General features: G+C 41.4%; 2 protein-coding genes, 1 long non-coding RNA gene and 1 pseudogene across 9 annotated transcripts; 1 reads left to right on the forward strand and 3 right to left on the reverse strand.

Moving 5' to 3' along the window:
- Positions 1-10551: 10551 nt before the first annotated feature.
- VEZF1 (vascular endothelial zinc finger 1) lies at positions 10552-26932 on the reverse strand. Of its 5 annotated transcripts, XM_067714633.1 has the most exons (8): positions 26109-26298; positions 24054-24179; positions 23276-23496; positions 20695-21389; positions 19871-19934; positions 18636-18837; positions 17020-17154; positions 10552-13933 (listed from the first exon to the last, which is right to left on the reverse strand). In XM_067714633.1, exons 3-8 carry the CDS (start codon positions 23279-23281, stop codon positions 13506-13508), a joined length of 1530 nt encoding a protein of 509 aa, XP_067570734.1. In that variant the 5' UTR covers positions 23282-23496; positions 24054-24179; positions 26109-26298; the 3' UTR covers positions 10552-13505. The 5 variants fall into 5 exon arrangements, with proteins under 5 accessions (XP_067570734.1, XP_067570735.1, XP_067570731.1 ...); XM_067714634.1 differs by lacking the exon at positions 24054-24179; XM_067714630.1 differs by lacking the exons at positions 23276-23496; positions 24054-24179; positions 26109-26298 and adding an exon at positions 26748-26932 and having other exon boundaries at positions 17020-17151; positions 18636-18819.
- A 142-nt stretch (positions 26933-27074) lies between these two features.
- On the reverse strand, positions 27075-46030 carry SRSF1 (serine and arginine rich splicing factor 1). The gene is made up of 5 exons (XM_067714635.1): positions 45693-46030; positions 45091-45275; positions 44552-44724; positions 31109-44352; positions 27075-27797 (listed from the first exon to the last, which is right to left on the reverse strand). The coding sequence occupies exons 1-4, from the start codon at positions 45884-45886 to the stop codon at positions 44158-44160; spliced, it is 747 nt and encodes a 248-aa protein (XP_067570736.1). The 5' UTR covers positions 45887-46030; the 3' UTR covers positions 27075-27797; positions 31109-44157.
- Positions 45211-51815, forward strand: LOC137211902 (uncharacterized). Of its 3 annotated transcripts, none has more exons than XR_010937274.1 (4): positions 45211-45301; positions 45669-45816; positions 46923-47042; positions 47701-51815. It is a non-coding gene; the product is annotated as an uncharacterized lncRNA (long non-coding RNA). The 3 variants fall into 3 exon arrangements; XR_010937273.1 differs by lacking the exon at positions 45211-45301 and adding an exon at positions 46506-46566 and having other exon boundaries at positions 45379-45816; XR_010937272.1 differs by lacking the exon at positions 45211-45301 and having other exon boundaries at positions 45389-45816.
- Positions 51816-56203: 4388 nt separating this feature from the next.
- On the reverse strand, positions 56204-57683 carry LOC137211807 (protein-L-histidine N-pros-methyltransferase pseudogene; annotated as a pseudogene).
- Positions 57684-71533: the final 13850 nt, after the last annotated feature.

Here is a 71533-nt window from a genome sequence, read left to right on the forward strand (position 1 = left end):
CCTCAAAAGATTGTACTGAGAATTAAACAAATTCACACGTGAAGTGCCCAGAACAGTGCCTTGCACCTTAAATGTTCAATGAGTGCTGGTATTGGTATAATAAAGAGTGTGTTGATGGCCCATTCCTACACCTGCCCCCTCTCCTGAACTCCTGATTGGACAGGCTGCACCACAACTGCCTCACCTTCAGCATGGCTGGTCCGGAACCCTTCATCTCTGCATCTCCTGTGCCAGAATTCTCTGTCCTAGGAGAAGGCACATCCCATTCACTCAAGCCACCAACTTCACACACTGCCTTTCTCCTCTCCCACGTTCACACCCCTAAGTAAACTTGGGCTTACTACTTCCTGAATTTCTCTGGACTCTTTCCCCTCTGCATTCCCACTGCTCAGGCCACCAGGTCCCCTGCCTTTCAATCCGTCGTCCTCAATGCTTGCAATTATTTTCTAAAGCATAGACTGGTGATGTCTCTGCTTTGTTGAAAAGATGTGGGTGAGTCCCCAGGGCTGGGAGAATGAAATTTAAATGCCTTAGGGAGGCCCTTCCCCCAACAGGATGTTTCCCTTGGGGAGTTCCCCAGCCCAGGACAAATGGCAGGCCTGAATGGTGACAAGAGCGTGTGGCTGAGGTTTTGGAAGCAACCACATGGTCCCAGCCATCAGGGGACTCCCTCCCCTCCTCGAACCACCAAAGGTAGCTTAACAAGGCCCAAAGTGGGAAAGAAAGTGGGGTAAACAGCCAGATGATCTGCGTCATCCTATCCCTTTCTCCATCTTCACTGATTTGACTAAGAAACTCAGAGGAAACTTTTAAAGAATTGGTAATTTCACTTCGGGGTTTTGAAAGAACACATGGGTGAAACGTGGAAACAGTGGCCCCCCAAAATGAGTAAATGACCCCCTTCTCGGACAATAACTAAACGGATGCCTGTGGGGTTGCCAGTCTGGCTCCCACCTGAGAGAAGGATTCCCTGGGACGCTTACCCTTTCCCAGAGCGCCCCAGCCAATGTCACGCCTGTGGCACCTCCTTTGAACCCTCTTGCCCTTGTGTAACAAACTGTTCCCATGCCGTCCCTTTGTCCATCCTGCCAGCCTCTATAAAGCACATGGTATTGTAGCTGGTCTCTGAACGAGCTCCTGGGAGGTAGGGGGTGTCTTCTGTCTCAGTGCCCACACCTCCCAGCCCAAGGCCTGGCTGGCCCCATGAGTGAGTAAATATTTGCCAAAGAACTGACTTCTGACAGGTGGTGAGACATGCCTGGTTTGTCCTTACAAAAACCATGTGTCTTCCCTTCGTTGGTAACTGACTGTAAGGCTCCAGGTGTCCTGCCTTTCTGTTCAGAGGCTGTCAGCTTGTCCTGTACAAGGTGGTGGGGTGGAGATTAGGTGTAGATAAATGGAACTCTGTGCAACCATTAAAGTTGTTTTTAAAGAATATTAAATGTCTGTTAAAATATCCAAAATATGTTACGGGAAAGGAAGGCTACAAAACAGCATATGCAATGTGAGGCTATTTAGTAATTTTTATTTAGTTAGTTATAAACATAGAAAAAACCATGCCAACATGTTAACAACTGTTGGATGAGGGTTTTATAGATAACTTTTACTGTTAGTGTTTTTCATATTTTCCTAGATTTTCCAAACTTCCTACACCGAACATACATTCCTTTATAATCATACACACACACACACACACACACACACACACACACACACACACACACACACATATATATATATATATATATAGCTTTCAAGATCATTATGTATGGGGACCTCCCTGGCAGTCCAGTGGTTAAGACTCCACGCTTCCAACTGCAGCAGGCACAGGTTCGATCCCTGGTGAGGGAACTCAGATCTCATGTGCTGCGCAGTGTGCCCCCCCACCAAAAAAATCATTATATATGACTGCAAAGAGGAAAGTGAAATATAAGTAACTTTCCTCCATAATTTTGTCTAACTTCGACTATTTCAATCCAGTTGCATGACCATTTTTGTTGACTTCCCGTGTACTCATACTGAGACCCCAAAGATGAACAGTATGTAGCCCCTCTTCACCCCCACTCCAGATCTAAGGGCAAGGTGGATATGGAGCAGCTAGCAAAATAATACAAGGCAGAGTGTGACACTTACTAAAATCAAGGTGTAAGCAGAGGGCTCTGGGGCTGCTCAGGAAGGAAAAGGTTAATTCTCATGAAGGACCGGTCAGAGAGAGCACCTTTGAACAGTTGGCTTTTTCGCTGTGCAAAAGAGGCAGGAGATGAAAAAGATTTTAGCTGGGGATAAGGGCATTCCCATCTGTGGGCACAGCATAAGCAAAGGCACGGAGGAGGGAATGTTGAGGCGTATTTGGATGTGGGTAAATATCCACTGTGGCCAGACTGCAGGGTGGGTGGTGGGTAACGTAGCAAAATGAAGTTGGAAAGGTGAGGAGGGTGTGACAGTGGATGGCCCGGAACACCACACTAAAGAATCTGCGGAGAAGGCACAAGCTGGAATTTAAAAATAGAATATTAACATTTATTTTTATTTTCTTGACAATACCAAGAGTTTGAGGCAGTGAGGTCCCCTGGTCCTGCACCAGACCAGCTCCTGGGGAAAGCCAGCCTGGAGTTAAACATTCACAGAGGTTAAATGTTCAATCCCAGCTTGAAGCAGCAGATTCCTTCTTCCTCCTGAACTCCCTCTAACCTCCTAAGTATAGCGTAGTGGCTAAGCGCCCAGACCTTTGTGCCAGTCAGACCAGGGTACAAATAAATCTCAGCTGTATCCGTTTACAAGCTGGGTGACCTTGGGCGAATTACTTAACCTTTCTGAGTCCCTCATCTCTAAAATGATGATAAGAATATCACCTTTCTCCCCACTAGGTTAAAAATAATAATAATAAATGATAAATTTTCTTGAACGTTTACAATGTCTAGCCCTGTTTTAAGTATTTTTGCACATTTTAGCTCATTTGGCCTTCAGAAAAACACCAAGGGGCAGGCGTTATTACCATTTCTATTTTACAGATGTGGAAACTGAGACACAGGGAGGTCAAAAGTGTTCCCAAGGTCCAGCAATAAGTGATAGAACCAAGACACAGACCCAGCCTGTGACTCCAGAGCCCATGCACTTCACTATACTCCTGGAGATAGCAATTATAATAATTATAACTTAAACCCATAATACCAGTTAACATTTACATTGTTAACTCATTTACTCCTCAACGGCCCTGTGCTAGGTACTACCATTAGGCCCTGTTTACAGACTAGGAGACTGAGGCACAGAGAGATTAAGTAACTTGCCCAAGTTTCTTCGCAGAGGCAGGAGAGGAACTCAGGTGGTCTGGCTGCAAATTCTGTTCCTCGTCACTCTAATACACTTAATGAATGATGCCTGTTTTACTTATTGTCATTCTTTTAATTCCAAGGAGGTCTGCCTGCGATCAGTTTCATCCAGATGTTCAGATCTGATTCTCTCCGGTGATGAAGATCCATGGAAGAGGTTGGGGGTGGGGCAGGATGCATATTCCTGGGGGACTTGGGAAGCAGGGCCACGGGTGGAGAAGGAGCCTTCGGACCTTGCAGTTCTGGGGAGGGCTCCTTCGTGCTTCGGGCGAGGGAACCTCTGTTGCACCAGTAAATGGCCAGGAAAGGAAAGAGAGGGAGCTGGCACTACTTCCTCAGCCCCTGAGCCGAGCTCTGGGCACTAGGAGAAATGGCAAAAATGTCTTATTCTTTGGCGGAAGAGCATCCCTGGGGTTATACCACAGCTAGTTCCAGGGTGGTGGGTGGAGGACCCTAAAGGGCTGAGTGACATCTTTGAGGGAGATTTCACTCACCAGGTGTCTCTTTAAAAAGGAAGATAGAAACCTCTCCCCAAGGGGCAGGACTGAGCCCCTCGGGGCAAGACAACCCTGACAGGACTGGGTTCCTAGGGTCCAGACCTTCAGCCCAGGTCCCACACTTGAGGCTGCAGGGCCTGCTCCCTTTGGGGTAGGGGGAGGTAGAGCCAGGGCTCAGTTCGGCTCCATTCCCTAGTCAGGGAACTGTCACCTGATGGTGGCTGGTCAAAGGAGCAGCACAGCTGGTGTGACAGCATAAAGGGGCACAGCTGCCACTGCAGGGTTGCTTCCCCAGAAAGCGGAACTGAGAATTAAAGGAGCAGCAGGATACACTAATTCATTTACTTATGTCTTCATGAATTCTTCCTTTCCTTCAAGAGCTTATAGTTTTTTTTTTTTTTGGCTGCGCTGCACAGCTTGCAGGATCTTAGTTCCCGGACCAGGGGTTGAACCCGGGCCATGGCAGTGAAAGCGCCAAGTCCTAGCCACTGGACCACCAGGGAATTCCCAAGAGCTTATAATTTATTATTATCATTAATTTTTTTTATTTTTTATTTTTTTATTTTTTGTGGTACACGGGCCTCTCACTGTTGTGGCCTCTCCCATTGCAGAGCACAGGCTCCGGACGCACAGGCTCAGTGGCCATGGCTCACGGGGCCCAGCCGCTCCGCGGCATGTGGGATCCTCCCAGTCCGGGGCACGAACCCTGCATCGGCAGGCGGACTCTCAACCACTGCGCCACCAGGGAAGCCCATATCATTATTTATTTTGATGCTTAGATTGTTCCGGATTTGGCCATTTGCTGGCCCTGTGTTCTTTTGATACATTCCCATCCTGCCTTTCTTGTGCAGAGATGTTTCCACCATCATCATAAAGACTGCATCAGACCTTCAATAGATGCTAAATCTAGAGGGAAATTTTGATGAGGAGGAGGATATTTGAATGGTCTTAATGTGTTTCCCCACAGACTTCTTATTAGTTGCAAGGGGGAAAACAGTAATTATATGATGGAGAAACTAGGCAATGTCTTGACTGACTGATCTAAAGTAACATCACCCAGGGAGATCAGCTCGGTGCTTTGTGACCACCTAGAGGGGTGGGATAGGGAGGGTGGGACAGGGAGGGTGGGAGGGAGAGAGACGCAAGAGGGAAGAGATATGGGAACATATGTATATGTATAACTGATTCACTTTGTTATAAAGCAGAAACTAACACACCATTGTAAAGTAATTATACTCCAATAAAGATGTAAAAAAAATTAAAAATAAAGTAACATCACCTATGAGGCACAGAGGGCTGTCATGTGCCTCTAGATATGATATCCTGAGGACACATTACCTCAGCAGTATTCCAGCTAAGAATGAATAATCTCAATTTAATCACGGAGAACATCAGACAAACATAAAATGAAGAATGTTATATTAAAAAAAAAAAGCAGGGGTGTGTAATTTTTTTTTTAAAAAGCCAGCTATACAAATGGTCCAAATTTAGGGAGACTAAAGAAACACAGCAACTAAACGCAACACCTGACCCTAGACTAGGCCTTGTCCTGGGAGTGAAGATGCTCTCAAGGACATAATCTGATCATAATTGGAATGTAAGTTAACTAAAAGTATTATATAAGTGTAAATGTAGAAAGTTAATAACTCGACTGTGGTGTAAGAGCTTATCTTTATTTTTAGGAAATATACACAGGAGTACTTAGGGGTAAGGTCCATGATGTATAAAACCATGGAATGGTTTGGAAAAAAATATATATATATAGAAATAGAGAGCCCATATGTGATTAAGCAAGGGATAAAACGTTAGCAATAGGTGAATGTGGGTAAAGAGTATACGGGTGTCTCTTGCACTATTTTCATTTTTGCAACTTTTTGTAAGTTTGAAATTATTTCCAAATAAAAAGTTTTTCAGAACTCTTCCAGGTTCACTTTGTGTTCTCCCTGCCCAAGCCCTGCAATCAGCTTTTTCTCCAGAGGAGCTAGTGAGCAGGAATATTTAACCACATTAAAAAAAAAAAAAAAAAGTGAATGAGAAGGAAAAGCATTCCTACCATATGGAACAGCATGGCAAGGAAATGTGAAATATAAGTGTAGATGATAGAAAGGATCGGTGCTGGGAAAATGGCTCTTCTGAAAAGCTAACGCAGCAAATGGCATCCCGGGATAAGCCCTAGCCTCACCCCAGAAAGGCAAAACACAGCCCTCCTGCAGCTTCTGTCCATTCACCGGCACATGTGTGATTTGGAAATGGAATACAATAAACTGACAGATTCGGCCATCCTTCAGTGGGCCAACACTATATTGCGAAGCACATCATAGAACTTAATTTTATCTATTTACATAGAATGTGCACAACTATTGTGCAGACTGTAGAAAGTGAAGCAGCATTGGAGTCAACTTCAGCGGGAGTGGAGCAATGCTCCCTGTGAATGAGCACCCTCACCCGACCAATCAGAACGCAGGAGACATCAACCAATCCCGGCTCCTCAATGCTCTAGTCGGGGCGGGGCTGACACGCCCAGAGTTGTTTGTTTGCCTCCGCTCTAACCGTAGTCTACCCTGGGCGGGGTCGGGGGCGCGGACCGCGGAGACGAGGCAGGCGAAGTAGATTTGGCCAAACGGTGGAGGGCATCGGATGTTAGGCCTGGCAGTTTGGGCACCGTAGTAGGTTGACTGACTCATCCCTGACAAAACCCACATTTGCCGCGCGCTCTGCGGGGCTCCTCTCTCAGAGCGCCGAGTCCAGGACGCCTTCGGGAAAACAGGTTGGAGCTGATGAGGGCTGATTTAGGAGCGAGCAGGTCTGAGAAGTATGTCAGGCTTCTCTCCCACATCCTGCCTGGGTAGGTGGTGGCGCTCCCTTTCCTCTTGGGAAGGAAGGAGGTCAGGCCCGTGCCAGGCTAGCGGCAAGCTATAAGAACTAACTCTGTCAGGATGGTGAGATTGCAGAGGGAAACTGTACAGGCGACTTCTCTAGATATTAGTGCATCTTGGTGAATGACGTGAGATGCAACGACTTCTCTGATAGGCACATATCCTGACATTTTCCATGTCTCCCAACCTGGTGACTATTCCCTCGGTGTAACTTGAGCCCTCCCTGCCACATATTGGGCAGCCTTCAATTAGCTGCTGGTCAGATGTGTCTCCCATCTAAATTTCTCCTTCCCGAGATGAGGTTCTGGCTCCCATGCTGGATGCCAATCCTCAAAATCTCAGCGTCTGAGATGGGGAAGCCATGAAGGAAGGCAATCAGCTCCTTTGCTCTTTTGGAGAACGCAGTTGGTGCCTCTGAGGGAATTGATGTTGCTGTTACTACATAGGGTATAGGAAGACCAGGTGGGGGGAGTATATTGAATCTGAGGTTCCTTCCTCTATATCAGGCTCTATACTAAGCACTTTACATGAATTAGATCTTCAAAAACTTTACTAGGTTGGAACTATTATCATCCTTGCTTTACGGCTGAGGAAACTGAGGCCAGAGAGGTTACATATCTTGCCCGAGGACACACAGTTCCCACTGGCATAGCCTGGATTTACACCCCAGCCTGTCAGACTCCAAGCCCCTGCTCTTAATTGCAACCCTGTATTACAGCACCTCCCAGCTGTCCCTTATGCCAGGCCTTGCCCTGCTCTGGATCTTCTGGGGGCCTTACTTACCTGTTGCTGCTGTTTCTGGCCTTGGTACTTGGTGCCTTGTGTTTTGGGCTTCCTGAACATTGGGACTCATTGATACAAGGGCAAGTCAGCAGCAGGTTGCCATGGTCCCACTAATTTGGAACCAGAGATTTAGGGGATGTGGCAAAACATTTGGAATATACAGTCCGACTTAGGAACTAGCCTCCCTTCTGTGGGGCCCTGGACTACCTCCACTTTATTTGGGTATCTCCCAATTCTGCCTGTATACCAAGGAGGAATGAACCAACTGCCTAAAAGTTACAGGGAAGGCTTCGGAGGGAACAACATTTTAATTAGACTTTGAAGGATATCTAGTGGTTCACAACAGAGAAAATGTGTTGGAGGGTTGCTTGGGGGAGGACATTCTAGGCCTAAGGGACAGAATATACAAAGGTTCTATCTCCTTCCTCTTTCCACAACTCCACCCTCTCCCCAGTCTTCTCCCTCAGACATCCTTGATAGCCACAGTTTCTGGTGTTGGCAAAGTGGCAGAACTTCACTTGTGTGGGACAGGCCACCCTGGAGTCTAGGCCTACTCTCCTGGGATGAAGCTCTAGGATTTCAGGAAGGGGGACCCCCACCTCCTCAGCTGGAAGGGGCTCCTGGGTCCCCACCACAGGTGGGGATTCCCTACTAATCACCTGAATCTTGCCTGTTTCTTCAGCTACTGATTTTGTTCTTTTTCTGGCTAAGAAGAGCATGTCTTCTTTTCTGCCCATTGACTGGAGCTGAAATCATCACAGCTGGCTTACACTAGCAGCCTGTCTCAGGGTCCTCTGAGTAATCATGTCCAGCTCGGGGCAGATGCATGGAAAGGGGAGGAGGACAGGGTGGAGATGACACCACAGGAAGCACAAGGACAATTTCTCCAAAATCTCTCTCTCTCCCCCTTCCCTGGGCCTCTTTCTAACCTCCAAATTCCCCCTTTCCCTTCTCTCCCTCACCTCATAAGCAAAGCTGATTTCTCTCTGGCTCTTTTCCCACCATTAACAAAGCTCGGAATTTCTTGGCTCATGACCAAGGGCCTTGGGGACCCAGGCTCCTTCAAGCCTGATCTCTGAGTGGATTTAGGCTGACTCAGTAAGAACCATGGCTTTGGTGGCCTCCCAATTGCCCCTGAGGTTGACAAAGACTTAGCTTCCTGTCCCAGTCTCTGAGGCTGGCTCCCCTCTCCATGAGCAGCCTCTGGAATTGGTACATTACTCCTCCCAGCCTTGGACCTGGGCACTGACTGCCAGACAGAGCTGCTGGACCAGTCACTAGAAGGGCATGTCCCTTCCATTTCCCTTGGTCTCCTCGTCCTCTCTAGCTGCCGTGCCAAAGGAATCGCTCACAGGCAGAATGAAAAGTTGTCCTCAAGTGTCCATCGTTAGCATATTAGTTCTTGCCCAGGGTCTTTATAGGTGTACTTAGGAAAAAATGACATTCAGGTGAAAGGGCTGACACAGCCAAATGCAGGTGGACCTCACTTTGAGAAAACTCCATAAACAATGTAAATTTACCAAAACACCCAAGAGAATTCTTCTTGAATGGTTGGCAGTTATATACATCAGAAAGGATTCACTCCAATAAGAAGACTGACTTTAAGTTCTTCTTCTTCTATGTACTCTTCAAAGAGATATTTAACAGTTGGGAAGGTGGGATGTCAACTTAAAGATCATCAGGGATGAAGACAATTTCTGAAGCTATGATGCAAGTCAGTGGTGATACAGAATCTGAAGTGTGAAACTCCATTCCCTTCCCATGATAGGGCAGTTTTTGTAAATGACAGAATACTTGACCCTCATGGTCCAAGGCCAAGATCTGGGTCAAGTGCCTGTCTTGGGAAGAAGAGAGCTAACTAGTCAACCCCTGATGGGCTGGTCCAAGGGGAGGGCTAGATCACACAAAGATCCTAAGCAGAGCCCTGGACCCTCCCTCCATTCCTTCCTTGGGAACTACATGGGCCTTTGCCCAAAAGTGAGCAGCCAAGAGAAGCTGGAGTCTAGATCAATGCACAAACTCAGTCAGTATTCAGCCGTGAACCATAACGCACTGATCTGCCTGGCCCCTACTTTTACAAGACAGGGAGAGATTATCCAGTAATCTGCCAGGGTCAGATCAGTTGTGGGGGAGATTTATAGGCCCAAATGGGGACAAATGGCATTCTTTCAGGCTACAAGACTCTTTAGAGAGGGAAGAGTACAGGACTGAAGGCCAGATTTATTAAGCCTGGGAGGGGAAAGTGATTACCATTCCAGGCAACGATACTTGAGGATACTACAGGGAAAACCTCCACCATGCCCTCTACATCCCGAACCCAGGTCTCTCCAGAGAGGACCAAACAGCAGCACCCCTTGAGAAGAGTGGAAACACCTGGACAGCCAGGACGGTTAACTAGCAATTCAGTGAAATAACACTTCCCATTCCAGACAAAAGCAACATAAGGAACTCTTCCTCCAGCTGTTTTCACTGAGTCAATAAAGAGACTAAAGCAATTATCAGAGGAAGTTTGGAAAGCCTCAATTATATATGAAACAGATGTAGGTATCCAAAACTTTTTAAAAAATGGTGTGAGATCCATCTTGATTTGCTGTCTGGTGGTACTGTCACTTGGGTACTTGTCATACCTCTCTTAGCCTCCTTGGAGGCAGCAACCATGTCTTAACCACCTTTGTATGCCCTTTAGTGCCTAACAGTGCCTGGCACATTGTTGGTACTCAGTAGACATCTGATGAATCTAGTTGAACATAAATGGGTAGGCAACCCAGCCTAAAACCCTTTTCAAGTAAAGAAACTGGGTTTAGAGCATGCAAAGAAATGTTTGAAACCCACCTGCTCTGGGCTTTACTCAAGCTGACTGGAGGAGGTTACTTCTCTTACTGCAGCCAGTCTGGTGCATTTCCACTCTCCCTTCTCGGTGGTCAAACCGGCCTGACATTAGTCCTTCCCTCTCTCTCCAACCCAATATCAAGACGTGTACACCTGGAGAAGCAGTGCTTCAAAACTTTCTCTATCATCATGGTGAAATGGTGAAGCTTCTGAGGTATTAAGCAATCCATCATAACGTTTGTGACCGGTTAACTTTAATTTGTCAAAATAAATCTGCAGTTTTTGCATGTTAGTAATACAGTGCTGGTATTGACAGGAAAAATCATCCATCTGCTTACATAGAAACCTTCGTTTAGGAGCACACCTTAGGAGGGAAATGGATACACAATAAAAGGCAAATGTAGGCCAAGCAGCGAGCCCTAGAGCGTAACAGGCTGGATGTCAGATTTGAGGATGATCTAATACAACTGTTTAGCTGCCAATCTGATAAAGGGGAAGCTCTCAACCAGGTTACAACCAGAAGAGAAAAACAAACTCTCTGCTTTTTTCGTGAGCGGTGGCCTTCTTGCCTTCAACATTTGGTTGAATCAGTTCATCAGCATCAAAACAATTCCAGTTCCAAGACAGGAGAATTTCACCACACAACCTACTCGGCCCCTGCTTTCAGTGGCCCACTGCCACCCCCAGCCTGCCAACTCTCTCCCTCCCAAAAGAAGACACGACGTGGGTTTATTATTGCAGACAAGCTTAAGTGAATAAAGAATGCATACAAAATATCATTTTAACTGAAGTCATACAATGAATTCTCACTCCTGTTTATTATACAATGAATTGATAAAGCAATCATTCCTAGTATATATCTTTTTTTTTTTTTTTAAAGAACTAATACTTTTAGGGTTCTGACGACCACACTCTAGCCTGGGGGTAGGGTCCGCACCTGCCCCCACTGAGGACTGCTCCTTGGGCCATTGTGGAGGAAGCCAGGGCCATCTCAATCATGGAGGATTGTGATTGCCAGCCCAGCCAGAGAGAGACGACAGGTCCTAGCGGGCAGAGCCAGAACCTGGTCCTGGGGCTGCATGCCAGGAAACGTTGGCTTCCTCCAAATGTGGCCAAGACCTGCCCAATCCAGACCTCAGCAGGGCCACGCATGGGCCTTCCCTACACGAGTCCTTCCAGTAGTCCACACATAATGCTCTACATATTAAAAACAAACCATTTTGGTACTGTGGATAGGAACAGTTGTAACAAAGTCATAGCTACATATTTTTCTCTACATTTTGTTTATTGAGACAAACTAATTAAAAGGCACAAACATAGGGCATGTTTACATGGACATTATAACAAACATATACATTAAAAGTGTAGGAATGTGTTGCCTTCCTGCTAAACAGAAAGTTCCTAAGCTTTTATATATACAAAAGTTGTACAATTTAATGTCCTAAAGTACAAAAGATCATTTATAAAATTATTTTACACTAAGTACTATTTATTTTATTTTTTTACTACGTAGTTCAACCCCCTCGAACTGTTTTGTATAATGACACACAGATACCTGTCCCTGATGTAGGAAGTCTGCCTCAGATGCAAGGTATTTTGATGCTTGAACTGACACAGTGGGGTATAAATGGAAGTCATCCAGTTTGATAGTCAGTCCTGCAAACATTCTGCAAGATTAACACAACTAATGTCCATTTCTCTTAACTGCAAGATTAAAAAAAGGAAAAAAAAACCAAAACATATTGCAACTTAAAAAAAAAATAATCACAGCGCCTTGGTTTTAGTAACTTCTTTTTCAAAACACAATGCTTTAAAAACATTAATGTGTGACATGATGGTGTAAAGAGTATCTGTCTCCCTAGCTTTTGGTTTCTACTTTGTACTATGTACAGAGATAAAACATCCTGCTAAGAAATAAAAAGCACATGTCTTAACGTGCACAATCATTGCTGGATTTCTGCAGGGAGTGCAGACAGCTGTCTCCCTGAAAACCCGACAAAGCTGATACAAGTGTTTTCTCAAAGAACAAAAAGTGTTGTCCATATTTACAAAGTTGAACAAATCTGCACAATACTTAAGAAACAGAAGGAGAACTTAAAAAAAAAAAGATACACTCTGCTTGTTCTGAAGGGGCATACTACCTAGTTAGTGGTTAGAATAAAAACTGTATACAATTTAATATAAGACATAAACTCTAGTGAGCAACTAACACACCTTTCCCTGTTGAAATATCAACAGGCTCTGATTGGGAGAGAGAGGGGCATATCACATCCCAGTGCCTCCAGCATCTTCCAATTAAAGCAATATATTTTAACTGTTCCAAAGTACTCCTTGACCCCTGAATAGGAGTCCCATTGGCCTCTGTTTGTTAGGAGTCTGCCTGTCCGCACACTTGACTTCTCCTCTGTCAGCTGCGGCCTTTTCTTACCAAAACACAATGTGTATATTTTGTTTGTTTTTTTAAGTTTTTTAAAAAAGTCAACTACAATGCTATATTCCATCAGGATTAGTATGCTGAGCAATATTTACATCTCCAAATATCAGGTCACAATCCCTATTATATGTTGAAGACAGAATGATAAATTATCATATGCTTTGCATATCAGAGCTGGTATCACCTTTCCCATAGGGAATGCTGCCTGAAATTAACATATTCCCAAAGGTAAAATGCATATTCTCTGAAATGCATTTTATTATGACAATGCATGTATTTACTCATAAAAACAATAAACACAGACAATTTTACACTAGCTCTCAATCCCTGGATTTAGAACTTCAGGTTAAAATTAGCCATCCACCTTGTATATATGGGGAGAAGAGTTCTGCTAGTGTTCAGAATAAAATGATTTCTTGGGATCAAAAACAGTAATGCTGCCTTTTAATTTTGAAATGGGTTTTGCTTTTTCATGATTGGTTTTAATTCCGGCTTTCATCTTGCCAACTACTATCCTGTTTAAGCAATGCTGTCAGCTAAAAGGAATTTCTGATTAAACTAAAGTGGTCCAGTGATAAGTGACATACACACCCTACTTTGAACAATCCCAGCCAAATTGGAGAATAATGCTACTACACTATTATTAACTAATGTAATAAATCTCCCAATTTCATGGTTTACTTTTTGCTTTAATAAACTAAAAGTAAGTTGCTGGTAAATATTTACTTGAACCCATATTTTGATTTTATAATACTGTTTACCAAGGTGGTGATGTAGGCAAAGCTTGGGGTAAGAAAGGCATGCTCTCTACAGGCCTCATTGCTATATTGAGAGGGGCAGCTAACGTCATAGGCGTGGGCAGGTTCATTGGAGACGTGATCGTGACAGGGTGTGCTATATTCACTGGGGCAGTGACGGGGGTGGGGAGGTTGACTGGGGTAGTGAGTGTTAAAGGAGAGGTCATGGACAATGGACTGGTTATAGTCACAGGGTGCCCTATGTTCATTGGGCTGGTTATGTTAACTGCACTTGAAACATTTACTGGACTTCTCATGCTCATTGCAGCTGCCACTGTGACTGGGTTTGACATAGTCCCAGACGACACAGAGGACGTTATATTGAATGGAGTAGTGAGAGTCACAGGTGTCGTAGCAGCCGTGGAGGTTTGGCACAGGTTAGCAGCTTCTAAAATAAGAAGACAAAAGGGCCTTTAGACTCTCAAAACAGTGAACACAATTCAGTTTCTGAATCAACTTCTTTTAATTAAAAAGGACAAACATTTAATAAATTAAATTATAGTTTTCTACCCTGTGGTCAACAGGAAGGGAGGATCCTTCTGAGCACAAGACTGGGGGCCAGGAATCCCAGCACGGGAGCAGATCTCTTCCGATGCTGTGCCTTTCACAAGACTGAGGCAACTGGCTTAGCCTTGGTGCTTTTGGTTTGGAGTTTAGATTTACTTACCTACCTCACAGTGATGCTGGAAGATCAGGTAATTTCTGCAAGGCACTCTGGGGGGCAGAGATATCAAGTAGGGCTAAGTTTTCTCACTACCACTTCCATGTAGTTCCTCTGAATTCTAAAGACTTTCCCGGGAAGAACCAAGCACCCACAGGCCAGGCTGGAAGAGCTTGTTTACACAGAGCTGGGCAGATGGTTACACAGTAACAGATAATCAGAAAAATCTTCTCACAAGGCATACTGTAACTAGCAGAGAGAGGTGTGTGTCCTCGATGCTATGTACTCTAAAGCCTTCTCAGAGGTGAAGCCACATTCTGTTAAGGTTTTAAAACTCCATTAAGTAGGGATGGATAAACAAGCTGTTTTAATATCATCTGTTTATTTCAGTCTTAGAAAAATCATTTTAGTTAAATAATCCTGTTGTTTCTGGTTGTTTCTTAATGTTGTTTAGAATGAACAAGTATCCCTCAGTAGGTTTATGTTCTCCTCCCCGCTCCCGTATCTTCTTCTCTTTCTGAGGCTAACATAATCACCTACTTTATGCCTGGTGTCATTTAACTATACGTATTCCACACACCACCAGCCATACCAAGGGGGACTAGCCAGGCTAGGAGACCCTGCAGTGAGCTGGGGGACCGTGGTCCTTGTTATCAGCAAAGCCTGGGCACTTCTTAAGGAAAACTTCCCTCACAGGTGACACCCCTTACACCACCCCGCAACAAAATTCAGCACCACCTGCTGGTGTGTCAGAAAAGTGCAGTAAGAAGACAGATGGGGGTGCTGGCTGTGACTTGGCTGTCAAAACGGAGAAATGCATTTGAGACTAAAGATGGAGGTCTGCCCGCAGGCCACGCATGGTCAAATCACCTCAGGTGGACCCTTGAGTCAATGAGCAGCCCTTCCTTGATGAGCATGATGTAACCTTGGCATTGCTCCATACTCTGTATCAGGGATTCCCAAACCTGGCTGACGATCAAAATCATTTACCTAGGGAGGTTTTTTTGAAAAAAACTGCTTCCCAGGAAATTCAATTGTGAGATTTAGATGGAACCTGGATATCTATCTATCTAAAAAGCTGCTGAGATGATGATCTCATTGTCATCCAGGTTTGGAAACTTATATTACCTTATTTAAGCCCAATATTTAAAAGGGACATGCTGATTCAAGTTCAGGTTTTCAGGTCAGGAGTCTCTTCTCCCCCCAGACGTGACATTTACTAACATGAACACAGAAGTTTCTAACATCAGTGGTCGTTTCCAAAGAGATTCATGCGACAAATGGGAATACAATAGCATTTTGTTTCACGCAGATCAGAAGATGAGCTAAACAACTGAGTCTTATTGTGCAAGCACACTGAAATACAATACCAAACAGAAGAGTGCAGAAGAAAAGAATGAGGGAGAAAACCGACTCACTTTTGAGGTGATGGTAGCATGCTAAAAATATTCTCCTCCTGTTTTCACCAAATAAGCTTTCACTTACTTGGTGGGTGTGCCATCTCCCCACCTCCCCTTCATTTTCTTTTTAATCTAACCCTATCCCTTTCTGTAACTTAAACACTTTTACTTCTTCTCTGAGCAAAGCATCCTTCGTATTTCAACCTTCGCTTTCAACCCACTATGCAATTATCACGGCACATACACACATATAAATTTTTCTCCCCTACCCACCATTCTCCATCCCTTCTCTTTATCACAAAATATTTAATCAAAATAATGACAAATATTCATTTGGAAGATAGGAATAAGCAGCATCTGAGGCAAAGTGGAAAGCCTATCTGAACTGCTGCATTCTTTCCTCCAGTGCCAGTAGATATATGGAAAAGCTATTCCTTTTATCTTTTTCCAAGTACAGAATGTTTAGAAGGGATCTGAGGAAGGGAATAGCTGCACTACATGAACGCAAAGGATGGAAGAAACTACACAGCAAAGGAATTACAGCACAGCCTACATGCAGGGGATTCCTTATGGATTTAAAATAAAACAGTAAGACATGACAAGGGTGGGGAAGGCAAAACGGAATTTAGGAATCTGTCCTGTGGCTGATGATACATTGACAAAATGATTTAACTGAAATGGCTGCACAGTAGTCCAGAAGCCAAAGCTACAACTACTAAGTTAAAAAACTGTGCTGAAAACCGATACTCCAACCGCTTCTTTATAAGATATATATGAGAGAAAAGCAAACCATGCCCAGTTTTAGTAACAATTACAGTAAAGTCACTAACAACTGAAGTACATACATGTTAAGCTAATGCCAGCCCCAGTGACAGACTGAATTAGATTAAGGGTGAGACCGAGAAAAAAGACATCAGCGTTATAGAGTCTGAAATATGTAATAAATAATACAATTCAGAAAGAACACTAAAGAGCAGAAAATAACACAGTTGTAAGAAAATGAACTTATGTACACATAAGGATATTTCATCTACCTTTAAGAGTGGGACTATTTTAAAAACACAAAAAGGAGCCTTTAATGCATGAAGGTTGACATAAAAATGAACATAAAAAGGAACTCTGAGCGTACACAGCAAAGGACCAAATTTGGCTACAAATGTGTAACAAAATTAAGTCACAAGAAAGAACCTGACAAGAAGTACTAAGAATTTTTATTTCCTAGTAAAAAAAACTTACTTGGAAGCTTGGAAGCTTTGTTGCTAATAACTTTACCAGGTATTTCCTAGCATACAGTATCTCCTTAAAGTGTTTCCATAAAGCCGAATTCTCTAAGCTGTGGCTGTTTTACTTTGTTACTTGGCATACTAGATGAAAACACTAGCCACGCTGTGAGCACTGGATGCCTCATCTTACCTTTCTTTCTTGCTTTGACAGCTTCTTCCCACAGTCTCAGTGTCTCTACCTGCTTCCCTGGCCAGCTCGTCACATGCTGCTGCTGCTGCTGCTGCTGCTGCTTCTGGCTGCTGGTCTCTTCACTCATGCACGCTGCTCCAAAGACAAAGACAGAAACGCTATTATTTACCTGGAAAAAGTGTGGCTATTTTTTCAAAATCCGAACTTAGATACTTTGACTCCTCATGCCTCTATGATCTTTATCATTTGACCTGATAGTTTTTTACTATAGTACATCTTTTGTGCTGCTGTGTCTCTACTGGTCAAAATAGATAAATTTTAAAACTCCAGAGAGCTAGGGAAAACCAACATAAAAGAATTCTTTGCTACATTAAAAAGCAAGTATCTTTTAGAATAGAACTTGGGTAATATTAGTATGGAATAATTAACGCTCATCAAAATATGTAACATAGTTAGTTACCTGACCACAACGATGTACATTAAAAGTAAATTTCTGTAAAGTTAACAAAGTTTGACATGCTAGATAATAAACCCAATGTACTTACAAAGAAGCAAAAACGAATGAGATTGAAACACATTAACCATTCTTTCCCATTCACTTTTGGCCACCTATTCTGAGAATCTGATGTTTCTGCTGCATGAAGTACATATATAATAGAATACAGAATTAGGAAAACACTTTCTTCTGATGGTTAGGGAGATCTTAGAAAAAAGCCTGGGTAAATGCAAGTATTGAATTTTATCCACAAGTCCCTGGAATATTCTATCTTTTCAACTCTGAATTTAAGGTAAGCAAAGCATTTAAACGTTCAAATGGGTACGCTATCCCTTTTCTCTGTAGATTTGGGTTTGAGAAGTAAAATTATGTAACACTGCTTTTATCTTTAGGTTATGAAGGACATGTTATTAATACTATCAGGAGTTAGGGGGCACTCGTGCCTGAGAATCTTCCTTACATTAAATAACATCAGTTAAAATTGCCTGGCATAAGATGCAGCTTCCTAGTATGGCTTCTGCTGCCACGATCCTAACACACTAAAGCTTTTTATTCAAACCCCATAGAAGAAGGGACACACTGAAAAATAGCTGCAGGGAAATTGTGCTCTTCTAACTTGGACGTTATTAGTAGACAGTACAGGATTAAAAGCAAAATAAGTGGAGAGTTTATCATTGTTGCCTGTATACATGTACGTAAAGTGTATTTCCAACACTAATATACACCGTCCATTGACGCGTGTTTGCATACTTTAGCAACAGGAGGAAACAAGTAAGGTGAACATTAATATAGTCCTGAGAACACAGGTGAAAATATCTTCAATATATTATAAAAAAAAAAAATCTAGATTCCATCAATCTGAAACGCAAAAGAAATACAATTTGGGCTTCCCTGGTGGCGCACTGGTTGAGAGTCCGCCTGCTGACGCAGGGGACATGGGTTTGTGCCCCCGTCCAGGAAAGTCCCACATGCCGCGGAGCGGCTGGGCCCTTGAGCCATGGCCGCTGAGCCTGTGCGTCTGGAGCCTGTGCTCCGCAACGGGAGAGGCCACGACAGTGAGAGGCCCGCGTACTGCAAGAAAAAAAAAAAAAAAAGAAATACAATTTGAAGTGTCACCTACTTTTACTGATGCCTTGTTTACATGTATTACAGTTGATACTTTGGCTCTGCCCGTGTGTCTTTAAGTGGCTGGTGATGTATGCTGCGCTCAGGAGCTTCCCACAGATGTTACAGGATACCTTGCCTTCGTGGCGTACCATGTGTGTCCGCAGTCTGTCTTTGGTGGCAAAGGCAGCAGTGCACGTCTGCATGAGGGAGGAAAACTTTTTTTAAATATAGACTATCCTGTTCTACTCATTTTAAAGTACGTTATATTCTAGGTATTACCCTACTCATGTCAGCAAGCAGACTGAGTTAGCTGAATTTTAACTGCATGTGTTACCTAGAATTGTACTCACGATAAAACACCTGGTGAATTTTAGACTCTTACATTTTGAGGGGAAGAAAAAAATATCAACAGAGTAGTGAAAGATGTGAGCTGTAGAGTCAGTTAAACCCGGATTTAAATCCAGCTCCCTGACTCACTAAACAATGTAATACTCAGCAAGTTAGCTAACCTATCTGAATTTATTTCATCTGTAAAATGAAAATAATACCTACCTCACAAAATTACTGGTGGATTAAGAGCCTGGCCCAAGGCCTCATGACAGGTAATCACTCAATGACACTAGCTTCCTTCCTCCAATTGGATTTTTCTTAGAATTCGAATCACTTACTTAATAAAATCAGTCATTAACAAAATTTAACTGAAAGGAGCACAAAAAGACTTCCAGCAAAAAACCAGAATTACTGACGCCTAACACGGTCATTTCATTTAGCAAGATTCTTAACCTCTTCATTACCACAACTTATGTCATTAGAGAATGCTCCAATTTGGCGATAGCCAAATCCAGTAAGTGGTAACATTTGGGAGAAAATTCATATTTTCTTAGATTATGGTTAAAACAACCTCAATCATCAACCCAGAAGTTAATTTAAAACACTTCATTCATTTATTCTTTTCAAATAAACGACCTTTGCAAGACAATAAATTTTTTTTCTTATAACAATAAACACTGTTGCCCAAGGAAAATGAAATGTACCTTAACAAAAACAACATTTACATTTTTAAATGGTCTTGCCTCACAGAAATAGAAGCTGTCATTTATATTTTATAAAACCAGAATTCAAATGGACCACATTTACTCAAGTCAGTGATTTTACGACTATTCAAGAAAGGTGAGATTTGACTGGCTCAGACCTTCTGGATAATGTGCATTAAGTGCTACACTAAGGATAAGTCATTTTAACTCTTACTTGGCATTTGAAGGGTCTTTCTGTTGAATGGACATGTTTTACGTGACAGCTTAAGTGGTCAGGCCTGTGAAAGAGAGAGTTTCAACAGAAGATGTAACGGAACACACATAGAGAAATGCTACTTACTGTGATGTTTACATGCTTGGCAGACATGGGTGGGGGACATTTTAAAGAAAGACAGCGGAATTACCAACTCCCCCACCCCCCAGTGCAAGCCTCCTTACCTCTCTTACCATAAACAAAAGTCTTAGTCCTTTATACCTGTTAATTTTCTTTCCTAGTCAACATCAAATCATATTAGGTCTTGATTCTTTACAATTACAAAATACCCAAAGTTTAGTCCTAACACTTGCCAGAGACAACTGCTACTACATTAACTTTAAAAGCCTTTAAAAATGAAAATTAGTGAAATGTTAGTAACCACAGAAAAATGGAAAAAAACGTTCTCTTAAAAGTTTTAAGAGATTCCAAGGTCATCCCAACTTCCAGGATATGTTTCTTTGGTTTGTGCAGTGAATCTCATGTCCAGCCACCCAAATGAATTGAAAACTTATGGTTTCGCAGTGATAAGAAGTACTGATGTGCCGAAAGAAGGCCTGAGTCCACCAAGGCACTTCTTAAATGAAATAGTAAGTTAATCACTATGTCACCACTTGTCAGCCACACCAAACTGGAATTAGACCTGGAGGTGTAATACTTTATCTGTCACCAATCTCCTCTAATAACACAGGCCTGCAAATATCTATTCTCACATAAACCTTCTAGATCACGCAGAGATCGTACTGATACCATAATGAAAAAAAAAGCAAAGCAAAATGCAGTACCTCGAGAAGCCTTTCCCACAAACACTGCAAGTATAGGGTTTGGTGATGCCTCCTTCGTGAGACCTCACGTGGTAAGTCATCCGGTCCTTCCTCTTGAAGCGCTGATTACAAATAGGACACTCGAAGGGCTTTTCGTCCGAATGGGAGAGCTTGTGCCGATTGAGGTGGTACACATCTCGGAAGGCCTTCCCACACATCTCACAAGCATGGTTCTTCTTGACAGGCTTACTGGGTTTCTTGACAGACTGCGTCACGGGCATAGCTGTGGTGCTGGCACTGCTGCTGGGGTTGGTGCCCGAGGAAGATGTAGTGACTGTTGACAAGATGCCTGCAATGGTTGAGACCAACGAAGTTCGGCTGCTGTCCCCAGCGATGGTGGAGATAAGGGGAACCACCGTGGTGGGGGTTTTCTTTGGCCGGGACACCAACTTGATGCCTGTGTGGCAGGACTCGTGGCGCCTCAGGTGATAGCTGTCCCTGAAAGCTTTACTGCAGTAAGTGCACACAAAGGAAGTTTTGGGTTTTTCTTTTTTAATCCCAATGGCATCCTTTAATGTTTCTGGAGCAGCCTGAGGTTTCTGAGTTATTGGTATTGGAAGCAATGGTTTCTGATCAGGGGGCTCCACAGCAGAGCTCAGGAGGGGCAGCAAGCTGTTCTGTGCTGCCTGCTGTTGGTGATGGGAGGCTTCGTGGGCCTAAAACCAAACATTTACACTTCAGAAATTCAGCCTCTCACAATGACCTTCAAAATTCAACATGCTTCAGACAATAGAGACCAGAAGAAACAATCAAGGAGCCTGTAAGCTACTCTCTGCAGCAGAGATCCAGCAACCACCTAGCTACTCTCAGAGCTCCCAATACAAAGCATTAAAATCACTGCACAGACACAAAACTTTTGCGAGTACGTTGCTGACAGTGATCTTGCTTTCAAACAGCTGACTAAACTACACACCACCCTGGTTCATAAGGGACATACCAGCTGATGAAATGAGTCTGCATTAGTCTGTCAGTGCTGAGACCAAGTTTAAATAACTTGTCAAAAAAATTACACTCCAGACTTAACTATTTAACAGTACCTTACTGCAGTAATCCACAAGCCACACACTCACACATACACATATAGACATGTAATCATCTACTTGTCTATTTTACCTAGGAAAATAGACGTCTCTCCCCTTCCATCACAAACTCTCAGTGACGGAGGAAAGAGGCTGTTGCTAAGTAATACAAGGAATCTAGGTCTCTGAATACATATGCTAGTGGTTAAGTTTACTTTTAAAGTTTCCACTTAACTCTACTAAAAGATTTGGTTGAAATGGAATCTGCTATTAATCATCCTGGAAGGCATCTGTGAAGGCAGCCCCCAGCAAACACCTGTCAATTGTTTCTCAGTTCATTTAATCTTACACTAGAAGTCTGCATCCTTTAGCAACACTAGCTGTTCAAACCCTAAACTCAGACTAATAAGAAAGAACAAACTATAAATAATTTAAATTCCTTTCATTTTCATCTTCTTCTAGCAGTGGTAGGGCGAGTTAAAGTATTGGACATTTGCTGTTATAAAGTGCTTTTCCACTCCAAAACTGGGAGCTGGACAATGTTTGGAAATTTTCTTTAGCTGCACTGAAACCAAAATTTCATTGTGGGTCAGGTTCTTGGTATTTATGAGTAGTTACTCACTTGGTTTTGATTCTTCCAAAATTCTCCATACCTCTATACTGATTAACATTTAGGAAATGATGGGAAAAAATTCCTGAAATAGTTCTTCCTAATATGCTGTATTTGATCAACATTATTTTTGAAACTCTGGACAGTGAGCTCGAGCCCCTATGCTTGAGTTTTGTCATCCTAAAAGGATACATGCACTCAGAGGTAAGAGTTCCAAATATTTTAAGCATACAGTGTCCTAGGAAGGGCCCATCCCATCATCTCAGACACTCTGGACACTTATTTACCCTTTTCACTCTAAATCTAAGTTCTACATTACACTCCATTAAGTAAAAAAATATGGAGACACACAGACACACTCACACAGAGCTCCTCTCCTGACGAATAAGAACACCTACCACACACAGCTCCATGTTTACTTGATAGCAGCACAACAGCTAAGCCTAGAACCAGACTTCCCTAAATCATCAGGAGGTGTCATATCCAGAGTTAACCACTTTCAATTTAACTATTTTGACTGAATCTTCCTTTGAGTCCTGGAAGTACTCATAGAAATTGTGTGCTTACTTATGAGTATCTTTCTGGACTTAGTGCTCACACTGAGTCCACTTTTAATTTAATTTATGGAGCTCCTGTAATTGTCAGGGTCTACCCAAGTGACTTTAGTAAAAACTTTATAGAATTTGGACTCTAATCTTACCCCCTTTCCAACCTGGCTGTAGGATGCCCAAGCTTCCGTACAGTATTCAAACGGTTAATAGCTGAAGATAGCTCAAGATATACAATTTCAAAGGCTAACAGATCAGATAATAGGGAAAGCAAATCTTCTGGACAAAGTTCAGACTTATAGTGTTCAGAGGCATTTTTCAATTCTAAACAACCATTAGTTCGATGGAGTACTAAAAGCACTTACTGCCATTTTACCAATTCAGATGTCTGTGGCAACATAAAGTATTTTTACAGCATTGCTGAAGCTCACTCTCACAGGAGGGTCACACCAGGTCCCTGCTTCTCGGGTGAAATGCTGTAGAATGCCTCGCCCACTACGGGAATCACTCTCTGAGGATTCCTAGGATCCCCACACTTCTATATGAAGCCTTCTAAGAGGGGAACTGGGTTTCCCCAACTTGTTCTCTGAGGGAGAGACAGAGTAAAATAACAACCATGGCCTGCCTTCCGTTAAGTGATTTTTAAAAATATATAACTTCTGGGTAGACTTTTATTTGACTAGCATCATCAAACCAAAGTTTTAATTTTATCTCCCATCTCTTTCAACTGCAAGGCTTTTTTAACCCTGCCCAAGCTTTCCTCTTCTGGGGCTGGCAAAAAAAACAAAACAGAAATGTTATTTCATCACCCAGGGTGGTAGGATATGGCACCATGAAATCTCCAGTGCCAGAGGGTAAAAGATTTTGTTCTGAAGGAAACTGGCATCAGTGAGTCATATCTTGAATGTCCTATTAGGAGAATCATTCATCAAACACTTTAACAGATATGGGTTTCACTTTCCACCAGGTTATTTGGAAAGCAAGCAGGTATTAAATTGTTTTAAAATATAAATTCAACAGGATGCTCCAGGAAACAAATGAGAGAGTTTAACTCTCCATTTCCCCAGTGAAAATTACTTAAAACTGGAACTGAGTAAGTCTATTCATACCTTTCCAGAGAAAAGACTGAAATATTCTCTTTACCCATTCAACTGTCCTCGGCTCTAAATTATAAGTTTTCCAACAATTTTCACTGCACACATTGCCAAGCCCAGGATCAAATATTAGCTTTCACACTTCTCCATCAGGTGGAAAAAAAGATTTTAATAGCTGAAAAAAATTAAATAATATAAAATCTAATTAAAAAGTTGATCATTAAATGCTTGGCATTTGCTTTCCCCAGGAAAAGAATAATAAAAGTATTCCAAAAGATTTTTCAACTAGTTTTCCAAAAATTAGTTACGGGGTTTTCCTTTACATAAAGAACTCTCGTTTTTTTCCAATCTCCATTGAGAGCACGTTTAATATGGTAAATCTAAATCATTCCTCATGTGAAAAATCACTGCAGTGGCCCATTAATCCCATATTTTAAAATGACCATTTGAAAGCTTTTTCTAGAGGGGGCATTTGCCACCTTTACACCAACCTGGATGCAAGCTAGTTATGTATCATTTTTTTCCAATGCATTTTTAAGTTGACTTATCACATTATCAAGCTCATCAAAGCACTTGTTAAAACAATACAAGATCACAATAAGGGCCAAGTTAGTGAATTCCGTAATTTTGGGTATGTTCAATTTTAAGAAGCCCGAATATATTTCAATTACTTAAAAATCAAATTACTCACATTCGAAAGAATATGTCTTAAAACAATAAACCATCTCTACACAGTAGGCACTGTTTGAATTATCCAGTTCCTTATATTAACTCCACTGGGATGGGTCCAGTGGCTGGGAGGATTTTTTTTGAAAATTCTGCATCCGTTCCTGGTTAGTTCCAAAAGGTCTCAAGCGCCCAAGCTACGCATTTGAGATTTCACGAAGTTATTCAAAGAAGGAAAATAACTCAGAGAGGCGGGAAGAACGCACTTAAAGTGACGAGCTTCCTAACCTCCGGTTCCTAAGTTTCCCCGTGAGCTCATTACTACTGCCCATTAAGTGCTTCGTTTTCAAACAGAAACGAAGCGGGGAAAAAATAAGTTCTAGGTCTTCCAAATAGGGGTCCCCACCTCAGATGGGCGGGCAAGAAGGTTGCCAACGCATCGGCTACAGTCACTTTCAAGTTTCTTGCAAAAAGTGAAGACCAACACCCCACGAATGACTCATCTGGGGGCTCTGTAAGCGGACTTTGTTTGCTCTCTCCACTGGCCGTCTCCCCCACTTGGTTGGAGGAAACGCTAAAGGTGGGACGAGAGAGAAACGCGCCCCAGCAGAAGGTGGGGCCTCCCGGAGTGCCGGGCCCCCGCCCCCCCCACCCCCGGCCGGGGGATTCCCCGGGCTGAATGGGACGGCGGTAGAGCTGGACAGAGGGAGAGGGTGTCAGCTGCCAAGGCTCGGCACTGGCTTGGGAATGAAAACACGTAAATCCAACGAAAAAGTTTGGGGAGGGGATACACGTTTACAGCACCCCCCAACTGGGTAAACATGAGGGGGGCGGCGGGAAGGGGGAGTGGCGGGGAGCCCAAGGATACCCGCTATTCGCGGGGACTCGAGCGGGGGGGCTTGTCAGAAAGTCAACATATACACACAAAAAGAAGACAGGGAGGTGAAAAGAACGGAGAGCGAGCGAAAAGATGGATGAAGTGGGGGGGAAGTGAGCAAGACCCGGGGACCCCCCTCACCCCACGGTACGGGCCCGGGCCCGGCGCGCCGTGGCCGAGCGGACCGCGCTATCCAGCGGCCCGGCGCCCTCCTTTCTCTGGGCCGCGGCTGGTGACAGCGACCGGCCTCCTCCCTTCCCCTTCAGGGCGGGAGGGAAGGGTGTGTGTGTGTGTGTGCGCGTGTGTGTTTGTGTGCTGGGGGGGGACCGGGGGTCACCCCGAGGCCTGCTCTCTTCCCCGCACCCCGTGAGGCCGCCTCCTTTCACCTCAGCAGCCCCGCTCCGCCGAGGCGGGCGGGCGGAAAAACAAAGGGGGATTAAGGCCGGGCCGGAGAGCGGAGCCGGGAGGGAGGGGAGGAGGAGCGCCCGCCCGCCCGCCCGCCAGCCCCGGGCCCGGCCCCCCTGTCCCCCCCGTGTCCCCCCCGGGGGGGGGCCCCCGTACCTGGAACAGGAACGCGGTCCAGTTGGCCTCCATGGCTGCAGCGGCCGACCCCCCTCCTCCCCACTCCCCCCCGCTCGGGGAGCCTCCTCAGGCGGAGGAGGCGACAACAAAGCGGCGGCGGCGGCGGCGGCGGCAGCGGCAGCGGCGGCTCCTCAACATGGCAGCGCCGAGCGCGGCCACTTCCGGTAACCTCCGGGACGCACCACCGCCGCGGCGAGCGCGGGCGGGGGGGGAGCCCCGACCCGGCCGCCGCCGCCCCCAGTGGCCCGGACCCCTCCCGGGCGTCCCCGCGGCCCGCTCGCCGCCTCGGAGCTCAGCCAGTGCCTGCGGGCGGTGGGGTCAGGGCCCCCGCGGGGGGGCTGGGGTGGGGCCGGGGGCGGGGATGGGGCGCGGCGTCCCCCCCCGCGGGGGTGTGTGGTGCTGCGGTCCGTGGCTCAGGCAGCTGGAACAGGGGGAGCTCAGGAGAGAAGATGGAGGACGCCAGGGTCTGGCGCTGGCTCGCTGGGCACGGCCGGGCCAGCTCCCGTGACTCAAACCCGGTGCCCGACAGCATCGCGTCCCTCTCAGGCCCTCAGCGGAAGGCACAGGCCACGGTGGCCCCCGGGCTCTTCAGTTCCTTTCGCGCAGCACAGCCCCTACCTCCAAACTGGGGGAAGCCCCTTCGACTTGCAGTGTCTTTCCCCTCTGGTATTTCATTCCAGCGAAACCTTCCGCACTCTTGCTGGATACGCATCTACCTCTGAGTGGCCTTCCAACTCAAGCAGGGAATCCCACTGGGGTGCAGCCTCAGATCCTCCCTGTGCGGAGGGAAACACTTCCCACGCGTAGAGGTGTCATTACTGGGTTATTCTTGGGTGAAGGGCTGAGCTTCCCCATCCTCTTCTTAACTCCAGATATGATGTGAAATTCTATCGAACACCCCCCTCTCCCGCCAACAAAAATATTTTTTTTTAATTAAAGAGAAAGTACAGACAAAAAATTGTTTTAGTGCTTTAGTACAGTCTACTTCCTCACCCCCCAAAACAAGAATCGAACTTCTGGTTGGACAGCGCCAGTTGTCACTGAGGTGACCCCAGCCTCTGTTTGCAGTTCCAAGTCTTCCGTGTAGGCGTCACTGCTACTGGAACTTTGTACGATGATGCCCTGAACATTTTCTATCAAAGACAAGCTGTTATTAAACAAGTGCCTCCAGTCCAAGAAGTCTCCTGTGGCGGGAAATGAGGAGGCAGCCTCTATCAGTGATATTTTTGTAAACTCTGGCTTTAAAAAATTCCACAGATGGTCACATTATTTCAAGGCTTCAACCTCTTTCATAACCGACTGTCTCTTATCTCATTCCCTCCATTTATTCCTCTTAAATCACATTCTAATCAAGGTCACCATCTCCAACTTCCCCCATACATACACAATAAAAAATAATATGGTTGAAGAATTCTATTGGTAAAAGAAACTGAAGAGGTATAGTAATTTGACAGTCTGTGTTTCCTTTCCATCGACTACACATATATACCCCCTTCCCACACTTTCCTTCCCTCAGTCACCAGAATGAAGGGGCTGGCAAACGTTGGTCTGGTTCCTTTTAGAGTTGATTCCCTACTGGACACTGCCTGGAGGCCTTGGGAACGAATGAGAAGTTCTGCAGTTTGGATCAGTGGCAGAAGCAGGTAACACATCAGGGAACCAGTCAGCCTAAGACAGGAGGGGACAGAAAATGATGAATAGTTTCTGATTACATTCCTCAGCTAAACTGCTACAGTGGCCCCTATGTCTCCTATAAATGTCCATTAGTCTCTTTTGGAAAGAAATAAAATGGTTCAGGAAGCCTAAGTTTATATATACATACAAGATAAGGAGAGAACTAAGATGTAAACCTAAGGAATCAACTAGGTCAACTAAAACCTTTTTGCTCTGACCTCGGACACTTCGTATTCTTTTGTTTTCATTCAATGAATGCACCTTCTTTCCTGTTTTAACGTATTCACTTCGAGGTCTCTGTAATACATCTCCTCAGTCTTCCCTTCCCTGTATAGCCTCTCCTACTTTGCTGCCTTTCAAACTGTGGTGAAAATGAAGTTTCAGGATTATAAGACTAGTCCTTGATGAAGACCATTTTTCTACTGACAATATTACCGCACTCTCTTGAACTTCTTTTCCCAGGATCTAGAAAACCTTTCTCTAGCAATCCTTCTCACAACCTCTGGAGAGGGGTCTCCCCACTACCACAAAGTAGAGGTCAAGTAAAAACAGGCCAGTTCTCATTACTGAAGAGCTGGGATTCAGAAGTATCACTTTTCTTGAGGTAAACGGCTAATTTTTATCTCTATCCATGAGATGAAACCAGAATTCCTGATTGCTCCGAATTTTCTTTCCCATTAAAAATAAAAATTAACAATCTTTTAAATTCAGATGAAATTTTAAATCTTAGGATATTTTCCAGAGAAAATATCCAAAAGTTTGGAATGAGTACTCAAAAACAATCAGCTCCAACTGTTTTGAGGAATATAATGAAATTAGGAAGGTCAAAGATTCCATTCTTAGGACAGAAAAAATCCTTAACCACAAACAAAATGAACCCCTCCTCAAGCCTGCTTCCACAGACTATACTGGGGTCCAATCAAAACACTAGCAATGTCTGAAGACAATAAATTCATATTGATTATTGTAAACAACTTTCAGTGAATGAATCAATGGTGTTGCCTCCAGTTATGATGTATAACTGAAATGTCTGGTGTCTAAGCCAAAAAATATATGTGCCTACATCCACCCAAATAAAATTCAGATTCCCTCCCCACCCTGTTCAGGTTCTTCTTTCCCATCTCCCCTGCCCCAGTGTGTATAACATGTCACTTAATCTTTTAGGGCCTCAGTTTCCTCATCTGGAGAATGAGGACAAAATAAATACCTATCTCACAGAGACAGGACTGTGGATTAAATGAGAAATGTGTATAAAAAGCTTAGAACATTTCCTGGAATATAACAGGTGCTAAGTAGATGTTTTTATTGGTGCTACTGAGTCAGGTTCTAGATTAATTCTGGGGCTAGGAACTCTGCATAAGAGCTCTAAGCCAGTTCTTACTTTCTCTCAAAGTAACAGGTTTTCCCCCTGCCCCATCCCCCTCTCCTTTGAAGAGCCCTAAGGTAAAGGGCCAAAAGGCTAAGGACACATGACAAAGGAAGAAACCTACCAAGATCAGCATTTACAAGGACAACTTTTAGCAAACATTAGAAAGTAACAGGATATTTCCTTCCCATTTTGGAAAGGATTTTAAAATCCTGTGAGTACGTTAAGGATTAAGATTAGATGCAGAATCCTAGGCATAGAAACTATCTCTGCTATTGTCAATTACCCTTCCCAAGAAAGACTAATCAACAAACCAAAACCAAATCAAATCCAAAACTGTCCATAGAGTCTATCTAGTTAGAAGCAGCTTCAAATTGGCAGTTAATGAACAAACTCTTCATGCAAGAAAGCTGGAAGTGACAATGAACAGATCTACTAGTAAAAGGCAAGACTGCAATACTTAGAAATACCAAAAACATTGGCCAGAGAGAAATGTTACCCTGCATTATCAGCCTCAGTGTAATCGGGGAGAAGGGACACACACCCTACCAGACCAAAGGCAACAACACACACACACACACACACACACACACGCGCGCGCACGCACACACACACACACACACACACACACACACACAAAAGAGACAAAAACAAGCCTCTCTGGGAGGAAAGCAGAAGTAATCTCCCCACCCCACCTCCCCACACTAAGGGCTTAAGCCACTTGCCTGTGGCCCATGTGGCCAGAAGCTGGATTTGTGTTTCAATTCTACCACCTGAAGTGTCATCACTAGTTTATTTCTGTTTTAACTGGTAAGGTGAGGAAGGGGAAACAACGAAGAATTTTTTTTCCTAAACACCAATTTAAGTTCCTTGACGGCTGGAACAGTCACAGAGAACAAAGGGACAGGGAACAAACCTACCCATTTTCCTAGTAGACATTTAGTTTAACTGGTAGTTGAGGGTCCTTAAACACTCTATTGTTTGTAAGAAGGGCCATATACCCAAGACGCCCAAAACATATCCAAAGCCAATGGAAACACATTTATCACCTTAACTCTTTTTGAAAGAAGCTGCCAGAAATCAATGCTTAACCTATCAGTTTCTTCCACAAAGCATTTGAGTAGAAATACCTTCCGTTTTACAACTCCTGAATGGCTGTCAGAGGACATCCAACAAATAGCAAGCAAAACAGCATAGGACACAAGAAGGAAAGAAACTAAGATAGGTCAAAAATACACCAAGTAAGAAATTCAATACAACTGGAAAACATACTCTCAGGCACCAACATTTCTCCTTTGGACACCTGTTCCTCCCTGCCCTCAGATGCCCCAAGTCCAGGGTAATGGCTGAGCTTGAAAAAAAGTTGCCACTTAACAGGTCACGCAAACTTCGTGGGCCTTAACCAACAACTACAAAGCTTAATTCAGGACTTCCCTGGTGGCGCGGTGGTTGAGAGTCCGCCTGCCGATGCAGGGGACACGGGTTTGTGCCCCGGGCTGGGAAGATCCCACATGCCGTGGAGCGGCTGGGCCTGTTAGCCATGGCTGCTGAGCCTGCGTGTCCGGAGCCTGTGCTCCACAACGGGAGAGGCCACAACAGTGAGAGGCCTGTGTACCGCAAAAAAAGCTTAGTTCAGTTACATCATGCTAATAAGTCAAAAACATAAATTAAATCCCTACATAAGCAGTTATTTTGGTACAAAGGAAAAGCTCTTTTCAGTGGTTATAGCCTCCACCCCAAATATATTCCACTGGTTAAAAGAGGGATGTAATGACACTAAACAGCATTGTGCTGGTAGCCAACTGCGTTACCAGAAAAATGATTCATTTGCAAAAAAAATTAAAAAATAAAAATTAGTACTTGTTAATGCCTGTCCAAATGTTCTTGTGAAGAGTGGGGCAGGGCAAAAACATACATATATCAAGTGAATACTCTTTACCCAAACTCCCAACAGAAACATCTCTTCAATTTCTTCTTCATTATCAGACTTGAGGATAGTCCAGAGTTCATATGGGATTCTGTTTCTCAGAAGTCTCCAAAGAGTTACCATATTAATACATGCAGATCTTATGGCTCCCTCTTTCTGATTTGGTGCTCCTTCCTCTCCCTTTCATTGGCCTAGATAAAAAAAAAGCCTCATTGGGTCAATATGATCTTTGACTGAGGATCCCTCCATTCCTGGTAGTGAAGGAAACAGGAAATAATGAAACAAGTGTTGAGGAACCTATGCAGTATGTTCCTTGGGTGAGGGACATGAACAGTGGTGACCTAAGACACTGATGTGACATCACAAGACTAGTTAGACTAAGCTTTACGTAGGCTGCTCCATTCTAGGCAGCAATGCCAAGAGATGGCAACACAAGGCCAGAACAGCATAAGATCTGGCTAAGGCTCCAGGAGAGAGATCTGCTTCTTTAAGGATGTTTCTTGACTCAAAAGTCTCTGAACTAGAAGCTGCCTAAAGTTCTCCAGTCAGTTATCTGATCCAGGCATGTAAGCAGGTGCAGGGAACCTGGCAAGCTGGTTGTTAAAGCTCTACACAGGGACAACAGCTGTACTCAGCATTTACTCCTTAAGCTGGGGAATAAAACATCAAGCTTACCAGCTATCCACAAATACTACTTGAAGCATTTCACCCTTGGTTGCCTGAGCAGTGGCAGTAAGCTCTTTGCTAGACCTGAAGAAAGAGGACCACAATTCCTAGATTTTGACTTGATGAACAATTTACTATGGTACACAGGGAAGACGGGTCAGATTCAGAGAATCTAGATTTTTCTCTGAAGTAATTTTAGTCTCTTTAACAAAGTACACATGGCTCTACTCAACTAGATGACAGAATTAGCCCTTTACCTCCAAGGCCTGACACTGTCCTCTGCTAGCTTTCTGTTTTACTGACCTTACGTCCCCCCCAACTCCCCAGCTCCCAGCTGCTTCCTCTTATTTTTCCAGCTTCCTTGCCCCCCACCCAACCTCTCATTTCACCTTCTCTCCCCTTTCATTCAGCAGCGAATGCTCAGAGAGCAGATGGCGAGTACTCAATTCAAGCCGGTGAAAATGCTCCCTGAGTATCAGGTACGAGGCAATCCCAGAAACAGGAATCCTAGGGGTTGCGATACAAACACTCTCTGCCTTTTAGTGATTTCCACTTTAGATGGGCAAGGCATAATATGCTTATTCTTCACATATGGAAGAATATCTTCAGACCAATTTATTAAATAAATAACTAGTTTATTAATTAGTTATACTTAGTTATGTTTCTCAGGGACAAGAGGATTTTTTTTGTTTGCATCAGAATTGACTTTTATTCCTAAAGTAATTTGTCCAGGACCTAAATAGTACCTTTAGCAAAACTCATGAAGCTGTAGGAATCCCCCATATATGTCCTATACAAAAGTTCATTTCGCTAAAGATCAGTTATTCTGATCACTTAAACAAAGCATATGGAAGGATCCATGTTGGTACTACAATCTGTGTTTAGCCCTCTCCCCAGAGAATAGCTGCAAAAACTGAAAGGAAACCTTGACTACTAGAGGTAGGTTTGGGATTTGTTCCACAGTGACCTTAAAACTGCAGGAATTTTGGGATGGAAACTTACCCAGGGAAACAGGGAGGGGAGAGGGAAAAGGGCACCCCCAAGTCCAAGAGCTCCAATCAGTAAAGTTTAATTTAGTCTCTCCTGGTGGCTCTAAGAGCCCTGGTAAACACCTGGTCCTAGAGATATTGCACGGATGATACCTAAAGAGAATCAGCACATACAGACCAAATTCAGTCTGTGCTAATTCCAACCCAGAATGACATACTCAAGGTTTTGAAAGGCCAGCTGGGACACCCCAGGGACTAACTTCCTAGTTCATAATGGATTCTAATCAATTTGAAGACAAAACAAAGACCTCCTAATGTGGATTCTCTTAGAAAAATGGCTCATGAGTAGGACTATGCCATAACTATTATCCTATTTCGGTAAACAAATATTTATCAAGCATCTATTAAACGCCAGGAGCTGTACCAGTCAGTTACTGGAATACTTTTTAAGAATCTCCTCCAGTAGAAAAATCAAAACTTGGAAAGAAATAATTATAGAACAGTTAGACGTTTATACAAAGTGCTTATAAGATCACTGGGAAGGAAAATTTTAAAGGGGCTACTTGCTCTAATACTAAATGAGACTGCACCTCATTGGTTCTCACGTGATAGCTTTGATACTGAAGATTGTCATCTAAGGTTGCTGAATATCAAAACTAATGCTTAAGAGGCTGTATGCTCAGGGCTAAGTATAATACAGACTGTTACTGCAAACTGGAAAGTGGGAAGTGACCATGCATTGGCTTTTAAAACTGGTAAAGTAATTCAGTCCAGTTTTGTGTATTGGATCTATTTTGCTAATACAAATTTGTGTAAGTGTATACTCAGCTAACAAAACAAATGCATGTTTATAAACATTTACCCATTCTCAGAACCTTTTTTATGCTACTGTCTGTGGGGCTGCTGCCTAGTAAGAGTGACTGACCAGGCTCTGGCCGCTGTCTGACCTGCTATCCTTCTGTGGGGCCAACCTGACCAGAGGGGGTCAAAAGCTTCTCTGATGCTAGCTGTGCACTGCACACTGGAAAGACCCACTTTCTTGCTGCTGGGCTCTGGGCCACGGCCACTCTGACAAGATTAACACCAGCTTTGAAACAGCCCCCATCAACTCGGATAAGAACATGGATCAAAGACAGCACCATGGGACACCCTGGTGGCATCAGGTGGACATTACAGGTGGTGATCATTTGGGTCAAAGACTTACCTTCCCCCCCAACAACCTCCCCACTGGAAAAACGCTGTCCTTTAAAAAAAAAAAAAAGCAATGTAGTAATAAAATAAACAGGAATTTGTCGCTAGAAAACATAGATTCAATTTCTGGGCCTGTCACTTTAACATCTCTGAGCCTATTTCCTCAAACCCCAAAATAAGGCTAATAACATTTGAGAATTAAAAGGAGTCAAAGCACTTCATAAAACAACTACTTCCATTACGAATGATGAAGTATTTGTCCTATGTCCTTGCATTTTTCCCTCCAAATTTTCCATTAAGAAGGTAGAAAGGGCATGAACCCTTTAAGTCACTACTTTGGAAATAAGCCCAATCTGATTGGAGGACCACACTGCATATCAGATCTAAGCTATGCAGTCCACCTGCCAAGGATTTCATGAACATACTTATTTATCCATAAATATTTATTAAGGTGTGTATGTACTAACATACTATCTTGGAAAAAGTGTCAAAAAGTTATTAACATAGTCTTCGCTAAGAGTTTACCATGTAGCTGGGGGAAATAAAACATACATGAGACAACCAGACAACTTAATGGCAACATGCAAGTGTATGCATTATGTGACACTAAGTATGCTGAAGAAAAGCAAAGGAAAAATACAGTGCAGTTAGTCCAAGAATGCTTTTGTCTTTAGCTGATCATGAAGGGGTGGAAGAATATTTAATGGCACAAGGAATGTGGGTGCTTGTAAGACTTGTGGGTGTCTGCTAAATGTTTGCTGAGTCTCTTGGCTTTGAGAGAACTGCTTATGCTAGCTGATCCTCTATCAGCCTAAAGACCAGGGTCAGGGTCCTGGAGTAATGTTAAGATTCCCAAACCAAGGAAATACTATCCAGTTTTTTCACTCTGTACGTGAATGCCTCTATAGATTACTAATAAAAAAGAACCAAAATAATTCAATCCCAACGAGAAATCTGTAGAAGTTCTCACTGATACAGGACCACTAAATTCAGAGAGAATTTAAGGCTTCTTTAAGAATCACGCTTAAGCAAGAAAGATGGAAAAAGGAGACCCAGGAGAAAGCAGCAAGAGAGCGAACTCCTCTGCTCTTTTAGGAGACAATGGCATCAATTCTTGAGATCTGTACTGAAAAGTAACAACTTTTGCAACAGAACAACTTTCTTTTTGACTTTGCAAGAATGATTTTGGGGGCAACATTTACTTTTCCAATTATACTTGGCTTAGGCTCGCATTTAAGTTACAGTTGACCCTTGAACACAGGCTTGAACTGCACAGGTCCACTTATACGTGTTTTTTTCAGTACATGTTACAATACTACACAACCCGCGGTTGTTTGAATCTACAGATGCGTAACTGCACATACAGAGGGTTGACTGTAGTTATCTGGAAATCTTACACTGCGTGGAGGGTCACCCCTGACCCTGGCATTAAGGGTCAACAGTAATTTGCATTTCCTAGCTTCATATCTGAGGAATTATTTGATGCAATGTTAGGATTATTACTTTCTCCAATTATCTACCCAGTTAACCAACAGTTCGTAAAATAGGTTTCTATAGCACTTTGCTTTTAAGGAGTACTAAGTTCTTTCTCTTGTCAATCAACGTTTATTAAACTTGGCCAAATGGAGGTGGGAGACAAATCCAAATAGCATTTTGAAGAACCCTATCTGGCAAGTAAACATTTGGCTCACTGGGAAATACAAACACGACAAAAATTCCACTGGGTAGAAAAAATTAACAAAAATTTCAACAGTAATAAGATAAGATTGGGAGGAGACTTAATGCATCACAGAGAAGAGAGCTATTATACGGGTTTAGAAGCTTGCTTTTTATAGTTTCAGAAATTAAATTTAACTTGATAGTGATAAGGATTTGAAGCTGCAGGGTGAGTGCTAATAAGAGGGAAGGAGAAAAGTCTGAAAACATAAAATACAGAAGTAAAAACAAGCATGGTCAGTAAAATATTTACCAGATCAGCTAGAGCAGGGGAAGATGTGATTGCAAATGGTGCTAAATTGTAGACTATAACCCATTGTTTCATACTAGGGAGTGACAGTTTTAGGAAGATCAGATTTGATGGCCAGGATGGAGACGGGTCGTCAAAACCAGTTAACTAGTTTTTCATTACTTTAGTAATGAATTTGGGTGCACAGACAAGGATGCCAGTATGGCAAATGAAGATGGGACACAAATCCAAACAGCATTTTGAATAACTCTATCTGGTAAGTAAACAGAATCTCTATCTAGCTCAAGTCATAGATACAATGGTACTGTGGCTAATAACTGGTGATATTAAGTCGCAGCACTTGACTCTCACATTGCTGCATGTTTACTACCTAGTTTTAGAGGACAAATGAGTCATTTAAGATTTTTTTTGTAGTGTGCTTGCTGTACTGCTAACCAACATTTTACATTCCTAGTCTTATGCTGTGGACGTCACTCTTATTTTGTAATTCAAGTTAAGAAAAAGTCTCCAAAAATTGTTAGAAACATACCAGGAGGTAAAAGGATGGAAAATGTCTTAATGTTACTTAGCTTTTTCTATAAGTATCAACTGAATAAGGATTTATTTCCAACTTGGAAACAAGAAACTGGGACTCTATTAACTGGTTACTTATTCAAGATACTCAGAAAGGGAAGTAAAGTAATGTGAATTTCTAGGTTTCTCTTCAAATGCAATTGAACTGAGTGCCTCCTCGGTGCACAGCATTGTGCTATGTACCTGGGAGGAAAGGGGATGAGGTTATGACCTGTTGGAAAGGAGATATATATATATAAACAACTCACTGATAAAGGCAGATTGGCTTAAGTTTTAAGATACAGTAGAACAATACTCTTCAGGAACAATGATGAAGGACCAATAGTGCTTATTCAGGGACTATCATGTGCCAGACACTGTCTTGGTTCCTTAGAAAGTAAAAACTCATGAATCAAGTAAGATGAGGTAGATAAGTGGATAGAGCAAGCAAGGTAGGTGATAAATGCTATACTAGACATACACAAAGTCTGTGCCAACACAGTATGACAGACGTTAGTTTTCAGAGAGGTGACTCGAGATTATTCAAGGTACGTTGCAGAGGGCTGACTCCGAATGAAGAGATGGACGGCACTGCAGAAGGAAGAAACAGGAGGACCAAATACAAGAAATGCTGGACAATGCCAAGTCCTGGGTTATAGAGTATATCAGGGGGAAGGCTAGAGATCAGACTAAAAGGTAGGCCAGGGGCCAGGTTACCAATGGCCTCAGATTCAGTCCAGGACTTCCAAGTCCTAGTTAAAGGCGGTAGGTTGTCTTTTGTTCAACTGATGTAGCAGTCCATTCCAAAGGATTAAACCTAAATAAACCACCTGAAAGCTTATCCCAAACTTACAAACGCTCTCCTAATACCCAGCACTTCAGGGTACAATTCTGCCATGCCATCTGGCACTTAAAACAATCTCCAAGTTTAGTCTTTTTATTTTATAAAGAGAATTCTAGATTTTCATTTGAGCAATTTAGGATTTATGGTCTCTCTTCACAAGTTAAATCAGGAAGATATCAGAGCTAAGATTTTTAGAATTAAGGAAAGGCATAATCTAGTGCACTTTTAGTTCTCTCAATCCAATTTGCAGCAAGGCTGCTAGTCCGCAACTACCTTCTGTAGCCTCATTTGCTACATAAAATGTGAGTTTAGCAAAGTAATCTCCACTTTGTAAACCTGATTGTATTTTCTCTTCTAAAATACCTTTATTTGTCCTCTTTTAGTGTCTTATTCTTCAAAGTAGACAAGTTCCTAACATTTGTGTTTTAAGGCAAGTGCTCCCATATTGGTGTTGACTAAATTGGATCAAGTGGGCCTAAAACACTTTAATACAATATTCTTAGTGACAATAAACAGGAAGCCTGTGTCCTTTACATTTTTGCAATGTAAAGTTGAAGGGGGGGTGGTGGGAATGACAAATGCTGAAGTGTTAGTTCCTAATAATTTTGGCTTTCTTAAAATAAAATGGCATTAAATAAACATGTCAAGAGAAGTCTGTACTGACTTTCTGATCACAAGATACTCTGCCTACTGAAACAAGGCCTGCAGAACAGAAAAATACGGCTAACCAACCTGACGAATAAACAGGGTTTTAAGGCACACTAACAATCATTGGAAGTCTCAGTAATGCCAAGAAATAAAGATTAATTTCACTCCCCAAAGTGTTTCACACCATAAAAACAAATGATAAAGGCTTCTGAAAGCATACTTCATTTTTACATTATATGACCAATTTTTGGGCTAGATTTGTGGGGGGAGGCACACACACATCTACTCCTGTACCCAATTCTTACACTCTGGCCTTACTATTCCATACCTGGAGATATACAAGGTAGGCAGAAAAACAAGCAGATTCACATCTTTTGCATTTTCTCCTAAGTCCCAGAACCCAGTTAGTTTTCTGATTTACAGATTTACTCATCAAGTACTATTCAAAACCTAAATGAAAAGGGAAAGAATTCTGCCCAACAGATGGGGAGGCAAAGGTAAAGTTTCAGGAAAAAAACTTAGACCAAAAAACCCTAACTTTGGAGCTGATATAGAGGATTAATATAGTTTCCACCTTGCTGTATGGATTCTTTACCCTAGGGTATTTCCTGGTTGATTTTGTATCATAGCTCCCTCTAGTGGCTAAGTAAATTTCCCTAGCGTTTACTCAAATTGGGAGTGGAATAGACCATTGTAAAAAAACCCTACAAAAACCCAAACAACTCATTAGGCATTTGGCATCCCTACAAAATTAATGTTTGTTCAAAGTATACTTGGTGAGGATGAATAAGGCATTCTAGAAAAGCTCTCAGTTTCTACTATCTTCACATTGGTAATTCTATTAATAATTGTAAAAGGAGTTAAAGATACTTTAACCTGATGGTTGAATGTTAGAACTTTTTCTAAGAGATGAAGATGAAACACCCAGGATCTACTTAACTCTAAATGTTTGTTCTGTTTCATTTGTGTTTTGCATACCTACCTAACCGGGAACGTCCTTATGCAAAGGTATGCTTGATTTTTCTCTCCCATAACCCAGTGAGGCATCTATTTTGAAATGTTTATTATGAGGTTACTTCTGCCTAAATTAACTAGTATTTGACAGAGACTACAGAAGCACCAAGCGACTTTTGTAATAAAAAAAAAATCCTTCTCTCCTTCCATCCCTACAAAATCACAACCACATTCAAGGTTGTCGGGTATAGCTTTCAAAGTTAGCAAGAAGCACCGCCCCCTACCCCCCAAGTTCTCAACCACAAGAATAAGCTGGTTGAAGTATACCGTTAACTTCTTGGATCTATATTTAAAGCAAAAGTTTTTGCCAGGATTACTATTTATTCAATAGACAATCACGAGAGACACAATGAACAGATGTTTCCTTATAATCTCTTTACTTCATGCCAATCCCACCTTTTCCTATAGGGTCATATTGATCAATGTTCCTGTAAAAAAAAAAAAAAGTACCAGAAAAAATTACCCCCAAATAGAGTATTCCACCATATAGGATGGGATGGCAGGATATTTCCTTCAATGGAGTACAACTGATGAGAGTCCACCATAGCAACAGAACATAAAGAAATGTGAGTCATACCTTTTCTTGTGGCTGCTTCAGTCTAAAAAGACGGGGAACTTACAGCTCAATCAATAAAGGATCCACAGTAACCGGTTTGTTTTCATTCACATGCTCAAAACTACACAGAAGCTTTCGCTCTGTGTATCCTGTAACAGTTCTACAATCCCTTACCCGGAACTCTCTGGGGCAGATGTATTTGAAATTCAGAGCTTTTTGCACTTTATAAAATGCATATATATACCATATATCATATATAGACCCTTTATCACATAACACTCTCAGCAAAACCTATGGCAACTGACACATCAATATTTCTGCAGGAAGACAATTCAGTCACAGTTAAGTGCAAAACAAAGGCATCGATTTTGGTCACATTTTATATTCAATTTGCTCCACAACAAAAAACTTTGTTTTTGGAGTTTTGGGATAAGAGATTGTGAACCTGTTTTCTGCCTTTGCATTCTTCATACCATGACAGAAATAAGCTAAACCAAAGGATGGTTATAACAGAACTTCAGTCTAATGGAGTTTCTTTCCTTTTAATACTATTTATGGTAAATAACAGACATATAACTTATTTTGTTTGCAATTTCATCACAACTTCATGTACAAAGTAAGCAAAAACGCACACAAGAAATTCATCTTCACAGAAACTTGAAAAAAGAACACCAGCCCTAATGAGCAAATATATTTCAAAGACAAAACTGAGAAAGTTAAAATTCTAGAATCATATGGAACTTAAGCACTATGCGTGGATACACGAATAATGGAATATATTATTAAACTATAAAATTTAGGGGAAAAAACATTTTAAATGAGGGAAATCTGTCCATTTTCCAAAGAGTTTCTTTTTTAAATTAATAAAATTCAGATCCCAAACAATTAGGAATCAGAAAATGGGTTTCTTACCTTTTGTTTCCAGAAGGATGTGGGCTGAACAGCAAGGTGGGTTACTCAATCTGACGTTATGAAAAATAATTGCTTCTTAGAGACTTAAGTTTTTCCTTGGTTAGAAAATAATAAACTAATTATAGGCTCCCTACAATATCTAAGGGGACATAAATAGGGAGAAAAGGGGAAAATCCAAGACAGCTTTTTTAGTTCCAAAAGGGTGTGACTTTCTTCTAACAGCTGCTAATCTAGGTAGAGATTTAAGGTCCATTTCCTAAGACTGAAAAACAGCAAGTCTGCCTCTCCCCTTACAGCATTTAGCTGTCTGGTCTTACTGAACTGGAAAACCTGCATCCTTCTACCTTTCAAACAGTTACGTCCTCTCTAATCTTAAACAGCCTATATACTAGGGAAGTAATATTTTCTACCTCACTTCAGTCAGGGGTTGGAACTACCTGTAGTAGAGCACATCTTTCAGCGTAGCTTAAATGCAATTTAAGTGATGGCAACTTAACTTTGCCAACTTTGAGCGATGGCAATTTTCATTTTGGTTCTGTTTCCAAAATATTCAATGAACACAAATGAACCCAGGCTTGCTTAAGTCTAGCTCATGTTAATCTTTCCAAAATTAGTCATTAAAAAATACCAATTGTATATTCTACAGATGAAACAGAACTTGTTTTACGTGCCTGTCTGCTCTTGAACAGTTGTTTTGAATTCTCACATAACTAGAGTTACTCCCTTAATGAATCTATACCAAGTGTTTTGCTTAAATACTTAAAATGGAATCCTAATTTTGAACTTCCTCCTGACATTCCAAAATCCCTCCTCTTCCTCCTGACATTCCATAAGGTTCACTTAAATGTACTGGTTGGGTGACCTTATGCAAATCCCTTTGGGCCCATTTTCTCTACTACCAAGATTTCTAGTGTTTCCTAGGTTTGAAATTACGTCAACTGAATAGCAATCTTAAATTCTGCTTCCAAGGGTAATTAACACCCAAGGGAAATGTTACGACTTAGCTACCTTTTGGGTGTAGAAAAAGAATGGTTTGATGGTTGTGACTAGCTATCAGGAAATCAGAAGATTAGGAATTCTAAGTAAAAACCCCTCCCCAACTCTAAATTGAAAACTTAGCACCAAGGGGCTATCAGGTAAAGATACAAAAACCAGTAGACTACAAGATGTAATCACTGCTTTGGTATGTTCTGGATACAGAATAACTTTATGGTTGAGAAGACTTCCAAGGCAAAATTCTAAAGAATGCCCAGCTTTTTATTAGCAATGATTTACTCAAATAAGCAGTTAATCTTCTAGTGTGCTATTCACACTTTGAACAGAAAATGTAATTTACTTTAAGAATCCTAATCTGTGCTGAATTTAAAACTTACCAATTTTTTAGATGAGTTTAGTTTTATTGAGAAACTCAAAGGCTAATAACACCATTAATTTACTAGTCCTCACCCAATTTTGCACAAAACCCTATGCTGTCTAGATGATCACCCAAAATAAGCAGCATCTATAAGCTTTTCATCATTTTTAAATCAAAGCTCTGAAACTTATCCTTCAGAGACTAGATCACCGCCTCACTTACCATATTACATACACAATTGCCTTATTCTCATTTTTTATCTTCCCCTGAAGACTTTTCACAACAATTAACAGATAGCTAATAGCATTTATTAGAAAAGTCCTTTCAAGAACCTTTAATTTACTAACACATAAACACAAGAATCGGAATCTTATCAATTTAAAGTATTAACTGAGACTAGTCAACCAGGAAAAATTCTTACAAGAGGAAAAAGGACAACCATGCATAGTTTTTTTAAAAAAATGTTTATTTTTTCAAAGAAAAACGGCAATAGCCAATTGGAAACCTACTTAGTCTTCAACTCCAATTTTGTTTTCTTTAAATTTAGAAGTGACTTACTGTTTTACTATTTTAAACAAACCCCCCCTTTCCCCTTTAAATGTTTACCATCTACTCGTGCTGAATCCTTCCAAGGAGATTGCTCCAGCGTATATCTCCAGGTCCTCGCTTTGCTCCTTTTACCAAAAAATGCAAAACACAATTCCATCGTGCATCTTAAGGGCTCCAATCGTCAAAAATAGGAAAAAAAAAAATCTTTGGAATAGCCAATTAAGTTGAATAAAAAAAAAAAAAAAAATCCACACGAATGCGGTTTGGTTGGGGCAGGAATCCACTCCTATGTTCCTGGTAATCTGATCCCGCTCCATGAATCCTTGTAATTCATCCTCCCTATCCTATCCACATTATGATTTGAATCCAATGATCCAGCTCCAAGGATTGGGATCCAGTGAGCCCTCTCCAATCCAAACCTTTATAACCAGCAAAACCAAAAAAGAGGAGGCAAAATGTTAGATACTGTAATCAAAAAAGGTTTCTGGGGAATGATGAGTTATGTCTGTCATCAGTTTAACAGATGTACATCAATAACTATCAAATTCCCCAAAACAAGTTTCTGAATGGTGTTCAGATAAATTTTAGAAACTTAATCATCATAGAGACTAACTGGAAGAAGCATTTTATATTTACAGTTCAACTGATAATGCCAACACTTGTTACTGTACAGCGTATTACAGGTTTTGTGGTTGCAAAAAGTCATGTAGTTGAGTTTACTGGTATTGCTACCCACCTAAGTCTAAACTAAATCTAATGCTCCCATCTGTAATTTAATTTGTAAATTAAAGTGTTTTAAACATATGAGTCAATTATGAATATTAGTTTAAAGGGGAAGGTGAGACTTAAAAGTATTCCCAACTAGATTATCTACACCAATACGTTGGAACTCTATATTTTGCTTTCATTTTGTCTTAAAAAAAATGAAGTAGCAACGCTATATCAGTCACACAGAGGACATGCAGATTTAGCAGTATTGATATTATACTCTATCCGGTTGGAATTAAAGACACCCTGTACCCACATGTACACCAACAGCAGGTCACACATTAACAGTTGTAACTAAGCATTGTGACAAATTAGCCAGTTCTTCCCACATTAGTCCCTATTAAAACAAAAAAGGGTAGGGAGCAAAATAAATTGTTACAAAATGGGCAACGTAATTTTGCCACAATTGCCAAGGTTTAAAGAGCAAAGCAATTGTAGCTAAAGGTCACTGCATAAGATGTTTGCAAGTGTTTTAAGGTAGATGTACAATCATTTTAAACCCTTGCCTTTTAGTATAAGGTCAATACTGCCAATTTCATCTGTGACAATAGCACTTGGAGTCATACCATTGCCTCCATTATTGATCTGATCCTCCTCAATCCTCCTTTTGACAATCCTAAAATGATTGAAATGTGCTCCACAATCCTTAATCCAAAGCATTCTTAATCCATCTCTTCAGATATGTCTACAGAAAGACACATGAAAAGCAAGATAAACATAAGAACTTCCCCAGGTAAGATAACCACAAACACCCCCAACAACCCAGTTCACACAAACCAGAGCAGAATAGACATTTACATAATATCACAGTCTGAAGAGCATGGAGAGTTAACTAAATTTAAACAATCCTGTCTATGACATCACTTAAAATACAATTTATCAGACATGAGGGGAATGTAGATGTTAGGAGCAAGGGGATATTACACAAGAATGCAATTCAACACTTTAGCCCATTCTGAACAAAACAGTTTGAATTAAAAAATGAAAAGATTGTACTGAATAAAGGAAAACTGTATACAACATGGGTTCTACAAAAAGTGTCACCAATCATCTTATGTACGAGAGCGAGATCTGCTATGACGGGGAGAATAGCGTGGTGATCCTCTGCTTCTCCTTGGGGAATAACTGCGACTCCTGCTGTTGCTTCTGCTACGGCTTCTGCTACGACTACGGCTTCGAGATCGAGATCTTCCATAACTTGGACTTCTGGGCCCATCAACTTTAACCCGGATGTAGGCAGTTTCTCCCTATTGAATAGACAGAACTTTCGATTGAAAGATCTAAGCTTTCACCTGTCTTCAGGCATGCTGAATTCAATGTAACTTAAACCAGAGGCACTTTACTGGGTTTACTCGGACACCCTTGCCTGAATCTTACCTTCAAATTCCACTGTTAAGACCACTGTATCCAATTCTGGCCAAAGAAAAGAATAAGTGTATAACCTACCTCATGAGATCTAAACTTAGTGTTATCCAGTTTTCGAACTGCATAGGTCATATCTTCTTTCCGTACAAACTCCACGACACCAGTGCCATCTCGGTAAACATCAGCATAACATACATCACCTGCTTCACGCATGTGATCCTTCAAATCCTGCCAGCTTCCACTTGGAGGCAGTCCTGAAAAAGTTATTTTTTTTCAATACCAATTATCCTAAAGTTCACATTAAACTTAAAATTTACATTAGAACAAAGATTACTTTAAAATTAACGATTATTTTTAACATCCTAGGTTAAGGAGCTGTTAAGATTCTGGAATCAAGAGCCCAAAATTATTTGCAAAGTAAGGATCTTCATATTCTAGGTACTGCAACCTAATTTGGCAAATCTCAAATACAGCAATCCCTGTTTACTAAATTCACCCACAGGACTAAAGTAATTTAAGACCTGGCATGAAAACTTGCATTTGTCAAACTGGTCATGCAAGGAAAACTTTAAAATGGTTTCTGCCCCCTTTCATCAACTCGCACGGAACGGTCAACTCACCAGAGACAACCACTCTGTTTTCAGAGCGCCTGGACGGGGGACCATAGCGGCCTCGGGGAGCCCCGCCACCTCCACCCCCGCCGCCGCCTCGGCCTGTACCACGGCCGCTTCGAGGAAACTCCACCCGCAGACGGTATCCATCATAATCGTAGCCGTCGCGACCATACACCGCGTCTTCCGCATCCCTGCGTGATCACAGAAGAGCAAAGGGGTAAGGAAAAGGACCGGGAGGGGCGGCTAACTCGGTCGGAGAGCTAGCGGCCCCCCGCACATGCGCACCTGGGGTGGAAGAGCCCACATGCGCTGCATAATAGGAATGGCCCCTCCCCCACCCAGAAGCACGCCAGGCTGCCGACCACTACGGCAGCCCTCGGCGCCTCAGTTTCCCGCTCCGAGCCTGCAAGTCGGCTCTGGGGACGTCCGGAGGGCCCAGCCACAAGAGAAGCCACGACGACTCGGCTCCTCACTCCACTCCTGCATGGGCGATTCGTCTTGCTCCCAACCTCAGAGCCCACCTCCCCATTCTCCATGCGAAGGCCTTGGAGCCTTCCCCAACTACTCCAACCTATTTCCTCAAGGCAGCAAGACCCTGACCGCCTCACCGCGGGTCCTCGAACTCAACGAAGGCGAAGGGCGGTCCTCCGCGGCGGTTCTTCAGATCGATGTCGCGGATAGCACCGTATTTGTAGAACACGTCCTCAATGTCCTTGGTTCGGATGTCTGGAGGTAAGTTCCCCACGTAGATGCGGCAGTCGTTGTTCCCTGCCGGCCCACGAATCACACCACCTCCCGACATGGCGGCGACGAAAGGCGCGGACTCGAGAACAGGTCTTCCCACCAAGCCTAGCGAACAGCAGAGCGAGCCCACAGCTACACCACGTCTCCCGCGGCCCCTCCAAAATGGCGCCTTTATCAGCTCGGCGCACGGATATGGGGGGAGGGAGGAAGAGAAGCGGGAGGAAGCAGCTATTCGATCTCACTACGCACGCGCAGAAGCGTAACGGGTGCTGCGAAAGGCACGCTGGCGCACGCGCGACGTCACCCTCCGCGCGAAGGGAAAAAAAGTTCCCGCGTTTCCGATTTTGTGGAGAGGTTCGCGAATGAAGTGACCGGCTGAGTGGTAAATATTAAATACAGACCCCTCATAAAAGGGGTTATTAACCTCTGTCGAGTCCTAAAGAATAATCAGTTTCCCCAGGAATGGGTCTCTTAAAGCAACGGCGCCCTGAAAGGATTTGGTGAAACCTAGCCGAGAGCTTTGTCCCACCATGCTCTGCGGTGTTAACGGCCTTTGGCGGGAAAGACTCACGGGGGCGGAGTCTAAGGGGGCGGGACCGGGCGGTTGCTCCGGAAACGGGGGCGTCCTAGGAGAGTGCGCCTAGTTCAGCAGTTGCGTTGTCTGTGATTCAATGCAGAGCCAAGCCGTGACTTTGTCTTTCCGCTCCGTCTCCTGCGAACTGGCCGTGGGCTGCTTACGTAAGTGTCTCATGGAGGGGAACCCAGCTTAGATTCCCTAGTAAATAGACTACACTAAAGTACCGTTCCACCTTCGGTTCGGAACCGAGCTTTGTATATAGCTCAGTTAAACACTCCTTGTGCTAGTGGCGGTGATTCGTGCTCTGACCAGTCATTGGTGGTACCTGCCACCCAGGACCCAGACCTCTGCTTCTCTCTTCAACAGCCTATCGCTAGGCCCAACGCAGCGGAAAGGTCCAGTGAAGGTTGCAGAATGAACTGTGCCTGTTATTTCTCCAGCTGCTTTCAAAGAACGAGAAAAAGCGCTCCTGCCTCTGTGTATTGCAGAATCCTGAATTTCCTTCCTTTTTTTGAAGTCATTACCAGGCTTCTCAAGTAATATGAATGAGCACAATGAATGTGTGAGTACTACTGGGACCACTGGAGACCACAGTTGCTGCTCAGGACTGATCCTGGTAGCATGCTGGTCCAGGGAGGTAAGAACTTTTTACATTTTTTCCTCAGTGACATCTGAAATCTAGATTTTTATATGAAATGCTGGGGTTTTTAAATATTAGTGATGAATTCAAATTAAGAAAAACAACAACAACCCTGCAGTTATCAATATGCTAAAACAGATCTGCACTCTAAGTGTGAGGATAATTTTTTTCATATTATGTATTTATTTGCAACTCCCTCTCCCCAGGGATGTGAGGCAGTTTACAGAGATACCATAAAACATTACTAAAACTGGATGGAGAAATCACGGGGAAAATAAGGGAGGAGGATTAAAATGAAGGCATTGATAAGATTAGTACACAAAATGCCTGCAGTAATAATTTGGTGAACTCCTAGAGATGGACTGCAAATTTGCCTGTGGCCATCCCGGAAGTCACAGTAAAGAAAGGAACACAGTATGTTCAAAATCCAAAGTGCCTTTGAAATTTAAAAAAATAGATCGTTTAGCAGAAGCGCATGTTTTCAGTTCTGAAAGTTGACTGAATGTATTTTACAAATGTTTCTAGTAATCCCCAAATACAAATTTAATTTGCTCCTCAACAGATCCATAGAGGATCTTTGGTAGTCCTTGAAATCTCTTCGGTGGTTTCCAAAATTATGAGTATATGTGCATGTACTTTTTTGTCTGTCCTTTAGCTCAGGAGTCCCCAACCCCTGCGCCGAGGACCGATACTGTTCGTGACCAGGCCGCACAGCAGGAGATGAACGGCAGGCGAGTGAGCAAAGCTTCATCTGCCGCTTCACCGCTCCCCATTGCTCGCATTACCGCCTGAACCTTCCCACCCGACCCCCCATCCGCGGAAAAATTGTCTCCCACGAAACTGGTCCCTGGTGCCAAAAAGGTTGGGGACCACTGCTTTAGCTCATCCTTCAATAACATATTTTTAAACTGAACTTTCAATTTAAAGAGAGAAGACCCTGGGAATTTCCTGGAGGTCCAGTGGTTAGGACTTCTTCCTTCCACTGCAGGGAGCATGGGTTCCATCATTCCATCCCTGGTCAGGGAATCCCACATGCGCAGTGCGGCCAAAAGAAAAAAAAAGAGAAGACCCTGATAATTTTTCAGTGAGAAGCTGACCAAAAGGGACACTATTTCAACAGATTTATTCATTTCTAGCACTATCCTACTTGGTTAGCAGCAGAAGAGATGAGAGTTTTTAAAGAATTCCAGGCACATCATGTATTGGTTCTTACATTCAATATTTATTTACTGAGCACATTTTCTATCTAATTTTATCCATCCATTTATGATTATTCAGATTCATCTTTGGTTGATTAATGTTAAGTCAGTAATAACTGAAGTGATTTAAACATAGGTGCTTTTGATTTCAAGGCATTTTCATTCCAGAAAAATAAGAAAACCATGAATTTGCTTTGATTTATTCTTGTCCAATTTAATGCAGTCATTTCTGATTCTGTTCAGTTCAGAAGAATACAGGGTAAAATTTAATAGAGAGTGAATAGGACATTCTTGTTTCTCTCTTGGCCTATTTTACCGTGTTTGAGTGTAACCAAATTGTAGGTTCTGGGGTCTCTTGTAACCGAAAGTGGGGTTCGGCTGCTCACTGCTCAGAAACCAATAAAGGCCAGGTTGGTGGAAAGGAATGTTCGCTTTATTTTGGATGCCAGTGACTGTGGGGGAGGGTAGATGCCTGTCCAAAAGGCCGACTCCCCCCACCCCTCCGCCCCCGACAATTGGGGCAAGAGCTTTTATAGACAGAGGGAGGGGGCCACATGCAGAAATAATACAGTCAGCTCTGACAGTCATCTTGAAATTGGTCATCAGTGGTCTTACCAGTGTCATCTTGATTGTTTTAGGTACAGTTAATCTTCGGTTCCAGGTTCGGTTTGTTTCCATTTCTTTGAGGCCAGTTTTCGGAATTGTGGAAGCTTATGTCATGGCTACAGCCTGGTCATCATGTAGTTAACTTCTTCCACCTGGTGGGGGCTTCAGTGTCTATAAGACAGCTCACAGGATGTGGCTCAGAATATTGTCTATAGCCCTTAAGGAGGAACTAAAGGTCCTTGACTATGCTTAATGACTAAACTATTATTTGGTCTCCTCTGTTTTCTTTGTTTCTGCATTTTCTCACTTCTCTGATTAAACTTATCCTTTGGCTAAAGTTTTTCCACAGACAAAAGGCAGGCTGGAACTTCCTTGGTGGTGCAGTGGTTAAGAATCTGCCTGCCCCTGCAGGGGACACAGGTTTGAGCCCAGGTCCGGGAAGGTCCCACATGCCGCAGAGCAACTAAGTCCGTGCGTGACAACTACTGAGCCTGTACTCTAGAGCCCGTGACCCACAACTACTGAGCCCACGTGCCACAACTACTGAAGTCCGCGCACCTATAGCCTGTGCTCTGCAGCAGGAGAAGCCACCGCAATGAGAAACCTGTGCACTGCAATGAAGAGTAGCCCCGCTCACCGCAAGTAGAGAAAGCCCGCGCACAGCAATGAAGACCCAACGCAGCCAATAAATAAATAAATAAATATTTTTTTTAAAAGGCAGGCTAAGGACATGGGTGCGGGGGGGGGCAAGGACCATAGGGTCCTGGTCTATTTCACTATGACAAGGTCAAGGTGTAGCAAGAAAAGTCTGGATGGCTGTTTATCAAGGTCTCCTTGGGTGACATTAGCTTGGAAATTATTACATTTAAGGGTATGATCTTATACTATCAGTGTCCCAGAGTAGATTGGCATGTTTTAGTACACAAGAGTGAAAAACAAGAAAGCGAATAAACCAAACCATTTGTTCATTTGTTGGGGGGTGAAACAGATTCATTTTTGATAACCGTGATGTTCAAATTGTACACACCAAGAAAACTTTTTGTCAGGTCTGGAAAGCAAATCAGACAGTTTCTTAGTAAATAAGGAATCAAAACAAAATGAGGTGAATCGCTTTGAGAGATGTCTCATTCAGATCCTGGTGAAACCTGATAAATGATCTCTGCCCCACAGCAGAGTGTACCTCTTCAAAGACAGGAAGATTCATACCCTCTGGACTTTGCATCTCTGTTCCCCGAATAGTGCTGGGTAAAGATTGGCAATTCTCTGTCTGTAGGCTAATCTTCATGCAAAATTTTCTCTGAACAGTGTACTATACAATTAATTAGATCTTTGCTGACCAGATTACAGCCGCTTCGTTTTGCCTCCTGAGATTACCTCCTCATCTTAATTAGGGCTTTAGAGTGTTTCTAAACTCCTCAGTTACACAGTCACGGACAGTTTTATGGATTGCTCTCACAATTCATTAAGTATGGATTTTACCAGTTTAATTCTTAGAAGCTGCCTATTTCAATACTTTTGCTGTGTATGTAAAGTTACTTCCGCAAAAAGAAACTTTAAATGCTTTCGATTCAATCCTGTAAGTATAAACTAGTGTAAGCACTATACTGTACCCTGGAAATAATTACTTCGGGAAAAAAGGAAATTCAAAGAGTTAGTTACCGTAAGGGTTGAAATCACAAGACTCAGTTTTTCAGTTATTTTCCTAACACTTAAAATCTACCTGTGGTGATGGTTACACAAATCTGTAAATATACCAAAAACCATTGAATTGTACAAGTAAAGCAAGTGAATTGTATGGTATATAAATTATAACTCAATAAAAAAATTTTTAAATGACTGGGGAAAAAAATATCTCCACAATCAGCAAAATCACTCTCCAGTACCATTCCTCTAAAGGTGTTATTAAGGCTTGGAGGTGTTCTAGAGTAATTTGCACTGAAATATGCCTTCCCTAATCTGGAAATTCTGTTTTCAGTATTTGTGTATCAATCCTTACTGTCATTTATGGGGATAACTGTTAGCTTTACTAGGTGAAGAGACACAAAAATTAGGAGTACTTAATTCCGCCGTGAATAGCAGTTACTTCCAGAAAGAGTTCACTTGCATAGTTCTCTATTCCCTTGTTCCACCTGTTTAGTGATTAGTATTCTCTGAGAAAGGAAGAAATATTAATGGTATATCTTTTTATTTCATTTATATTTGTCTCATCTTCCCTAGTAAACTAGGTTGAGGACAGATTTTTGCTGTAATTCCCTTTATTACGAGTACATTTTCTGTTAAAATGAATATTATTGACTATTTCCTGACTGCTCTTTGAAAATAATGGGACTTTAGATGAGCAGAATGTTGTTTCTATGGAAACTGTATCATGTTTCTGTCAGTGGATAGACACAATGGGTACAAGGATTGTTTTTCATTTCACAGTGTAATAATGATAGCCACTTTTCAAGCCCAAGTAAATCATCTAATAATATAGTCTTGGTAATCTTATTTTAGGACTGGCCTCCCTCATTCTTTGATTCTTCTTGTTTTGTTTTTGGCTAATTCTGCCCATCTTTACTGTCCTATTACGGATAACAATAACATGATTTTGCCAGAAAACAGCTCTCAAAATGATCTATTACAAAGAGATATACTTCTTCCATGTCTCCCTCTTCCTATTGATATTATTACTCCCTCTCTCCCTCTTCTTGCTTAATTTAAGTTCTTTCTCTTAAAAATTAAAACACCAAATCATATTGTACATTTCTTAATTGGAGTAAATGGCTGTTTAAAGAATTATAATAAAAATATGGCAGATATCCTTTATTTGCTAACAATGCTATCTTTTTTGGCAATTTTATCTTATACTATGAGCCCTATATAAGTGTTAGCTATTATTATTAGTAGTAGTAATGGTATTATATGTTAATGTGTCTGTCAAGTATGTTAGAAATAATTTCAATAAAAATTTTTTTATTTGAAATTTTGAGAGTATGACTGTTTTTTCACCCTTTACTGTTTTAAAAGTTAGATTAGCTGAAAACTCTCAGAATTACTTTTCTAAATTTGCTTGCGGAGTTGAGTAGTTGCAACATAGAATACATGGCCCACAAGCCTAAAATATCTGGCCCTTTACAGAAAAAGTTCGCCAACCTCTGGCCAAGAGGGAAAAACCTGCTTTTGTAATTTTTGCCTAAACCTAATTTATAAGTTCAGTTTTGTCATGTTCTTTCTCTAGTAGGTGTTTTTGATGGGTAATATATTGTTAATAGTTGTAAACATAAGTAGTACACTTCTTCAAGTGATACTTTGCTTACACATGCTTCAGCACCCATTACTACAGTGTAATGCTAAGGTAACCTGCCAGCCTGCCCAGCCCAGAAGGGAAGGTGCTGCTCTGTTCCAACCGGTTGCATTTTTTTGTCGTCTCGTTGACTCAAAATTGCTCGTCTTAAGAGTGCAGGTTTCTGTAATTGTTCTTGCATTGACGCAATGTCATATGCAGAGTCCATACAGGTTCTGTTCTAAGTATCTGTTAATGTCCACTCACTGTGGAATTTGTAGGTAAATTTCCAAAATTTGCAGATTGTGTTCCACAGTTCTGGGAGCCCAGCAGCTTTCAGGCTGCTGCTAGTACCACCAGTCGCCCCAGAGGACTACTAGATGTGGATACCTGTGTAGTCTACAGTCTAGACCCATGCCCATGGGATCCTTCCTTGTCTGGCCCCCACCTGCCTCCATGTGGTCAGGAGCTCACCAGCTGCAATTCCTTCCAAGTTAATTTCTACCCTTTGTAGTATCCAGACTCCAGGGGAGGAAAAGTTCTTTCCCTTAATTTAGAGTCTCCATTTCCTGTCTTGGGATCTATCTTTATACAAGACAATTGAGAATGAGAATATTTGCTTCTAAAGGAATTCCCTCTCTTTTCTGCAGGAATATAACCTCTCCCTCTGCCTCCTTATGGGCCAACATTGATATATTTTCCAAAGTCTGGATTGTTTGCAATTAATACCACATGTAGGACCTTCTCACTGCATAGTCAAGGTTGAACCTCATCAGCCAAACATGGTCCAGTACATTTTTCTTTTTCCAGTTTCAGTTCTTCTAGTAAGTGATGAAAAACAAGTTTGAACATCCTTTATGTGGTCTCCTGGATCTGTTTGTGTTATAGTGCAAGACACAGCTTAAACAGGAACACACATCCCCGCAAAAACATATCTACATCCATATAGAGGTAAGTATTTCTGTCTATGCATTCCTAATCCCCCATAATAATTTTGCAGTGGTATAGCATGTGTTTGCCAGAAACAATGATTTACATGCCCCAGTACTGATAATATATTCAGCTTCTCAGTCTAAAATATCTGCGGTCAGAAAGGAGCTTTCTTTATAATTTTTCCCAAGGTAAGTGGGTGTTATTTTACATTTGTGCAACTGGAGAGCCCCATTGGGTAGGCTTCCTAACATAAAAGAAAAGAAACAGTCTAAAGGATTATTCATATCTTCTACCTTTATAGATACAGTAACTGCTTATCACCTTAAAATGTGTTTTCCTAGCTTCAACTAAATCCAGGTTTTAAAAAAACTATAGATATTTCTGTTAATGTTTTATCAAGTCACAATTCTAGAACGTTTCTTATAAATTCTTAGTTTGCAAGTAAATATATAAATATTTGGGACTCTAGTTACAGTTCCCACCTGACAATGTACTTTTTTTTTTTTAATTTATTTTATTTATTTATTTTTGGCTGCATTGGGTCTTCGCGGCTGCGTGCGGGCTTTCTCTAGTTGTGGCGAGCGGGGGCTACACTTAGTTGCAGTGCCCAGGTTTCTCTCATTGCGGTGGCTTCTCTTGTTGCCGAGCACGGGCTCTAAAGTACAGACCCAGTAGTTGTGGCATACGGGCTTAGTTGCTCCGCAGCATGTGGGATCCTCCCGAACCAGGGCTTGAACCCCGTACCCCCGCACTGGTAGGCGGATTCTTAACCATTGCGCCACCAGGGAAGCCCACTGACAGTGTACTGTTAAAGTTCTCTAATTGCCCTTAAGAGAATATAATTGCCTCTCCCCAGTCAAGGAGACTGTCTCTCAACCTCTGTGACTTTGAAATTCCACCAAAAATAGCCCCCTTTTGATATGAGCTGTATAAGGAAGGCTAGACCAAGCTATTTGCCCCCTGCCTCCAAGATGACTTGTAATTTGGTGTCCCTTCAAACTGATATTCTTTAGTTTCTCAACTATGATTTAAATAGGAGATTTAAAAGATTTTCTCAATTTAAAAAAAGAACAACAAAAAAGAATATATTTCTTTAGACGTTTATGCACCAATTTGTATGCAACTATTTGAATGCCAAAGCCATGCCCCGACCGACTCATGGTCTTTCCTGCAGAGCTTCAAGCACTTTTGAGCCTTTGTCTTAAGTAAAAGTAAGTACTTGTTTGGGGATGGTATAAAGTAATAGAGACTCTCACTAAGCATGATTTGCACTGTACCATGTTATTAAAGTGGTTTTCAAAGTTTACGACACTGTATTTAAAGACATCTATACCAACAGACTTCTGTTGGGTAATGCTTCAATAATAAAACAATCCCCCATATCTCAGTGGCTTAGCAAAATAGCCAAGGTTTACTTCTTGCTTACGTTACTTCTTGGCAGCTAGGGGTAGGCAGAGGCACTTCTCTGCGTATCTTATTCTGGAATCCGGAAATCTGGTATGGGTATGGTGGAAAGATGTGCTTTGAACAAGATGGGTTTTTGTTTAAATCTCCTATACCATTTACTACCTGTGTGATCTTGCATAACTCCCTTAACCTACTTAAGACTCTGTTTCTTCATCTATAAAATGGGGGATAATAATAATACTTCTGGGGTTGTTGTGAAGATTAAATGAAATAACATGTGGAAATCAACTAGTGGTAGAGTGCTCTGCACACAGGTTTTCAATAATTAATAGTCGTTCTTATTCAGGCTGTAAACACCTATGTGCTTGGATTTTCAATGTTTTTGGCTCAGATATCGGTCCACTTTACTCCTCTTTGGAAGAAGAAAGAAGTGAAACTCAAGTGAGTCTGTCTTGTGACTAATTTGATGTTGTGGATAGACAGCTTAGTAGAAAAGAAGGTTGGAGGTCTTGCCTAAATTGATTTTGTTTGTTTTTGTTTTTGAAATGGAAGATATGACCTATGCTGAAAAGAAGTTGAGACATCCTCTCCATGTATCACATAGAGAAACAAAAGTGCCCCTGGCCACACAGAATGCAGCCTCTAGTGCTATCCAAACATGTAGCTATTGGAAATGTGATGCAGCTCATTTGTCTTTCTATGTTTCTGAAGGATGTCTCCCTTGTGGAAAAGCTGACTGGATGATTAAAAACCTCCTGATCAATGTAATGCTTTTTTTTGTTGCTCGGGGTTTATCTATGTGTTCTTTTTTTTTTTTTTTTTTTTTGCGGTACACGGGCCTTTCGCTGTTGTGGCCCTTTCCTTTGCGGAGCACAGGCTCCGGACGCGCGGGCTCAGCGGCCATGGCTCACGGGCCCAGGCGCTCCACGGCATGCGGGATCCTCCCAGACCGGGGCACGAACCCGTGTCCCCTGCATCGGCAGGCGGACTCTCAACCACTGCGCCACCAGGGAAGCCCTACGTGTTCTTTTTTTAACCAACTAGTTGGAAATACATCTCAGGTTCCCCCTTGCTAATCTGGTGTGCTGAGCAGGAGCCTGTTCTTAGAAAAGTACAGACTTTGGAGCTAAAGAGATCTGAATTTGAATCCTGACACCTCTACTTACTAGTTGTATTACCTGGGGCATCTTCTTTTATTCATTGATTCGTCTATTTGTGTTTTCATTCTCATTCAGAACGTTTCTCGAGCACTCTCTCTATGCCACGGGTACAAACATAAAGCCACGTGACCCTGCTGAGGACAATTTGTCCTCGGTCTACCCCAGTAGCCTACAAACTTTCCTGACCACTCACACCATGTATAAAACATTTTTGAGCACAAGCCCTTCATATATGTACATTTTAATGTATTGTGTATGTGACTTCTACACAATCGTGCACATAATAAGACATTTGATTTTAAAATGTATAGTATTGTATCACATACCACCTGGGTGAATACACCCAATTTTAGGGGCTACTGGCCTAGTGGTAAGCTTATCTGAACCTCACTTTCTTCATCATTAAAATTGTGATGATAAAATCTGTTTCATGGTATTGTTGCTCATTCATTCACTTAACAAATTTCATTGAACACTCTCCAGTGCTAGATGCTGTCTGAGGGACTGGAGATAGAGTGTTAACTGTCCATTGTGTTTTTTACTAACGGGAAACTTCCATTGGGGGGGATATTATTATATTTACTTATGTTTTTTTTTTTTCATCTCCAAAAAAGTTTATTAGCATGATTAAAAACATTTTCTTGAATAATGATAGAATTTCTAAACATGAAAGAGTATCAGTGGCTATATCCTATAACCAATATTTGCAACTGGATGGACAGTTTTATTGCCAGTCTTCATTTTATTAAAAACAATCCATATTTATTGGTTCCATGTGAAGTCATGACTATTGCTTTGCCTGGGAATGAGTCCCTACTGCAATTAAGTATAAAAAATACCTTCCATAATCGGAGTGTGACCTGCATTACTGAGTAAAGAGTTAATAAAAATCCTCAAAGAGTTGGGTTTTTGTTTTTTAAAAACATTCCTTTTACACACTACAAAGAAATAATTAGTATTTTGGCTTTTTAAATTCCTACATGATATTTAGAATGGCAGTCCCCAAAGGTCCTCCCTTCGCATAATTGAGAACGCAGACCCTCTTCCGGAGCATACATTCTTGGGGTGGACTGTGAAAATTTCAAGCTCCACGTGTTTATACTGGTTTGAGAACAAAGACAGCGTCATCCAGAACGTAGTAGTCATTATACATGTCACCTTCACACAGGTATGGCAGTCTAGTGAAAGCTTCGATAACAAAACCAGCTTTTCTGAAAACTTCAGGCAGACTATTCACTTGTTCTTCCCAATTCTGTCCCTTGATTTCCAAAATTTCTGATGGTTTATCCCACTTGCCACCGTTTTCCACATAGGGATGAAAAGGTAAGACCAGAGCAAGGACGACCCTGCCTCTAGTTGGCTCCAAGACACTTCTGATATCTTTTAACAAAGTCAGGGGCTGATCACAGCGGTCCAGCAAATTCAAGCAGCTGATGACATCATACTGGAACCCTGTATTCTGCCATTCATTTATACCAAGTACTCTGTATTTCTTCTTCTGAAGCTGCCATATCATAGTTTCAGACAGCTCAGTGGCGTAAATTTCTTCAAAATGAGGGCTCATGATTTTTGTGACTTCTCCATCTCCAGCACTTAAATCAAGAAGTCTATGTGTTTTCCAGTCTGGATTAATTTTAAGCAGTCTCTGAAACTGATCTGGTGAAAAGACAAACATTGAGCCTCTTCCTAGCAACCCATTGATAGATGTTCTAGACATAAACAGGCTAAAAACAGATGACACAAAAGAGTGATATAATTGGATAAACAGCCAGCCCGATTTCTCAATGCTGTTGTTTAAGAAGATCTGTGTTCCTTGATCAAGGTAACTCTGAACAAAGACAGCCTGGAGTGATTCACATAATTTCTCTCTGTTGCACGCATACCACTGGTGGTTTTCCTTCCTGCCGCCCGCAGCGGCCGCCGCCGGCCCGCCGGGGCCGCTCGTCATGTTCACGTACAGGGAGCGGGTGAGCGGGCTCCGCAGGGTCCACATCCTCTGCGCCAGCCACACGGACGCCAGGCTCAAACACAGGCAGCCCGCGAGCAGTCTCATCGGGGGCCGCGGCCACTCGCTCGGATCACCGCCGGCGCCCGGGCAAGGAGGAGGACGCGCCACCGCCTCCAGCCGCCGCCGCCGCCGCCGCCGCCGCCGCCGCCGCCCAGGATCGAGCCATCGCGCCCAACTCGCCCATCCAGCCCCTTCAGGGCCGAGGCGGGGGGTCACTTATGTTTTAATTGATATTCAATTCAGCTGGCCTTCTGTATCTGCAGGTTCCATATCTGCGCATTCAACCAACAGCGGATTGAAAATACTTGAAAAAAAAAAATACCCAGAGAGTTTCAAAAAGCAAAACTTGAATTTGCTGTATGCTAACAACTAGTTACGTAGCATTTACATTGGATTTACAACTATTTACATAGTATTTACATTGTTTTAGGTATTATAAGTGATGGAATAAGATTATTTTAAGGCAAGAAAAATTACAAGAAAAATTAAACATAAAATTCTCTCTCTGCCTGTTTGAGCCACTATCCCACTCCCCTTTAGTATGCATTGTGCATCTTCATTATACATTAACTAGATCCCCTTAGAAGATGCCTACTCACCAAAAAAAAAGCAATTTCCTCCTGGTGCCCTCAAGGTAACTACTTAGGAGATAACGTTCCTGTCTCAATCCTGTAAGGTGTCACAATAACCCACTACTCACCTTGTTGGACTATGCAAACTATCAATATGTTACTTTGACGTACAACCCTTTGTCTCAAAAACTTATGTAACTGTGCCTTGACCTCCAACAGGAGGAACAGTCCTCAGAGCTTTCAGAAAGACTGTCTCCCAGGTTATAATCCTCAGGTGGCTTGAATGAAATTTTCCATTTCTCTCTTAGATTGACTATTGATTAATTTTTTGTTGACATAAGCAATCCAGAGATGATTAAAGTATATGGGAGGATGTGTTTAGATTATATGCAAATACTATGCCATTTTATATAAGGAATTGAGCATCCACAGATTTTGGTAGCCACAGGGAATCCTGGAAACAATCCCCTGCGGATACGGAGGGATGACTGTATATTAAAATGCTTAACTTTTTTTTTTTTTTTTTAATGCTTAACTTTTAAACACTAGTTTTTCTTAAACTTAAAAATCTTGATAATTATTAATCTAATCATACGTTGTATAAGTGTAAGATCCATTATTTTTACTTATTCTATGATTAATATTCAATTAATACCTACATTTAAAAAATTAAATCCTCAAACATTTAGCATATTATATAAGTAGTTCATCAAATTTTATTAAACATTTGAAGTACACATTTAATATATCTGATTCTATCAAACACTTCGAATTCTTAATATTAGTTCTACATTAGTCAGGGTTCAGTGCAGGAAACAGAAACACTCCAGGTGTTTTAAGCAGAAAGGGATTAAATACAGGAAGTTAGGTACTTACAAAATTGTTGGAAGAAATGGAGGAGTGGGCTCAAGGCGTACCTCTAGGTGTGACTCCCTGGGCATTGCAGAACTGACCTCTCAAGGATGCTGCTTCCTCTGCCACAATCAGGAAAGTGGAGATCAGGGGGCCAGAACCTGAACAGTTAAGCCAAAAAAAAAAAAAAAAAATCTTGGCACACTGCCTAAAATGCTATTCAGGGATCACGGAGCTGCAGTAGCCACTACCACAATTGCCTCGTCACTGAACTGTGCTTTCTGCCACTGCTGCAATTGCTTCTCAACACCGAAGAGGCTGGGGACTGGACACTGGCAACTCCAAATTTTACCAGCACTACACACAGCAAAGTGTCAGGAAGATGGACCTTGCCACACTCCTATCTTCTGACTTATTTGATCATTGTTACTCATGTGTATAATGTGATTCCTTTAAGTGAATTGAAACCTCCATGAGGAAAGATGTCATGATTTCTTTTTATTTTTCAGCCTGTAGCACAGGCACACAGAGTTTGTTCAGTAAACATACATCAATGCTTGAGTATTCAGTACTCAAGGTATTTGATACTGTCATTTTGATGCCTTGGTTTTGATTGATTATTCTAATCCCCCATACCCTGCAGCTCAACTTCCAGTGTGCCAACCATAAGCAACTGAGCATGCACAGTAAGTACTGTTGAAGAACTGGATCACTTCCATTGGCAATTTGTCAGAGACAACCATTGTAGACATTATCATGTGGTTAAAAACATCTGCTGATGAACACGGGGAAGGGGAAGGGTAAGCTGAGATAAAGTGAGAGAGTAGAATTGACATATATACACTACCAAATGTAAAATCGTTAGTGGTTAACAGCTGCATAGCTCAGGGAGATCAGCTCGGTGCTTTGTGGCCACCTAGAGGGGTGAGATAGGGAGGGTGGGAGGGAGACGCAAGAGGGAGGGGATATGAGGATATATGTATACATATAGCTGATTCACTTTGTTATACAGCAGAAACTAACACACCATTGTAAAGCAATTATACTCCAATAAAGATGTTAATAAATAAATAAACAAACAAATAAATAAATACCCCCCCCCCCAAAAACCATCCGCTGGTAATAGATGTTTCGTAGTGGTTGTCCACAAAAGGAAGTTTTATAGTTTGTTATATTAGGGCACCAGTACATCTAACTTCATTTATACCCAGAGCCCTAACTGTACAAACGTGTTGGGAATGGTACCCGTATATAACGCTCATGGCCATCATGCAAATCTAATATAAAGAAAAATTTCCTAATGTAACACTACTAGCCAACCCAATGATTATAAAATTTGGGACTTCCCTAGTGGTCCAGCAGTTAAGACTCCGTGCTCCCAATGCAGGGGTCCCAGGCTTGATCCCTGGTCAGGGAAATAGATCCCACAAGCTGCAACTAAAGACCTGGTGCAGCCAAATAAATAAATGAATATTTTTTTAATTGTAAAATTCTATTTAGAAAATTATAAAATTCTATTTAGAAAATTAACCAAATTCTCTTCAACTTTCAGATTAAAATCACAAATATGAATCAAAACTTTTCAAACAAATCATGATTCTAGAAGACTTCTTATTTTAAGATAGCAGAGTATAGACATTTCTGTCCCATTCTCATCTGAAAAAATACAAGTACAGGGCTTCCCTGGTGGCGCAGTGGTTGAGAGTCCACCTGCCGATGCAGGGCACACGGGTTCGCACCCCGGTCCGGGAGGATCCCACATGCCGTGGAGCGGCTGGGCCCGTGAGCCATGGCCGCTGAGCCTGCGCGTCCGGAGCCTGTGCTCCGCAATGCGAGAGGCCAATGCGAGAGTCCGCGTACTGCGCAAAAAAAAAAAAAAAAAAAAAAAAAAAATACAAGTATAGAAATCAGAAATGCAAACCCAGTCTTTGACGAAACTAGAAGACATCTGAGGCCTTAAATCATACAGGAAAGTAGAAAGTACATGGGTGACTTGGCAGATTGGCAGAGTTACAGAAGGGCAAAACTGGACGCCCTAAACAATAAGCTGAATTCTCACAAAACCCATGAAAGGCTCAGAAACAGGGGTTCCAGGTATTTGGGTGGGTGACGCTGACCTAGGAGATAGACTCTCTGGAAAAGTTCAATTTGACCAAAAGCAAAAGAATTGTAGCCAGCTCTCCCTAAAGTGAAGTCCTGCCCATAAATGGTGCTTTCAATTAAGTTTTTAGTGCTGGGGCTTTCCTGGTGGCGCAGTGGTTAAGAATCCGCCTGCCAATGCAGGGGACACGGGTTCAAGCCCTGGTCCGGGAAGATCCCACATGCCACGGAGCAACTAAGCCCCTGCGCCACAACTACTGAAGCCTGCACGCCTAGAGCACGTGCTCTGCAACAAGGGAAGTCACCACACTGAGAAGCCCATGCACCGCAACGAAGAGCAGCCCCCGCTCGACACAGCTAGAGAAAGCCCGCGTGCAGCAACGAAGACACAACACAGCCAAAAATTTAAAAAATAAATAAAAAGTTTTTAGTGCCTTACTCCTGTATATGAATGGCCAGTCAAGGGCTGCCAGACATTTAAAGAAAATATCTAACAAGAGAGAGAGACTGAAGTGAATAAATAGGAAAAAGAGATTGAACATGTACACGTGGTGTATATATAAAGTAATCATGGAATAAGAAAGAAGTACTCTTGAAAATTCAAGATATGATCGTAAAAATTAAAGAAAAAGCTAAACAGAGGAGTAAAAAGATAAAATCAAGGAGACCTCAAAACATAAATAAATAAATAAATAAATAAATAAATAAATAAATAAATAAATAAATAAATGAGACCTCTCAGAAATTAGAACAGAAAAACCAATAGATGACAATAAGGAGAGAAAGGATAAGAAAATGAGAGGATTAATTCAAGGAGTTTAAAAACTACTGGTGAGCATTCCAAAAAGGCAGAACGGTAAGAAGAATATCATCAAAGAGACATATTTCCCAGAACTAAAGGATAAGAATCTTCAAATTGATAAGAGACCACCAAAATGCCCAGCACCATGAACAAAAAGAATACTCTTGCCAAATTACATCACTGTAAAAATTTAGAATACCATAGATAAAGTATTCTAAGAGCTTCTAAAGAAAAAAAATAGATCACATACAAACCTCTCCCCCCCACCCCCAAAATCAGAATATCGTCAGATTTCTTAGTAACAACACTGGAAGCTAAAACAACAACAATAGCAATAATGGAGCAAATCCCTTGACATTTTCTGAGTGAAAATTTATTTTCAGTGTTCAACCCTATACTGAGCCAAATGCTCAATGAATGAAGCCAAAATTTTCAGTGATGTTATCTTCCATTCACTATTTCTCAGGATGCTGCTGGGGAGCTAGAAGAAAGAAGTAAACCAAGAAAAAGGAAGACATTGGATGCAGGGAACAAGAGGTTTATATATATAGAGAGAGAGAAAGGAAGTTTCCAGCATGATGTCAAAGGATAGACCCAAGAGCATAATTCTGTAGCTTCTTTAGAGAAGAGCTAGTCTAGATTGGAGCTGGCCAATGAAAAAGTACAGGTGTGGTGCCTCTAGCAGGGGAAAAAGTAACAAATAGATCATTGAAAAAATTGATCATGTAAAGCTTGTAATGAAACATTTCCATACTGGGGAGTATTGCAAGATTTAACTCAAGTTCAAAGAAATTTAAGTACATAAAAAATGAGGTTGGTATATCCATACAATGGAATATTACTCAACAATTAAAAGAAATTAGTTATAAAAAGACATGGTTGAATCTTAAATGCATGTTGCTAAGTGAAAGAAGCCAGTCTGAAAAGACTACATACTGTATATATTCCAATTATATGACATTCTGGGAAAGACAAAACTATAGAGTTGGTTAACAGATTAGTGATTGTCAGGGGCTCAGGAGGAGGGGAGTAGAATAGGTGAAACAAATGGGATTTTTTTTAGGGTGATGAAACTATTCTGTACGATACTATGAATATAAGACCTAAAACCCGTAAAACTTTATAGCACAGAGTATAAAGTTTAATGCATACAAGTTTTTTAAAAATTTTATTGAAGTATAGTTGATTTACAATGTTGTGTTAATTTCGGCTGTACAGCAAAGTGATTGTTATACATATATATTCTTTTTCATATTCGTTTCCATTATGGTTTATCACAGGATATTGAATGTAGTTCCCTGTGCTATACAACAGGACCTTGTTGTTTATCCATTCTGTATATACTAGTTCTCATCTACTCATCCCAAACTCCCAACCCATCCCTCCTGCACCTCCCTTCCCCTTGGCAACCACAAGTCTCTTCTCTATGTCTGTGAGTCTATTTCTGTTTCATTCATTTGTGTCATATTTTAGATTCCACTTATAAGTGATATCACATGGTATTTGTCTTTCTCTTTCGGACCTACTTCACTTAGTATAATAATCTCTAGTCACGTCCATGTTGCTGCAAATGGCATTATTTCATTCTTTTTAATGGCTGAGTAGTATTCCATTGTGTATATATACCACATCTTCTTTGTCCATTCATCTGTTGATGGACATTTAGGTTGTTTCCATATCTTGGCTATTGTAAATAGTGCTAATGTATACAAGTTTTAATTACCATTCAGGAGGTTTGGGGAACCCAGCATGAAATACAAAGTGTGATAAAAGAATCTAAATATATTGCAAATATATGAAGCAACCTCTCTGAAGCAGGTAGGGGAATAAAGAAAATGAGTGGAGTCTATAAAACTAAAGGCAAAAGGAACTGTACATAAGCACTGTACACTAGTTAATAAAAAACAAGTTGCTTCTGGGACTTCCCTGGTGGTCCAGTGGTAAAGAATCTCCCTTCGAATGTAGGGGACATGGGTTCAATCCCTGGTCAGGGAACTAAGATCCCACATGCCACGGAGCAACTAAACCCACGCACCACAACTACTGAGCTCTTGGGCCTCAACTAGAAAGGCTGTGTGCCATGAACTACAGAGCCCACGTGCCCTAGAGCCTGCGCGCCACAACTGGAGAGAAGCCTGTGCGCCACAACAAAGAGCCTGCATGCCACAACTAAGACCAGATGCAGCCATAAATAAATAAATAAATAAATAAATCTTAAAAAAAACTTGCTTCTCATTTTAACAAATCTGAAATCACTACATGTGTATACTGGAATTGAACAGTTAAGTAGATGGATGGCTGATGGTGGGAGCTAAATTCTCATTGGAATTGTTGGGATTGTTTTATGGAATAAAGATATGATCATTATTCAACTAAATGTATTTATTTTATAGCTCATCCAAAATTGCCACACATCAGCAGAACACCCAGAGAAGCAAATAATTATCTTTATGCCCTTGGATTAGGCAATGGTTTCTTAGATGTTGACACCAAAATCTCAAGTGACAAGAGAAAAAAAATAGATAAATTGGACTTCATGAAAAGTAGAAACATCTTGTGCTTCCAAGGACAACATCAAGAAGGTGAAAAAAACCCACAGAATAGGAGAAAATGTTTCCAAATCATTTCTCTGATAAAGGAACTTGTATCTAGAATATAGAAAGAAGTCTTACAAATCAATAATAAAACGACAAAATCTAATTTAAAATGGACAAAGATCTGAACAGACATTTCTCCAAGATAGACAAATTGCCAATAAGCACCTGAGAAGATGCTCAACATTATCAGGGCAATGCAAATTAAAACTGTGAGATACCACTTCACACCTACTAGGGTGGCTATAATCAAAAAGTCAGATGACAAGTATTGGCAAGGATGTGGAGAAATTAGCACCCTCATATACTACTGGTAGGAATGTATAATGGTGCAGCCACTTTCGAAAACAGTCTGACAGTTCACCACATAGTTAAACATAGGCTACCATGTGATCCAACCCTTCCACTCCCAGGTATATATTCTAGAAAAACATATGTCCACGTAAAAACTTGTATATGAATGTTTATAGCAGCATTCTTCATAATATCCAAAAAGTAGAGCAACTCAAATGTCCATCAACTGATGAATAGATAAACAAAATGTATATCCATACAATGGAATATTATCTGGCAATAAAAAGAAGTGAAGTACTGAAATATACTACAACATGGATGAACCTTGAAAACATTATGCTAAGTGAAAAAAGCCAGTCACAAAAGACCACTTAATGTATAATTCTGTTTATATGAAATGTCCAGAATAGACAAAGCAGATTAGTGGTTGCCTAGGGTGAAAGTTGGGAGAAAATGGTGATGTGGGTATGTGACTGCCAGTGGGTGTGGAGTTTCTTTTGGGGGTGATGAAAATGTTCTGGAATTAGATACTGGTGATGGTTGCACAACTCTGAGAATACACTAGAAACTATTGAATTGTACATTTTTAATTGCACATTTAAACATTGAATTGTACATCTTAATGGGTAAATTGTATGATATGTGAAATATATCTCATTAAAATTGATATTAAAAAAAAATGCCACCTAGCACTGTGCCTTGCCCATGGCAGAGACTGAATTAAAAGTTCTTTTTCCCTTTCCTCTTCCCCAAATTTCCCTACCCAGGACACCCCTGAAAGACTTCCTAGATTTTTTCACCTCTGACAGGATTTTACCTACCACTATCTTAGCAATCAAGATTTTCTCTTTTCACACAAATACCACACCCTTTAGATCTTCCCCTTCTGCTGCCTGCTGTCACCCTGTAACTTTCTAAGATAGGACAGGCTTAGATGACACTCATTTGATTGCTGAGGGGCCAGGGACTAGCTTGAAGCAGCTTGATAACCCAGGCTCTGCACAGGCTGTATCTGGGCCTTCCACCTCTGAGGTTACTACACAGCTCTAGCTGGAGGTTTCCAAGACTCACACCTGCCTCTCCTGCCCCTCTCTTCTTTCTCTGGTCCAAGCCAGACCATTTCTTCCCTCAGCTCCCTTAATCAATGACAAAATGCTCTTTCTCTCTGGACGTCAGGTCTACCCTTTAGTAAAAACTTACTTAAAATTAAAAAAAAATCAACCCACCAACAAAACCCAGTAAATATTAATTTCTTCACAACTCCCTAAAACTTGATGGAGAAATATTTCCCCAAGTCTCCAATTTACCAAAATCTCCCTGAATTTGTCCTACTGTTGGTTTGATGTCACTCTTTGGGCTTTCTTTGCTTATCTATAAAGAAAGAAGACTTCAAGAGTGAACGGAGTCCAGATTATCTGAGGCTACTCCAGTTCTTATTACCTTTATCTTCACATAAGCCTTTTCTTTCTTTCTTCTTCTTCTTCTTTTTTATACAGCAGGTTCTTATTAGTTATCTATTTTATACACCTTAGTGCATATATATCAATCCCAATCTCCCAATTCATCCCACCATCACCATTCCCCACTTTCCCCCCTTGGTGTCCATACGTTTGTTCTCTACATCTTTGTCTCTATTTCTGCCTTGCAAACCGGTTCACCTGTACCATTTTTCTAGATTCCACATATATGCGTTAATATATGATATTTGTTTTTCTCTTTCTGACTTACTTCACTCTGTATGACAGACTCTAGGTCCATCCACGTCTCTGCAAATGACCCAGTTTTGTTCCTTTTTATGGCTGATTAATATTCCATTGTATATATGTACCACATCTTCTTTATTCATCGTCTGTCGATGGGCATTTAGGTTGCTTCCATGACCTGGCTATTGTAAATAGTGCTGCAATGAACACTGGGGTGCATGTGTCTTTTGAATTATGGTTTTCTCAGGGTATATGCCCAGTAGTGGGCTTGCTGGGTCACATGGTAATTCTATTTAGTTTTTAAGGAACCTCCATACTGTTCTCCAAGTGGCTGTATCAATTTACATTCCCACCAACAGTGCAAGAGGGTTCCCTTTTCTCCACATCCTCTCCAGCATTTGTTGTTTGTAGATTTTCTGATGATGCCCATTCTAACCTCATGGGTGCGAGGTGATACCGCATTGTAGTTTCGATTTCCATTTCTCTAATAATTAGTGATGTTGAGCAGCTTTTCATGTGCCTCTTGGCCATCTGTATGTCTTCTTTGGAGAAATGTCTATTTAGGTCTTCTGCCTATTTTTTGATTGGGTTGTTTGTTTTTTTAATATTGAGCTGCATGAGCTATTTATATATTTTGGAGATTAATCCTTTGTCCGTTGCTTCGTTTCCAAATATTTTCTCCCATTCTGAGTGTTGTCTTTTTGTCTTGTTTATAGTTGCCTTTGTTGTGCAAAAGCTTTTAAGTTTCATTAGGTCCCATTTGTTTATTTTTGTTTTTATTTCCATTACTCTAGGAGGTGGGTCAAAAAAGATTTTGCTGTGATTTATGTCAAAGAGTGTTCTTCCTATGTTTTCCTCTAAGAGTTTTATGGTGTCTGGTCTTACATTTAGGTCTTTAATCCATTTTGAGATTATTATTGTGTATGGTGTTAAGGAGTGTTCTAATTTCATTCTTTTACATGTAGCTGTCCAGTTTTCCCAGCACCACTTATTGAAGACACTGCCTTTTCTCCATTGTATATCATTGCCTCCTTTGTCATAGATTAGGTGACCATAGGTGCGTGGGTTTATCTCTGGGCTTTCTATCCTGTTCCATTGATCTATATTTCTGTTTCTGTGCTAGTACCATATTGTCTTGATAACTGTAGCTTTGTAGTATAGTCTGAAGTCAGGGAGTCTGAGTCCTCCAGCTCCGTTTTTTCCCCTCAAGATTGCTTTGGCTATTCGGGGTCTTTTGTGTTTCCATACAAATTGTGAAATTTTTTTTCTAGTTCTGTGAAAAATGCCGTTGGTAGTTTGATAGGGATTGCATTGAATCTGTAGATTGCTTTGGGTAGTATAGTCATTTTCATGATATTGATGCTTCCGATCCAAGAACATGGTATAATTCTCCATCTGTTTGTGTCATCTTTGATTTCTTTCATCAGTGTCTTATAGTTTTCTGGGGTGTTTTACCTCCTTAGGTAGGTTTATTCCTAGGTATTTTATCCTTTTTGTTGCAAAGGTGAATGGGATTGTTTCCTTAATTTCTCTTTCCGATCTTTCGTTGTTAGTGTATAGGAATGCAAGAGATTTCTATGCGTTAATTTTGTATCCTGCAAATTTACCAAATTCATTGATTAGCTCTAGTTTTCTGGTGGCATCTTTAAGATTATCTATGTATAGTATCATGTCATCTGCAAACAGTGACTGTTTTACTTCTTTTCCAATTTGGATTCCTTTTGCTTCTTTTTCTACTCTGATTGCCATGGCTAGGACTTCCAAAACTATGTTGAATAATAGTGGCGAGAGTGGACACCCTTGTCTTGTTCCTGATCTTAGAGGAAATGTTTTCAGTTTTTCACCATTGAGAATGATGTTTACTGTCGGTTTGTTGTATATGGCCTTTATTATGTTGAGGTAGGTTCCCTCTATGCCCACTTTCTGGAGATTTTTTAAATCATAAATGGGTGTTGAATTTTGTCAAAAGTTTTTTCTGCATCTATTGAGATGATCATATGGTTTTTATTCTTCAGTTTGTTAATATGGTGTATCACATTGATTGATTTGCATATACTGAAGAAATCTTGCATCCCTGGGATAAATCCCACTTGATCATGGTGTATGATCCGTTTAATGTGTTGTTGGATTTTGTTTGCTAGTATTTTGTTGAGGATTTTTGCATCTATATTCATCAGTGATATTGGTCCGTAATTTTTTTTAGTAGTATTTTTGTCGCGTTTTGGTATCAGGGTGATAGTGGCCTTGTAGAATGAGTTTGGGAGTGTTCCTCTCTCTGCAATTTTTGGGAAGAGTTTGAGAAGGATGGGTATTAGCTCTTCTCTAAATGTTTGATAGAATTCACCTGTTAAGCCATCTGGTCCTGGACTTTTGTTTGTTGGAAGATTTTTAATCACAGTTTCAATTTCATTACTTGTGATTGGTCTGTTCATATTTTCTATTTCTTCCTGGTTCAGTCTTGGAAGGTTATACTTTTCTAAGAATTTGTTCATTTCTTCCACGTTGTCCATTTTATTGGCGTAGAGTTGCTTGTAGTAGTCTCTTATGATGCTTTGTATTTCTGCGGTGTCCGTTGTAACTTCTCCTTTTTCATTTCTAATTTTATTGATTTGAGTCCTCTCCCTCTTTTTCTTGATGAGTCTGGCTAAAGGTTTATCAATCTTTTTAAAAAATAAATTTATTTATTTATTTATTTTTGGCTGCATTGGGTCTTTGTTGCTGTGCGTGGGCTCCCTCAGTTGCAGCGAGCAGGGGCCACTCCTCGACATGGTGTGCGGGCTTTTCACAATGGTGGTCTCTCATGCTGTGGAGCACAGGCTCCAGGTGCACAGGCCTCAGAAATTGTGGCACGCGGACTTCAGTATTTGTGGCTAGCGGGCTCCAGAGCACAGGCTCAGCAGTGGTGGTGCACAGGCTGAGCTGTTCCGTGGCATGTGGGATCCTCCCGGACCAGGGATCGAACCCGTGTCCCCTGCATCGGCAAGCAGACTCCCAACTACTGCACCACCAGGCAAGTCCCAAGGTTTATCAATTTTGTTTATCTTCTCAAAGAATCAGCTTTTACTTTTATTGATCTTTGCTATTGTTTTCTTTGTTTCTATTTCATTTATTTCTGCTCTGGTCTTTATGATTTCTTTCCTTCTACTAACTTTGGGTTTTGTTTGCTCTTCTTTCTCTAGTTGCTTTAGGTGTAAGGTTAGATTATTTGAGATTTCTTGTTTCTTGAGGTAAGATTGTATTGCTATAAACTTCCCTCTTAGAAGCTTTTGCTGCATCCCATAGGTTTTGGATCATCATGTTTTCATTGTCATTTGTCTCTAGGTATTTTCTGATTTCCTCTTTGATTTCTTCAGTCATTTCTTGGTTAGTCAGTAAAGTATTGTTTATCCTCCATGTGTTTGTGTTTTTTACGTTTTTTTCTCTAAAATTTATTTCTAGTCTCATAGTGTTGTGGACAGAAAAGACGCTTGATATGATATCAATTTTCTTAAATTTACCAAGGCTTGATTTCTGACCCAAGATGTGATCTATCCTGGGGAATGTTCCATGTGCACTTGAGAAGAAAGTGTAATCTGCTGTTTTTGGATGGAATGTCCTATAAATATCAGTTAAATCTATCTGGCCTATTGTGTCATTTAAAGCTTGTGTTTCCTTATTAATTTTCTGTCTGGATGATCTGTCCATTGGTGTAAGTGAAGTGTTAAAATACCCCCCACTATTATTGTGTTACTATTGATTTCCTCTTTTATAGCTGTTAGTATTTGCCTTATGTATGGAGGTGCTCCTATGTTGGGTGCATATATATTTATAATTGTTATATCTTCTTCTTGGATTGATCGCTTGATCATTATGTAGTGTCCTTCCTTGTCACTTATAACATTCTTTATTTTAAAGTCTATTTTATCTGATATGATTATTGCTACTCCAGCTTTCTTTTGATTTCCATTTGCATAGAATATCTTTTTCCATCCCTTCACTTTCAGTCTGTATGTGTTCCTAGGTCTGAAGTGGGTCTCTTGTAGACAGCATATATATGGGTCTTGTTTTTATATCCATTCAGTGAGCCTGTGTCTTTTGGTTGGAACATTTAATCCATTCACATTTAAGGTAATTGTTGATATGTATGTTCCTATTACCATTTTCTTAATTGTTTTGGGTTTGTTTTTGTAGGTCCTTTTCTTCTCTTGTGTTTCCCACTTAGAGAAGTTCTTTTAGCATTTGTTGTAGAGCTGATTTGGTGGTGCTGAATTCTCTTAGTTTTTGCTTGTCTGTAAAGCTTTTGACATTTCCATCAAATCTGAATGAGATCCTTGCTGGGTAGGGTAATCTTGGTTGTAGATTCTTCCCTTTCATCACTTTAAATATATTGTGCCACTCCCTTCTGGCTTGTAGAGTTTCTGCTGAGAAGTCAGCTGTTAACCTTATGGGAGCTCCCTTGTATGTTATTTGTTGTTTTTCCCTTGTTGCTTTTAATAATTTTTCTTTGTCTTTAATTTTTGTCAGTTTGACTACTATGTGTCTCGGTGTGTTTCTCCTGGGTTTATCCTGCCTGGGACTCTCTGTGCTTCCTGGACTTTGGTGGCTATTTCCTTTCCCATGTTAGGAAAATTTTCGACTATAATCTCTTCAAATATTTTCTCGGGTCCTTTCTCTCTCTCTTCTCCTTCTGGGACCGCTATAATGTGAATGTTGATGTGTTTAATGTTGTCCCAGATGTCTCTTAGACTGTCTTCATTTCTTTTTATTCTTTTTTCTTTATTCTGTTCCATGGCAGTGAATTCCACCATTCTGTCTTCCAGGTCACTTATCCATTCTTCTGCCTCAGTTATTCTGCTATTGATTCCTTCTAGTGTATTTTTCATTTCAGTTATTGTATTGTTCATCTCTGTTTGTTTGTTATTTAATTCTTCTAGGTGTTTGTTCTTTAATTCTTCTAGGTCTTTGTTAAACATTTCTTGCATCTTCTCGATATTTGCCTCCATTCTTTTTTTTT

Source organism: Pseudorca crassidens, chromosome 19 (assembly GCF_039906515.1).
Source record: "Pseudorca crassidens isolate mPseCra1 chromosome 19, mPseCra1.hap1, whole genome shotgun sequence".
NCBI classification, from domain to species: domain Eukaryota; kingdom Metazoa; phylum Chordata; class Mammalia; order Artiodactyla; family Delphinidae; genus Pseudorca; species Pseudorca crassidens.

Bases quoted from the DNA above. Each gene is read 5' to 3' on its own strand.
- VEZF1 (XM_067714630.1), bottom strand. From the start codon at position 26,804: ATGAAATACCAGAGGGGAAAGACACTGCAAGTCGAAGGGGCTTCCCCC. The intron at 18,820-19,870 runs GTAAGAGTTAAA...TCCCTCATGCAG, and splicing joins AAAGACCCTTCAAATGCCAA to ACGTGCACTGCTGCCTTTGC. The intron at 13,934-17,019 runs GTAAGATGAGGC...TTCTTATTTTAG, and splicing joins TGTCAAAGCAAGAAAGAAAG to AAGCTGCTAACCTGTGCCAA.
- SRSF1 (XM_067714635.1), bottom strand. From the start codon at position 45,886: ATGTCGGGAGGTGGTGTGATTCGTGGGCCGGCAGGGAACAACGACTGC. The intron at 45,276-45,692 runs GTGAGGCGGTCA...GTGATCACGCAG, and splicing joins GTTGAGTTCGAGGACCCGCG to GGATGCGGAAGACGCGGTGT. The intron at 44,353-44,551 runs GTAGGTTATACA...TCTATTCAATAG, and splicing joins CTAAGTTTAGATCTCATGAG to GGAGAAACTGCCTACATCCG.